The following is a 72,089-nucleotide window of genomic DNA, read 5'->3' as shown; positions in this document are numbered from 1 at the left end:
ATCTCCCCACCCCTGCACATGGTCACTTCTCAACCACTGTGGGAGTGCACGGAGAAAGGGTGGTAGTGAAGAGGGGCCTTGCCCATGGGAAAGTCTGATTGTGCTTACCTTGGCTACTCTTCCACCCACCGGCTCCCCCCCAGGGATCCTACCTTACTGAAAAGAAAACAACAACAACAAAAAACAAGATACAAAATAATTGACCAAACCAGAAAACATTAGGGAACTAGATTAACTATGCAAGAAATGAGGGAGAGAGTTACAAATGTGTAGCCAGAAAATAGGGGCATGAAGTAAATCCTGGAGAAAGCCCTCCAGGGTGTAATGAAGTGATGCTAAATTGAAGAGTGAAGTGTTCCCTGAAAGAAGGACAAAAGCAAGAATAAGGGGAAAGTAATGCCAAGGTCAGGAGAAGCCATTCAACGGGAACAGGTCTCACCTTTTATTTCTCTTTCTGCTCCCTACGCCTCCCTCTGGACCCTCATGCTTTAATGCTCAATCAAGTCAACATTGAGAGCCTGACTCTAGACAGAGTGAGGCCAGAAACAAAGGGGGACAGGATGATGAGCCTGACTCCTTGCTCCTAAGTCTCCTTCCTGCTTAAGAGTTTTGCGGAATTGTGAACTTGAGGGTGTCCTACACATGGTGAGGGTCACAACAACACACCTGTATCTCTGTTGTCCTTTTTTGGGACATGTTGCTGTCTGCCCTCATATCACAGAGAGATTGACATCAGTCATCCACCATTTGTGTCTACAGCTGCCTATTGGTTGAGACTAGTCTAAGGACTATTTTAGGAGTCCAGAGAGGTAGGTAATGGTTAAAGATTCAGACCCATAGTAAATCTCTGGCTTGACCAAAAGTATAAGCTGGATGTTTTTGGATTGCTGGGCCAGAGGCCACGTCTTCATACATGCCCAGGTATTACAGGAGGAAGAACAGTGTCTCCTTCACCTCTCCAGCATCAGTGTCTAGTCAAAGAATTAACACATGCAAATGGGGTGGGTTCATTAGCAAACATTTAACAAGAGACATTTACCACCAAATGGCAGGTCCTGGTCCCATCTTCTGTGGAACTTGTCCCCTTTGTTGTTGATGGCATCTCCTGGCCTCCATTGACAGCTTTTTCCCACAATGTGCCCTAGAATCTATGAAGGCTGGGTGCTATATGCCAGGGGTATCTCATGATGTCAGCAGTTTCCAGAGCAAGCTCCTTTCAGGGACACTGCTCCACTAGTTGGCCTGACATAATTCCTCCTGAACTAGCAGACTCCTAGTCTTGGCAAGAGACTACCTAAGTAGAAAATACACAACAAGAAACCTTCCCACACTTGCCTTCCCTGGATGTCACCCAAGAGAAAATTAGGGTCCGTCCTTTTCCTGCTATCACAAGGGCATGTCTGGAATGACTCCAGAATCTTGGAGAGGGGTTCTCACTCTGCCTCCTTTCCTATACACCACTCTCTCCCACCATTGGCATCATGGCGCTGTAGATAGAGGGGCTTTTTCTCTTGAGCTTCTATGAAGTGTGGTTTATTCCCCCACTCACCCCAGGCCTCTCTCTCATCAATGCTAAAGCACTTCCCAAGGCCTCCATTGACTGAGCAAGTGCCTTCACGTTTTGCCTTGGCCTCTCTTGCCAAAGCCCTGGAGAGGTGCCAAGCAGAACACACCAAGATTTTTTTTTTTAAATCTATCATCCCTCGTTTTGACATTCAGCCTGCTGCCCAAGAAGAGCATGATGGCCAAGGGGAATATTGCCCGGGTCTCCAGGGACTTAGTGTCTTTATTCAGAAATAAGGAAACCAGAAATACAGATGGACTGTGGGCAGTTTTCCCTGCCTGACTTGGGGTATGCCAAGCTATATCCCTAGAGCATGGTTGGACCCTCCCAACCCTGAACTTCTCTAAATGTGTAACAAGGCTTTCTTGCTCTTTTACCTCCCCCCTGGTCTCTCTCTTCCATGCTCAGCTAGGGTGTCTCCTCCTCCTCCCCATAATATCTGCTTGAAGCTTTCTTGGAAAGAGACCAGATACTTGGTACTGGAGTCAGAGAGCCCTGTGAGTTTGAGCTTTGCCTGCCATCGGTATCCTGGGACGGTGTGGGATGTTGCCCAAGGTTGATAGAGACCCACACATCCTTCTTTCTTGGAGATGAGCTGGTATCTCTCTTGACATCTCCAGCTCATGGTTAGGTTTTGAGGTTCATCTCTTCTGCTTTGGGACATACAACTTCTTTGGTTGATGGTATGTCTAGCCGCCTGGCCTTGGAGTAGGGTCTGCTATAGACTTCTCTGGAGTTTTCTTGTCTCTACCGGCTCCACTGTGATCTCTTTTGAGCCCAGTGTCTTCATGTTTAGCTCTTCCTCTCTTGAAACAACCTCTGGTTATTCTTTGGGAGATAATCCTAGAGTGTTCACTGACGGGGCGGGGGGCATGGAGCTAGCTGATGATTGCTCTTTTTTGGTTGTTTATTCTTCTAAACTATTTCCCAAGGAAGGATACTGTGACCGTGGCAGTAGCCTGACTTTTTCTATTGGAGAAAAGGTTTAACGTCTGACATATGGATGCCTTTTGGTTGGTGTGAGAATTAGGCTCTGGTAGGAAGGGTACCTCAAAATGATGATGGGTGGTGGTGGTGGTGGTGGTGGTGGTGGTGGTGGTGGTGGTGGTGGTGGTGGTGGTGGTGGTGGTGGTGGTGGTGGTGGTGGTGGTGGTGGTGGTGGTGGTGGTGTGTGTGTGTGTGTGTGTGTGTGTGTGTGTGTGTGTGTGTGTGAAGGAGGAGGTCTAGTGATGTGTACTTTAAATGAGGCTCAACTTTATCTTTCCAGGGGCTCTAAGTCCAGTGACATGGTGCCAACTGCAATGTCTGACAACTCTGGCAGAGATCAGGTCACTTTGGACTATGTAAAGCAGGGAACAGAGGTACAAGCATTTCACGTTTTCAGTCCTTTGTTAAAAGGAACACTAGGGCCAGGTTCAAACTGTCACCTCCCCTTTGCTTCTGTCCCCTTTTCATTCTGTGGCCCACAAAGTTGGGCCTTTCTTCTCAACCTTTCTCTTTGAGTCATTCTAGATTTTCCTAAATAAAGGTCAGGCAAACAATGGAAGAGGCAAATGTTGTTACGGTTCTCAAATACCCAAGGGAGAAAGTAAAAAAAGAAGCAAATAAAAGCTTGGCTTGAGTTTCCCAGAACAGCTAGAGTGGATGGGTTCCTGGATGGAAAAGTGCAGGGGCGGGGGCAAAATGGGTCTCTCCACAGTAGTTCAGTAAATTGCCTCTCTGAGCTTCTTCCCTTGTTCCTTATCTGAATCTCTATAATGACCCCTAATATGTGTAAAGAGGAAATGACCCAACAATCAGCATCTGTCTGCTTGCCTGCATTGTCATAGAAAAAAGAACTAAGCAAGGAAAGGGGTTTTTTAGGGTGGCATTTTGAAGCAAGAAGATAAAGGATTATCTGTAGCAACATTTAGGGGGAGGGGGACATAGAATTCTTACAAGAGTTTGTCTATGCTTGAGTGACACTGTTCAGATCCGAAGGACTCGGTTGCTCTAGAAAATGTTCTTAAACCAATCCTCTGCACATTAGCTACAGGAAGGATGACAGAAGTCCAAGACATCAGAGGGAGAGAAATTGTCGTGTTCCCCGCTCCCCTGACTCTTAGTGCAATTTTAGAAGTTAGCTGAGCGCACTGAGAGCCAGCCTGGCTAGTCTCAGATTAGACTTCATTGACAAGGGAAAATTTAAAAGAAAAATATTGATGCAGCATGGCTGCTTTCATAGGGAGCTCAATAGCTCATTTAAAAAAAAAATTAGTGAAGATTTTTCAGGATGCAGAAAAGACCTTTGAAAGGAATGGCCCTGCCACAGAGCCAGCTCCAGTGCCCCAGGAGCTGCCATGATTCCAAGCAGCCCTCTGTGCCTCTCTAAGAAGTTCAGATTCTCGGGGGACTTCCACATCTCTCCCACCCCACCCCCACCAAGGAAAAGATGGGTGATACCACTTTGACAGCCCATGAATCACTAATATGGGCCTTCTGCACCTTTACAGGGTCTTGCTTTGGGGACCTCCCACAGTTCACTGCAGAAGGTATTCTAGAGTGCCTAGAATGCCCTTCCCACCCATCCACACTCCCTCCAAAAGACCACTGCATCCCACAACTTGCTCTTTACTGTGTAGGAAACACAAAATACAGACATTGGTTCTATTCCCTGTATACCTGTATACCAACCTTCTGATTCAAGCGGTGTTCTCTCAACCTGGCAAAACCCGTCCCAAGTTGTTTCTTTAGACTGACCTGTGTCACCCACCAAAGGTCTCTGAGATGCTCTCATAGGATGTGCTAATGGCCTTGACCTATGGTTTTCCCCTCGATCTTTAGGGAGGTTATGCCTTGACTTTTGACATCATTGAATTCATAAGTACAAACCAGGATTCCATCCAATTCGGCCATGTTCTTTGAAAAGGCGACCAGAGTTTTGTTGGAGGTGCTCCTAGAAGTTGGCCCTCTATTGCTGGGAGGTTCGGAGATCTGTGTCCTTGCCCTGCCCCCTTCCCATTTTTGATGCTATCTCATTCTTCACAGTCACCTCTCCTGTGCCCAGAGTCTTTGAGTTAGCCTCACGCAGTTATCAAAACTGGCTTTCACCCCTTCCCCCCTTTAGGGAAGAGACCAGATAATTAAAGGGAAACACATCTGTTCCCGGAGCGTCTTCATCCCCAACCTCTCCCTTATCCTGCCCGAGCAGGAGTTTGGTGATCAGCAGCCAGGCCTGAAGTATATAGGAGCCTGAGAGTGATGATCTTGGGGCAAATGAAAATGAGTGCACTTTTCATATCCCTGACTATGGGTGCATCTCTGGGGCATCTCTTTGCTTTGGTATCTGTCCCTCTACAAGGAGAGGGACTCGAAGGTTAACATGGGGCCTGGACTAGTGGACAGCTTGTGATTTTTTTTTTTTAAGTGAAATAAGGAAGCTTGCTGGATTGTCTGGTTCCTTAGCCCTGGTTCATGTCTTCACTGCAGTGCTTGGACTCTGTTCACTCTCCCTGAGAAGAAAACACTCTCAGCTCTCCTCTGGGGTCGGGACAGGGCGGGACAGGCTGGGACAGGGTGGTGGGGTGGGAGGGGAGTCTGCCCCAAAAACTGATACCCTTTATCCACAGCCACACTCAAGTGTTGTCTCTCCATGCTGGTGTGCACGTGACAAACCCCACAGTTTTTGTTAGTGTGACCTGCTTGGGTTTGGTTACAAACATTCAGGAAAAAGTCATGGAGATCATGTTTGAAATCTCTCTGCTTTATCCATGGACCTTCTGTGTGGCCACACTGTCCCTGTACAAATAACTAAAGTAATTTGCTCTCTCAATTTCGCGGCTGGCACTAAGATCTGGGGAGAAGTTCTGTCTTTTTAACACTTTGAAAACTACCTCTCCTTGGTCCTTTGGAATCCAGTAATAAGGTTCCTTTTTTTTTTTCTCTCTCTTTCAAAATTTTTCTTGGTGCCAAAGTAGGGACATTCTAGTGATTGTGTGATACTGTTGATTGGGAATAACTCCATAATTATGTGCACTTATGAGTGTGGATCTAAGCCATTCACTTTGCTGACTCACCCCAGGGGGGGCTGAAGAGGAGAGCTTACTCAGCCTGTTGTGGAAAACATGTCCTTGTATGAATCCCTCTCTCTAAGGAGCCCAGAAGAAAGGGACAAGCTTGGGCTGCCTTGTTTTGTTTCATACTCTTCTTCTTGATTTTGCTCTTTAAAACATTTTCCTAAGGCTCAAAGAGGTCAGCACCAGAGGGGGTGGGGTGGGGGGTTAGTTTTCCATTACTCTGGTCACAACAGGTCAGAGAGGGAGCTGTGTGTGGATTGGTTGGTAAAGTGCCTGGCTTAGGACAAAGGTCTCTTTTCCTTCAGGTTTTGCCACTTTGCTGGAAGAGCGAAATGGTCTCCTAAACATTTTGATCTTCTGTTTGTTTCCTCATGGGCAAGCTTGGAATAGTTCATTAATGAACTACACGGTCCCTGAGAGTAAAGCATTCCAAGGGTCTGCAGCTTGTAGTGTTTGTCTTATTATACAGGTCCTCTGGCCTGAGGGACTGGGCTGGCTCACGCCTGCACTCCTTGCCTGCTCAGTGGCTGACACTAACATCCCTGCTGCCAATACTGACGCTTCTACTGCTTTTTTCAGTGTCTCCATAAAGTTTTATTGGAAGACAGTCTTACACATGCGTTTTCATTAGGTTGTTTGGGGACTCTGAGCAGTGGACCAAAGAACCCTCTGACTCATGAAACCCAAAATACTTGCTGCCTGGCCCTGGAGAGGGAAGTTTTACCTATCTGGGGTAGATGGTGGTAAGGGCTATGAAGGAAAATGAAGCGAGGAGACGAGGTGCGGGAATACAGGGCAGGAGGGCTGCTTCATAATGAGAAAAGCAAAAACGAGCAAGAGGGTTATGTCAAGCAAAACCAAGGCATCACAGTGGCCTGGTGACTGACACCAACTCTTGATTTAAATGGTGGGACGGTTGATCTCAGGCACCTTGGAGAAGCCAGAAAATCCCCTTGTAAGGAAGATAGCCTCCTCCCTGATGTCGTGGTTCTGTCTCGACAGGTGGCTTTGGGTTTTGTTTGTACCACAAGGCACTTCTGGCTTTCTGAAAGGCAGGTTCCAGTCACACCACTCTGGCTTCCTTGACAGAGCCACACAGCACCTGGGGGTAGAGGCTATCATCTCCAAACACAGAGAAAAAAGTCATCTTCACGGTCCAGCTGAGACCTAGCCAGCAGTTTTGTTGCCAGCTAACTTTAGATCCAGGACTATGAAGCCACACTGTGTAGATACTACTAGGCTGACTGTGGTCTACAAGACCCCAGAAGCTGTATACAGACAGATGTGTGTAGGAACTGTGGAGAGAGATTAGTTTTCTTCAGAAAACAAAAAACCAAGACTTGAAAAAGTTTTAGCACTAGAACTTGGGATCTGAGCCTTTGACGTCATCAACAGAAATCCCAACACTGTTCTAAAGTGACTGTAAGGTTCCACAAGGGACGTGAGTGCCCCCCAGTGGTGGGACAGACGGTGTGTGATGGGGTGGATACAGAGACCCTGAGACCTGTGCCACTGTTCATGTGCACACGTGGCAGGCAGACACAGCACACTGGTTGTTGTTAAACTCTGATCAACTGCCTGACTCTCTCTGCAAAGGCACCTTCATCTCGCTGCTCTTCGAGCGCCTTCATCTGTAAAAGCAAGGGTTGACCTGGTTTTCTTCCAGAGTCCCTCCACACTCTCTAAGGGAATGGGTAAAGCACACCTAGACCCCATACCTCCCCCCCCCAGTAAATAAAAGATGCGAGAGGGAAAAGCACCTTGGGCACAAAGTCTCTGGATCCTTTGGCCTGTGTGTTCAATGATGAGGTATATTATTTTTCAGGAAGCTCTATTGGGCAGGAGGCAGGAGACCGATCCAAGAAAGGCTGGGGGAGAAAACATTAATCCTCTGCAACTTCCCCTGCCCCAACTCTGGAAGCAGAGGCCAAGGCTGGCATCGCTGCAGGCTTGTGCCTGTCCCACACCAACCTAGGCAGTCAGTGACTGAGTCGGAAGAGCCTTGCCTGGGTTTTCAGAACTGCATTACCTACACGGAGGCACCTATGGAAATCCCTGGTGCCTTTGGTCTTTGAGCACCTTGCTCCCCAGCCTTAAGGGGGAAAGCAGAAATGCAATCATACTGGCTTGTGTCAGTGAGGTCCTCTACCGTGATTTTTTTAAAAAAATACTTTACATATTCATACTATTCTGTTTTTGAAAACTTTAAGGTAACTTTGGTATTCTCACTGCCTATTGTCACTTAAGACCCAAAAGTTTACAGGAATAGATGGGTGTGGATACATTCTATGAGGAGAAAGTGTAAAACACGGCCGTTAAGGGAGGGGGTTTGAGAATGCCAGGACAGCAAAGGGAAGTGTGCCCACCAGGCTTTGCTGTGCAAGTTGCCAAGAGCTCACCCGAAGAACCGGAAGTGGAAGCATCCATTGCCCTGTGCTGTCGTCATTCCTACTCCATCCGGACCAGAGAGATGGAACCCCTTGGGAGTTATTATTTATTATTTAATAATAGATGTTCATAGAGTCTCATGTGAATGTCAAGACACCAGCAGGAATTTAGAGTAGCAGATAAAAAAACGTTGCGTTCGTCTCCTCCCTGTACCCCACATGGAAGCAATACTGTGTTCTTCACTCAATTGTAGATGTCAACTTGTTTAGATGTATAACGCTTTTTATATGCTACCCCATAAAATGCTGAATTGTTTGATTGCTGCCCTGCTGCACTAGCCAGTCATGGAGAGTGATTATGTCCCACAAAAACTCTTGTTTATCTGCAACATTATCTCTGTTTAAAAGAGCTTTGTGCCATGTGAATTGAAAACAGAACTTGAAATTATTTCATACAATGTTTATTTTTTGAATTGAGAACATAGAATATTCATTATTTTCAGCCACTAAAAGCAGTTCACTTTTTTTTATTGGATATTTATTTACATTTCTAATGTTATTCCCTTTCCTGGTTTCTTGTCCCTATCCCCCCCCCTTCTTCTATAAAGGTGTTCCCCTCCCCATCCACCCTCCCTTCCTCCTCCCCCCAACAACCCCCTACACTGGGGGTCCAACCTTGCCAGGACCAAGGGCTTCTCCTTCCATTGGTGCCCAACAAGGCTGGGAGCCATGGGTCAGTCCATGTATAGTCTTTGGGTAGTGGTTTAGTCCCTGGAACCTCTGGTTGGTTGGCATTGTTGTTCTTATGGGGTTACAAACTCCTCCAGCTCCTTCAATTCTTTCTCTAATTCCTCTAAGAGGGCCCCGTTCTCAGTTCAGTGGTTTGCTGCTAGCGGTCGCCTCTGTATTTGACATGCTCTGGTTGTGTCTCTCAGGAGACGTCTATATCCAGTTCCTGTCAGCATGCACCTCTTAGCTTCATCAATCTTTTCTAGTTTTGGTAGCTGTGTATATATGGGCCACATGTGGGGCAGGCTCTGAATGGCCGTTCCTTCAGTTTCTGCTCTAAACTTAAAGCAGTTCATTTAAATAAACATATCTATTATCTATAAGGCAGGGACTATATATAAATGGGACTAGAGATATAAAGTAGGTAAATGAGTCTGGCGTGCGGAATGGGTGGAGCCATCAAGTATTTCTCAAGACCTGTGAGGGATGCGTCACCTCCAAACAGGAACTGGGGTATCAGCCTTTACATGTAAAGATTTTTAAAGAGAGATTAAAGAATGCATGTGAAGAATATATAATATATATATCTTTGTCAGGAAACACATTTTTCAAAACCCATTCAACATTACAAAATTAAGCATTTTCATACCATGAGGAGAAGCTCAACTCCAACTAGAAAACCAGTAATTTTCATAAGAAAGTGTACACTAAACATGGATAAATACAATTAATTCCAAACCCAGTAAAAACTGTGGGCTCCCTCAGCTTAAGATCAAGAGCACGCATGGAAGAAAACGCTTTGCTGGTGTGTGTGTCTTACGGCATAGCTTGCCCACTCTGTCCATGGACACTGCATGTTTCCACCTCTTGGCTACTGTGAATAGTCCTGGCATGAACACAGGTGCTCAGATATCTTTTTAAGACATTATTTTTGGTTTTCTAAGATATATGACCAGAAATGAGATTGGTGGTTTGCATGGTAGCATGATTTTCACATTTCTAGTAGACTATAATGTTCATTAGTTTTTATCACTAAATAATTTTGCCCAAAAACAGTTGTGTTTATCATTGGCTATTGTTTATGTTGAGATTTAATCGCCAGTGTACTAGCAATGAAAGAGGTGGTGTTAGGCAGCTAGACAGACATTAGCAGGCTTGGAAGCCCTTGAGCATGGGCCTCTCACTTTGAAACCCACCTTTCATTTTACCATATGGAAAGGTGGGAGATATGGGAGCTTTATTGCAGCCCGGTGAGGGAAGGCTACCTCCTCTGGCTCAGAAGGGTAGATCTGAGTTCTCTACCTCTGGCCCTAGGTGGAGCATAACATACTGAAGTACCCTAAAGGTTAGAATAATGTCTTCCACTAAGAGCAGCCCCAAATGGGCCTACCCATCACCTCACCAGGAAACCACTCCTCAGGAAAGCTGATTCACCTGACATGCTAAGGAGACAGAGGGAGTAATTATCCCCTTAATGAAATCATGCACTCAGACACCCTGGCTGCCCCTCCTTTGGGGCAAGTTGCTCGCAGATCTTTTAGTGACCGCTAAGCCTGCCTGCTTTTCTAAGCTGTGGTTCAAAAATGTAACTTTTCCTTTCTCCCCTTCTATCTCTTCTTTGGATACCAGCCAAAATCCTGAATGGGCTTGCCCTGACATGCTGGGCTTTCTCCCTGTTTTCTCTGGAGACTCTCTTTCTGCAATGTTTGCAGCCCTCTGTGGCTCAGCCTGACAGAAGGCCAGCCCTTTTCCCTTATCTACCCCCTCCCCAAACTGCCAAGATTTTCAGCTTGCTTGCCCTGTTGATTTTCTCTCAAATCCCAATAAAATGGTCCTCAAGCTTCCTTCTGAGTTGGTTTTAAGATTATTTTACCAGAGAAATTAAGAACCCACAAAGGGAACTGTGATTCCTTGGTTCCACTGGGACCTTTAAGAGGGACTGATCTCTTGTCTTGTGAGACATTTAATCTCAAAATTGGTCACAGAAATATATTAGTTCTTCTGAGAGTACAATGTTACAAAAAATGTCTGGCCTCTTCTGTTCCCCACTCTGCCACATTCTTGCCACATGATGCACCTCCTCTGGCAGGAGAGACCGCAGATCCACCCGCAGTTCCATCTTTGGTTGTAGTTTTGGACAGAATGACAGCTTTGGATCTAGTTTCATCCTGTTTACAGGAGAACACCCAAGTTTAACAGCACTATTTGCCAACAAGGCTTTTCCTGCCCCGATGTATATTTTTTCACACTTTTGTCAAAGAGCAGGTGCTGTATCTATTCAATTCTACTGGCGTATGTGCCTGTTTCTGTTGTGCAAATGACGTTTTTGCTAGTCGGATACTATGTGTAAGAGATAAGATATAACTAATGGTCCATCTTCAAGACAAACGTGCCTTGAAGTGCAGCTATAGGTGAAGAGAACACTAGAACCCTGACGGTGACAGCTGGTCTAGATAGCCTCTACCCAAAGGAAGCATTTAGGGTGGACGATTATGAAGAGCCAAGCTTGCCTATTGGCTTACAAACTGACAAAATTTATGTCTCGAGAAACTTTAAAATACATAGAATGTAAAGTGTGCAGATGAACTCACTTGTAGTCTTTGCTGAGAAAATGCAAACATACGTGGCAATTGGTGTGTAAGATTTTTACTATCATCCCATTACTCAGCCAATGAGGAAAAGGAGGAAGAGAACTGGACCTTCGGGGTTATAAAAGCCATCCTCGGACCTCACCCAGTGCAGATATACCCACGTCCCACCCCCACCCCCACCCCCACTCCTTTTTTTTTAAAGGCCAGCATTCAGTTCTGCAGAAATTAAAATTACCTGATTTTTTTCTATGTGAAGTCTCCTAAATACATTATTATGAACTGTGGGTCCCCATTCCTTACAGACCGGGTGCTCTGTAGGATTTCTGCATTTGGGGAGAGAACCCCTCATTCTCTGGGAGAGCTGAAGATACGTCCCTCCCATCTTTGGGCAGCAGGGCTGCCTGACTTTGGTCTTCGCACGAGTCACCAGAAAAGACCCATGGTACTTCTGAGAGGAGCAAACCAATGGTAGAGCACTCAGAGAGATATCCAGAAGGTGCATCTCCACAGGAATGAGCAACTTCATTAATGGGGGTTGTTCTTTTGGACAAAGAGTGAATGGATTTATAAACATCCTGCTTGTCAACAAGGAAGTCAGAAGTTTCAAGAGGAACACAAAGCCCCTTGGAAGATCCCCTGGGCCTACAGAACTACTAGATTGTCTTCTGAGTCCTAGTTTCAATATGTGAGCTCAGGTGGTGTCCATTGGCCATTGTTTCTCAGGAAGTGATTAGAAGAATGGCTTTGGTTATCTGGGAAAGACAACGACTCATCCTCAAGTCATGTAATGAAGTTTCTCGAGCATACATCTTGAATGTGATCATAATCTCCAAGACAGAGCTTAGACGCAAGCCCTTCTCACATGAGTTCTTCAGGGTATTAGGAAATCTAGCAAAGGAGGATGAGGAAGATGAGGAGGAGGTGGAGGAGGAAGATGAGGAGGAGGAGGAGGAAGAGGAGGAGGAGGAGGAGGAGGAAGATGAGGAAGAGGAGGAGGAAGAGGAGGAGGAGGAGGAAGAAGAGGAAGAGGAGGAAGAAGAGGAAGAGGGAGAGGAAGAGGAGGAGGAGGAAGAGGAGGAGGAAGAGGAGGAGGAGGAGGAAGGGGAGGAGGAAGAGGAGGAAGAGGGCAAAAGGCTAGGGGTACAAATGAAAAAAATGTTCTCAACTAGATCCAGAAGAAACATCATGGTCCACTTTATAAGAAAGGGTTGGCCTGAAGACCAAAACATTTCCCAAAGCAGATGTGCAACACTGAAGTCTGTTGAGTTATTGAGAGAGACTCAGAAAAGGTTTGTGAAGAGGAAAGAACAGAAACAAAAGATTGTGATCTTTCTGGTGTTCGGAGATAGTTTAAAAGAAACTAGCCTATGGCTTCTCCAAGGAAGGGGGGGTTCTACACACCCCCTCAGAGGCATAAAAGGGACATAAGGACTCCTAAGATATTTCTGGGTAAGAATATGGAACAGACAGCTTGAGACAAAAATAGCCAGAGTGGAAAAAGAAGGAAGACATCCTCTTCCTTATACCCTTTGATGAGGATTGAGGACTCAGTTTTTACCAGATACCACTGGGAACCTTTGACAACTTTGAGGATAGGACCAGAGGGAGAGGAAATTACTTCTCTGCTGTATTCCAGGGCTGCACACTGACTCTTCCCTGCCCTCCTCCCAAGGAGGGGTGGGATTGGATGCAGGGATCTAATAAACATTCCAGGAAAAAGCCGATAGTGCCTGGGATTAAAGGGAGGAGTTTCAATTTCTTCCTTTTTTTTTTTTTTGAAAAGAGTAGATTGGGAGATGAATAACTGAAGAGTCCCTCTTACAGGGCGGGACTTACTTGATTGTGAGGTGGAGTTAGGCTTGAGTGTAAAGAAAAGAGAAAGTGGTAATAAATTCCCCAGGAGAAAGGAAAGAAAATGTGAGCCTCTAGTGTGGGTTAAGAAGAGCAGCAGAGGGAATTAAAAATTACACCAACGCATAGCTGGGTGTGGTGCCTCATGCCTTTAATCCAGGCACTTGGGGGATGTGGGGCAGAGGCAGGTGAATCTCAGGAGTTTGAGACCAGTCTGGTATACAGAGCAAGTTCCAAAACAACCAGGGCTATGCAGAGAAATCCTGCGTCTTGCTCCCTCCTCCCACCACTGCAAAAACAAAACAACCATGGCTTTCCTTAACCCTATTTGACTAGGTGACAAGCTGAAATAGAGGGGTCAATTGGGGATGCACTGATGCAACCTGTGTCTCCTAACAGTCCAGTCCCAGTCAGAGACGGATGACTCATATCAGCTAGTTTGAGAACTAGTAATCAAATTGCCATAGTCCTTGATCCACACACCCAGAAAAAGAAATCTTCTGGGATCACACATGGTTTGGGGTGATGGAACTACAGGAGGCACCCTGGGTACGCCCTCCAGAGCCTGAAAGTAGGGATCACTTTCTTTTTGAAAAAGAAAAACCCAGAAATAGGACAAAACAGTAATATTGCTGGCTGGTATTTCCACAGGGCTTTATGAAAATTCCAAACCCATTTGGCCAAATCTTAGAGAAAGTTGTAGACTTTCAACCTGTAGAAACATTATATATATATGTATATATATATATATATATACATATATATAATTATTATCATAAATGGCTTTAATTTCTCCAAAAAAAAATCAAATGCCTTGCAGACTCCTCATCTCTTCTAAGCCACTGGTTTTCAACCTTCCTAATGGTGAGAACCTTTAAGACAGTCCCTCATGTTGCTGTGACCCCCCCCAACCATAAAATTATTTGCTAATATTATGAATCATAATGTAAATATCTGTGCTTTCCAATGGTCTTAGGTGACCCCTGTTGTAAGTGTTGTTTGACCTCCAAAGGGGTCACAACCCAGAGGTTGAGAACTACTGTTCAAAACTTTTGTGAGAAAAGAGGCTTATGGGTCTCCAAAACCAAACTACAATTTGTTGAAAAATAAACAAGCTCTCCAGGACATTTTATTGGTGAAAGTGTTGCAGAAATCAGGCTATCAAGAGGCAAACAGCACTCAGACAGTTGGAGAACTCAGCTTTACCATGCCAGCAGACATACCTGAGGAGACCCTTTTGCCAGAAGCTGGACCCAGACCTGCCGCTATTCCTTTTATGTCATTTAAAGGTCACTCAGCATCATTTTTGGGCTTTTCTGTTATTAATGGGTTTGAATGTTAGCCAGTGTAACTAATTGCTGGGAGCAGGAGTTTTTCTGTAGCAAACGTATCTACAGAAATGGAAGTAATTAGGTTAGAGCAGCTGCTTTGCAAGTGTCTGTTTCCTAAGCTATGGAAGATTTCTCGCTGATGTTGGAAGTCAGCAGGATTCTAGAAGCAGAGCACATTAGTGAAGAAAAACCTTCACTCTTTCTAATCCTTTTCTGATGCCTGCATCCCTTAATAAGGCATCAATTCCTAGGTCCTCTTGGCCCGCAGGTTGCTAGATTAACGTCTAAAGCTTGATGACTTCCACATGGGCAGGAACGAATCAGACAGGAGTGGTAAGGATGCAGGGAACAAACAGGAGTGCTGTAAAAAGCTAAAAATAAAAATAAAAATAAAAATAAAGCATGAGGAGAGAGCCATCCAATAGGAGGGAGAAGCCAGGAAACCCCGTTCCAGCTGTTGCTCTGGTGATTTCAGGAACCGGCTAGTTCTTGTCTCCTCATTGTAATCTGTCCTCGTATCCACCGGTCCATGTCCCTGACTACTCCTGACTTGTTCACACAGAAGTAGCATATTACTGCAGCCAAGAGACCCTGTCATCTGTCATATGCCTGGACAATTGCTGACCGAAGGTGGCCGATGGAGCGAGGCCTCCTATACTGGCCCAACCAATAATGGCATGAACTGGATGGCTCTTTTGGGCTAAATGTGTGCCGTCAGGGAAAAAGGCTAAGGTTTGGTTACTAGGGACTATTGTCCGTCTTGAGAGGGAGAAAACAAAGGTTTATCTAAGTACTAATAATTAGGTGAACACAAGCATCTACCTACCCCATATACAAGAGTCCTTGGTGGGGAAAACCCTAGGCTATCTGTGTAGAGAGAATGGAGTACAAGGCATGGATTGTGGTGGCTTTGGTCACCTTGATCACTGATCACTTCTATAGGTTTTGTGCCTTTACTTTTTTGGAAACTCACAGAAGAGCTCTTCAAAATAGCTCAGTTCTCCTCCTGACAGGTTTTAACATGGAGGGATCTGTCGGCAACCCCTTGAAATTACATTTTCCAGTAATACTGGCGTGATCAAATATCAAGGAGTTTCCAGGTATAAACAAAGCCGTGCTTTCCCAGGTTGGGGCCAGTTTCGCCGGCGAAGTACTGAGTTGTGTTTAGGAGAGGCTCTAGATGGTGAGCCTGCTGTGATTTAAGTCAGGGTAAGGGTGGATAGTTTGGGCTCGTGTTTAAACAGATGGAGCTGAAATGGGAGGGTAGGTCTTATCTGGAAAATTACAGTATTGTGTTTTTATCTCTCCCAATCCCTGTTATAGGCGATTGTGAGACGACATGTGAGTCACCCTATCTGTAATGGGAGAAGACCTCGTAAGATGTATTTGGCATACAGGGATAGGCAGGGGTACATGGTGGTAATGCATTCACTTGATTTAGAATCAAGGAGAGGTTAGGATTAGGGATGTGAACAGGCTTGTCAGAAGGAATTGGCTTAAGGTCAGCAACAGGCTCATTAGGTGGGAAACCATAATAACCAACACTCAGGTGTGGGCCCTGTGACGAAGCTGCCCTTCGTGAGTACAATAGCAGGGCCTCATACATCAAGATCATTGTCCCAGAAGGGTGATGGTATCATGGCATGCACAAATGGGTGAGGGGTCTGACCTAGTACCATAGAGTCTAATAAGAAATGTCTCCGCAGTTAAGAGCACTGGCTGATCTTCCAGAGGTCCTCAGTTTAACTCCCAGCATCCACATGGCATCATCTCACAATCATTTATGATGGGATCTGATGCCTTCTTCTGGTGTGCATGGTGCACATGCAGACAGAGCACTCATACACATAAATATTTTAAAAAAGAAAAGTAAAGAAGGAGCAAGCAATCCTCCTCAATAGACCTATCAAATTTGATTTTTTTTTTTTAAAAAAAGCATGGTTAGGACAATCTTTTGTGTCTGGTTGCAGTCACTGGAAGCTGTGGCCAGTCCTACAGAAAACAGTTAATATTGCCACACATGTCTCAATGGAACACGATGGTATCGTGGCCCTAATTCCCAAGTGTCCTTCTTTGAAATCCCTAGGCTTCTGCCATGCGTAGACCAGGTGACTTCCAGGTTTGCAACTGGAGCAAACTGAAGAAATTCTTCAAGTCTCAGGTCGTTTTGTGACATAGATCAGGCGATCTCCAATGTGGCCAAGGCAGTGCTGAAGATCTTAGATGGGACCCATTGCTTACAGAAAGTGACCCAGAGAGGTTGTGGACTTTCATAGTCAGAGTCTCCTGTTATTCTAGGGCTGCTGCTGCCCTTTTAACCCAAGAGTGGTGGACCTGTGACTTTTAGCAGCAGTGGAAATAGCTAGAATTGACACATGAGGACCTTTTCAAATGAAAAGGCTCTTTTTTTCCAATTTATTTTTACCAGTACTCTTGTTTCCTGGCTGGTAAGTGTGTGACCAATTTCCTAAGAGAATCAGGGTCCTTTCTAGGGTCACCAAGGTGATGTGATAGAGGGTTTTTCCCAGGGCCTGGAGGTGTCAGGACATCTCGAGGCCAGCAACGTGCCAGGGATCTCCTTTTAGCTCCCCTAATACTAAGGAGGTCTCCCCTAAAGGATCTCCAAAGAAGAATAACCTGAGGGGCTCCAAGTACATTGGGTTCAGAACAGGGCTTGGGCTCACATAACCCAAGGCAACCAGGTTTCCTGCCAAGGCTCAGCTAAAATAGTCCAGTTCATATGCTCAACTATGCCTGAACTTTAAGGCCTATAAATAGTTTGGTGCTGACAGTTTACCTCCAAAGTCTTGGTTACAATATGAACTATTGCTGACACAAATACAGGGCCATTGCCAGACCTGATGGTGAGGGGCTGTCTTATCTGTGTGTTCTCTCTCTGGGCAAAGCATTGGTCAGGTGTCATGCTCTCTCGGTGTTTGTGGGAAAGGCCTCAAGCCCATCCTGACTAAGATCAGATTGACACCAACGGCTCTCTCTCTGGAGCCTCTACAAGGCTTGACATCAGTGAAGCTTACCTCTGAATCTTCGAGAGGAGCTGCTCCTGTTGCCTGAAGCCCAGGGTCAGACCTCGGCCCTTGACTGGTGTTATTTTGTGTACATGCCACACATGTAGCGCTGATCTGGGCACACTGGGAGTGGGGCATGCTTAGGTATGAAGTAATAGACTCAAAAGCTTTCCCAAGATGAGTCACTTCATGACATTAGGACACACCACGTCCCAAAATAAAAAGCCTCTGGTCTGGTAGCTCCCACCAGGCTGTCAGTTACCTAAACCGCACCTTCATCCACAGCCCGTTGGTCTTCTTCCCTGGAATATTGTGGAGAAAGGAGCAATTCTGGTGCCAGCATGTACTTGAAGGCTGGTTTCAGGCTTGGAAAGGAGTTTGACTGTTGCCAGTCTCCTCTTGGCTGCTTGATCAGTTAGTTGGTTTCCTTTGCTGACAGGCTCAGTCACATTTCCATGTCCTTTGCAGTACGTTACTGCTGCCTGGGAGGGCTTCCAGGTTGCCATTCAAAGCTGAAGAATTTCTGCTTTATTTTAAAATGTTCCTCCCCCATGCTGTGAGCACCCCCCTCATAAATGACCCCATGCTTTTGCATCCGAATGAATGTTGGCTTGTTTCCCTCTATTGTCTTGGTGCTCGAATGAGCAAGCACCCATAGTCCAGCCCACGGAGCAGCACAGCCCTGTGGTAGAATCTCTCCTTTCATTTTTTTACTGTCTACAGTCAATCGTTGAGCAGTTAAGCGCACCTTGACTGGTTCTGGACTTGATGGACTATGGTGGTAACAACACAGAAGCCAGTGACCTTTCCAGAAGGGAAATTGATCTGGGTGCCCTGGGGGGCCTCGTTCTTACCACATTGGCCATTGATTGTAGCACATGGTGTGGTTTGAAGTTAGCTATTGTGCAGCCTCCAGCATTGCTCCTATCTCAGACTGTTTTGGCCACTTAGGATCTTTGGTACTTGTGTTTTTTTTTTTTTTTTTTTTTGCTTTGTTGTGTGTTTGTTTTCTAGCTTTGAAGAATGCTAGAGTTTTGACGGGGGTTGCACTGACTCTGCAGATGACTTTCAGCAAGCCTAGCTCCACAATGCTCTGCCAGAAGATGAGCGTGGGAGGGGCTTTCCATCTTCTAGTATCTTTTTCTTCAGTGTTCTGGTTTTCACTATAGACGTCACTCACATCTTTTGTTTATACTTATTCCTCATATTTAAGTTTTGAATCTATCATGAGTGGGTTTCCTCTTTTGTAAGTTATCATTGGCATGCAAAGAAAAGCTATAGATTTTTGTACATTGATTCTACATCTTATGTTGTTGAAAATATTTATGTGATCTAAGTTTCCTCAGGGACAGTTTAAGATTAATTGCATAAGATCATGTGCATCTGCACATAGAGAAAATGTCATGTCGTCTTTTCCCATTTGTGGCTCCTTTGTTTCTTGTATTGTTCTCTGCACTGAGAGCCAAGAGAGAACACATCTGAACTACCTTCTGAAGTGCGGTGACCAGATGGCCAGCAGGAAGCAGCTTAAGGGGGGAAGAGTGTACTCCGGCTCACGGTTGGAGGGGATAGCCCACTGTATTAGGGAAAGCACCTCGTCAGGAAGAGTTCTCAACTGTGGCAGCAAGAACGTACGGCCTCTGGCTCACAACTGAAGAGAGAAGGCAGCAGGGATAAGATAGGACCTGAACAGTCTATAAACAGCCCCCTCCCCAGCCCACCCCTGGGACCCACACCTTGCTGCCAGGCTTCATTTTACTGAGGTTTCCTAAGACTGCGCAGCCAGCTATAGAGCTCATGAAAGGCGCTATCCTGACCAAACGTGACAGGACCTTGCCTGGTTCCTGATTTTAAGTTTATGGGTGTTTGGCTTGCATGTATGTTTGTGGACCACACATGTGCAGTGCTCGCAAAGGACAGAAAGGAGGCAAATTTGATCCCCTGGAGCTGGAGTTACAGATGGTTGTGAGCCACCATGTAGGTGCTGGGGATTGAATCCAGGTCTTCTGGAAGAGGAGCCAGTGCTCTTAACCACTGAGCCATCTCTCCAGCCCATTGTTCCTAACTGTAGAGGAGATGCATTCAGTCTTCCCCTATTTAGTAATGTTGGCTTATTATTTCCCTATTTAGTGTAAGTTTGTCCCATTATAACATCTGCTGTGCTGACATGCTCTGTCTATTCCCAGCTTCTTCATAGTTTTTATCATGAAGCGCTGTTGAGCTTTACCAACGGCCTTTTCTGCATCTATTCAGACAAGGAGATACCTTCTGTTCTTAACCGGCACACGGATTGGTCTGCAGATACTGAGCCATCCTTGCATCTGGACTGAGACCAACTTGGACTGGTGTAGGAATTTCCTAGTGCATTCTTGAACTTGGTTTCCATTCGGTTGAGAGTTTTTGTCCATATTCATCAGGACTTGGTCTTCTGTCGATGTGTCCTCGTCCTGTTTGTAGCGTTGCTATGACAGAAGCAGTCTGCCCGTGTCATCCTCTTTGTTTCCGGAATAGTTTGAGGAACATAGATGCTAGTTGTTCATGGGAGATCTGGCAGCAGGCAGCAGTGACCTTCTCTGGCCTGGGTTTCCCTCTGTTGGGAGGCTCCATTGCTGCCCCCGCACACTGCTTCTTGGGGAACTGCTTACATTGCTCTCATATTCTTGACCTAATTTTGGTCGCTCACATGTACCTTGGAAATTATCCATTTCTTCTAGATTTTTCAGATTTTTTTTCCCTCTCCAGGAAAGTATGTTTCCAAAGTGTTCCCCATTAATGCCCTGGATTTCACTGGAATCGGTCATAAAAACTCCCTTTTAACCTCTAATTTTATTAACTTGGGTCTTCTCTTCTTTGGTTAGATTGGCTAGGGAACCTGTCAATCTTGATCACCATTATTCCAAAGAAATAACATTCTTAAAAACCAGTTTTTGTATTTTTTTTTAGTTTTCATTAATTTCTGCCCTGATTTATATCGATTCTTGTCATCTTCACTTCTTCTTACTAGTAAAGAAGAGACTTGGAGAAGGTCAAGATGGCGTCTTACCTATCCCGGTGCCTTTGAATTTGGGAACTGGGGTCTTGAGTTTTTGGAAGATTCATGTCACCTTGCTGTGCTGGTTGGTTTTTTGTCAAATTAACCGTGGGAAGAGGGGCCTTCAGCTGAGGGACTGCCTCTTGGATTGGCCTGAGGGCATGTCTGGGCGGACATTTTCTTGTTGATTAATGTGGGAGGGTCCGGCCCGCTGCGGCCGAAAGGCCATCTCTCAGCAGATAGCACATAAAAAGGCAGTGAAGTAACCTGGGGAACAGGCGGTCCTCCCTACCGTATGCTTCAGTTCTTGTTTCCAGGCTCCTGCATTCAGGTTACTGCCTCGGCTTAGCTCAGTGATGGACTATGATGAGGGTGAGGTGGGATGCAGGCAGATAGGAAGAGCAGACGCTGCTTCCTTTTTTGTTGTTGTTTTGTTTGCTTTCAGTACACAGCTTCTCTGTGTAGCCCCGCCTGCCCTGGACCTCACTCAGCAGGCCAGGCTGACCTCTGACCCAGAGATCTGCCTGCCTGTCTAGGATTAAAGGCATTTGCCACACTTAGCAGGGAATGGTTTCTTAAGATGGCTGCTCTTGGCTCCCAGGGAACATTGTGGCAGAATAACAGTGGGAAAAGAAATGCTTGCCCAGGGTTGGGACCTGGGTGGGACGAATAGGGGAAATGGAAGGACATAGGGGCCCTTATAAAGCACACAACTCAGGGACCATTGGTCAGACTCCCTGCTGAGAGACCTCTCCCTTCCTAATGGGAGCTGTTGGCTCGCCTATAAACAGCCTTTGCTCTTGCTTTCTCAGGACTGAATAGACAATTCTTTGCCTGCCTCACAGGAGAAACTCAGGTACAAACTCTGCTGCCCACACCACAACTATAGGTGATTGTAACCTTTTCCTCCCCGAGTTGCTTTTGGCCAGTGTTTTGTCACAATGACAAAAAGCAAATTAGGGCACTTGCTTTTTCATGTCTTATGTTCTGTGGTATGAAATCTCTGCACACTGCACTTGCATTTGTGCATCTATTGGTTTGGATCCCTACCGGCCTCAGAGTCAATGGCGTCAAATTCCAGCGATACTCAGTTGATGAAGTCTGCTCCCACACATCAAGGTGGGACTACCTTTCCCTGTATAGTTCACTCCTGAGCCTCCTGAGCCAGTCTCTCACCCTGGCGCTCTGATCTCAGCCACTGGCCGCAGCCATATGAGCTGGAAGGCAACCCCATATCCTGTGGGAGAAGCCCTGAGGGGAGCTGGGTTCAGCTCACCTTTCTTCTTCTCAGTACTTCATCTTTGCGCTTGTGTGCACTTTTGAACTGTCCTATGATGCCTTCAGTGAACTTCCAAAGCCCCTCATTTCTTTGTTGTTGTTGTTATTATTATTATTATTATTTTACTTGAAACAGGGTCTCTCGATGCAGCCCTGACTGTCCTGGAGCTCTCTATATAGACCAGCCTGGCCTCTAACACACAGAGATCCTCCTGCCTCCCAAGTGCTGGGATTAAAGGTGTGTATCACAAAACCAGCCCACTCCTCTTTAGAAGCTTTCCCCATCTCCAGTATTCTAACCCTTCTCTTTCATGGGTCGTGTGACGGTCCTTGAAGGAATGAAGATATTCTAAACAGACATTTGTGCCCCTTCCTCTAGCTATCAAACTATTGAAACAGTGGTCCCCAAGAAATTGGACTTTCCCGAGAATCTTGAGTTGTTGTTACTGGGGAAACAGATTCCCTCTGGGGGACTGTTAGTCTCGTTATTTAAAAGAATTTATAGAAATGGGCTCAAAACTTTTTTTTATTTGAGCTTAAGAGAAAAACAGCACTACTTAGTTGAGAATCCCGGCAGCTGGTATGCCTTTCAAGTTAGCTGTGGAATACAGATAGTTTGTTAAGAAAGGAAAGAGCATGCCCAAGAGCGGATGTGAGGCCATGAGCTAAGGGGCAAGTCCCCAAAGTCTGGCCATGCATCGTGCTGACATTCACTCCCACCCACACCGGCTTGCCGTCGTACAGTCCTGCCTCTGCTGTTTATATCCCCAAGGCTTTGGTTCCTACAGGCTTTGTCCCATGCTGCCAAGAAGAAGCAGCAGGAAGTTGTCTCCTGAACCAGATTCTGCCCAGTTTTGACAACTTTTCAGACTCCCTTGTAAGAGACAAGCTACAGTAGAGATAATCTTGTCAGTGATGAGCAGGACCACACCTTGACCTGGACCGATCCGCTCTGCCTACCTCTTGCTTCCTATTTTTGTTGTGGAGTTCTCTTGTAGAGAGATGGGACACGGGGCCTTTCTGCCAGGAAACAGCATTTATCCGTGGTGGCACTGGTTCACAGGATTCACATCCAAAGGCTGAGCACAGCAGAGCGAGCGAACATCCTTACATGGCCTCCCTGGGTGTGTCCCTTTATACTTTAGTCTTTGTATCCTTTCTATGGTAAACTATATTCTGACTCAGTGTCCCGACAGAGTCCTGCAGGAGGTGTAGATGCTGACTATGGCAGTCACCCTCCTTTTGTTTCTGGAAAGGCCCTTGTCACATTTGACAGGGACCTGAAGAAAGCCTGGAAGTAGGACACTGGGCCTCTTTCTTTGTCACTCTTCCCAATGTGGCCACTTGGAACCAATGTTTTCTTAATTTTCACTATTACCTGTCTCTTGAATTTGTCTTTTGAGGACAGGTGCCCAGCACAGCTCGGTACAACTGCCGGGGCCTGCAGTCTGACTACTGGTAATAATTTTGGCCAAGTTGGGACCAGAAGTAAACACCCATTTGGGATGTCAGCCACTAGCAGGAAGTTGACCCAGGATGGAGGAAAGCAGCTGAGTGACCCAGACATTTGCTGAAGTCATTTTAACTCCAAGAACTTCTCCTCCCACTCCAGCCGGCGTCATCTGGTTTTTACCTCTATTTGGTGCAACAGAGAAATGAGTGTTGAACTTTGTTTTGGACTGTTAAGAAACCAGATCAGGGTAAGTTTCTCCCTGACCACTGTGACTGGGGCTTTGTCTCCCTTTCCTTGGTCTGTGTGTGGTGTGGGGGAGGGGGCAGGTCTTTTTAACCATTTGGGTGAGAAAACCAAATGGTTTTGTCTTTCAGTGTTTTCTGAGCCACTGCACTTCTGCTGAACCTTCTAGGCTATTGCGTCATTTCCAGGACAGGCCTTGGCAGTGTGGCAGCTATATTAAACCAATTTGGAGTTCCTCTGAACCATGTAGGCGTCTGCTATGTAACAGTAACAGAGTTCTGTTGAACCACACGCCTTCTGACGAATCATTAGCAACAGAAAAGGTCGAAGGTGTTGAAGAGATCTCTGATAAAATCTGTTCTCCGTCCCCCCACCCCCCACCATCCCCCACCTTAGCTCTTGGGACATAAACCAGCAATCTGGGCTGTATCTTACTCCATGCCTATCTTGGGCCATGCCAAACTGACAGAGAAAGTCAAGACAGCTTCCCTCAGCTGTGGAAGTACAAGCAGTTACTCTTGTTTGTCTGAGCAGTGAGGCTCCGCCCCTAATAGAGGTACAGGCTTGAGAGCAAGAGCAAGTTTAACAGGAGCCTGGGGTGCCTTCTACGTATGCAGACAAAGTCGGTGCATGGTGGAGAATTGCCTCTATCTTTGTATGCAAGGCTTTGAGCTGCTCTTTGGTGACCTTATTAGAAGGTGATTTTTGGGGGGAGGGCAATGGATATCCTTGGTGACTTTTGACTGAACAGTCTCCATGGTCCGAGAGCCACCACCTACCTACGTGCATGCAGTGAGCTGCTTGTAAGTTAGCTATGGCTTGTTTTAAGTTCGAACTCAAGTCATACAGCCTCCAAGGTGTTCTCTATTACTTCTTCATTGCTGTTGGTCTAGGATTAGTTGTCCTTGAATCATTGCTGTGAATTTGGGCACTGGCACAATAGTCCCTGGGGGATTCTTGCCCAAAAGCTTCTTGCTTTCTGCTTAATGGTTTCTTCAGACTCATGCAGTCCAACTGGTGGGGTGACATGCGTCAGCACTTTATTTTCTAATGAGTGGGAAGAGGAGGATGCACGAGGCATCTGGTTGTGCACGTATTGCTGCTTCTGATCTTTGAGCCTCTCCATTCTCATCATGAAATAGATCCGAATTGTCTGCTGCATACCAAGCCTGGAGGCCATTACATCAAGTGCAAGAGGAGGCTTCGCAAAAGACTCGCCATGTCATGGACAGAGAGATTCAGCATTACCTCTTATTGGAACTCTAATTTCAGACTCTCTCCCCAGTTCTTCTCTTTCTCCTGTTGGCTATCTTCTGCATGTTTGTAAAGTTACCCAGAGCTGTGCGTTCATGTCCTAGTAGTTCAATAAACGGCAAGTTTCCACATATCCTCTCTTCTAGATGTTGAATCCTGTTCAGAAAAGCATTAGGATTGCTTCTTACACCCGGAGCATCTCTGCCTTTCTCAGTCACCCTCTGTGCCTCCACTGTTAGAAATGAGGTCATCTCAGCATATGATGCAACTGAGAAATGGTTGAGCTATGAAATTCAAGCCTGTTTCATCTAGATCTAACACCTAGCACCCACACAAAATTGCTATCTAGACAGTGGCACATGAGCCATTGGGTTGCTGGTCTAAATACTTCAGTGAACGTGTCTAGTTCTGCTGGTAGTGAATGGTACCCTGGTTCATGGCCAAATAAAGCACATTAAATCAGTGTGATATTTGGGATGTTGGTATAGTGTAATATGTTACTCCAAAATCCATTTTGATCAGAAGTGCATGGTGTTCATGAGCCTGTGGTATAACAGTCTGGGCTCCACTCAGTATGTCTTCCAGTCATCTGAATTAAAGGACCACTGTGAACAGCTTCTGTGATTGTACATCTAGTCTCTCGTCCAATGTGATCTTGTTAGAATAGAAATAAAGGTCCATCCTAGTTCGGCAGGTGTCCCGAGCTACGTCTCGCCAGCAGGAACGACGCGGCACACACAGGATCCTACTACAGAAAAGCTTTAATGCGTCTTGAGAGGGAGAGCATAAGCTTACAATGTGGAGACGCCGAGTGAGGAATAACCGTCCCTTATATAGGAAACTATCCTCGCCTAGGACGTGTCACTCTCTGACTGGTCGCTGCCAATTATGCCAGATGACGTACCAAAACGTACGTGTCCCTTTGAGTAGGGAAGTTACCAGGCGCCTGCGTATTGCCCTTTTTACTAGGTGCGTTCTGCCGGATGCCGGTGCCATCTTGTAATGGAGTATGTGAGGACAGCTCCTCACATATGTGAGGACAGCTCCTCGGACAGCTCCTCACATCTGTGAGGACAGCTCCTCGGACAGCTCCTCACATCTCCCCCTTTTCTGTTTTTTTTTTTTTTTTAAGCAAACAGGACACCCAGATATAGGAGGGCGAAGACAGAGGTCATATCCTCGTACAAAGTTGGCGAACCTGTACAAGAGAGATACCCTTAGGCTGTTGTTGGGACCCAGGGCACTCCCGACCCGTCGCACTGCCATTTTTCGAGGGAGGGAAAACTGGGGCAGAAACCCTCATGTAATATGACATGCCTTCCAGGGAGCATATTTGGTAGAACTTCCCTGTGCGATGCTAAGCTCGTCACCCCTCATGGGCTGCTCAAGCCGGACACTCTAATCCTGTGCAATGAACCGAGGTTCTAGGAGTGCAAGAGCTGTCCAGCCGGCGACCTGTTGCTTGAGCATGGTCAACCAGATATCGGCTGACGCTCCTTGTTCAAGGGCTACAAACGCCTGGGCGATCACTACTTTGTCCTTTCTTGTTTGAGATCTCAATTTGCAAAGCAACCAGAGGAGTAACACTAATCCACAGCAGAGGATCACTCCAAAAAGTCCCACTCCCACCCATTCCTTGAAATAAGAGACTGCTGAGGTGATCCAGGACGACAATCCCTCCGTCAAAGACAGGTCCAGTCGGGTAGAATTTACTTGAATGATGGTTGCTCTCAGCTCCCGAAGTGTCTGTTCAAACTCCGCGGTCCAATTCTGTAACAGATGCTGTGAAAGACTCTTAGACAGATTAGCAGCTCGGGTAAATTTGTCATATTATATGGAGGTGACACAAAGGCCTGGGAGTTTTTGCTCACAGCCAAGCTGGGTCAGTTGCCATAGAATGTCTAATTGCTCTCGGACCAGATCTATATGTTGGTTGACAAGCATAAGGCCTCCCTATATCTGAGTATTGGCCGAGGCCTGTCTGTCCCGAGCCACAGAGACGGTGGCCGATAAATCATAGTTTGGGTTGTCTGTACTGAATTTGACAAGGCCAATGCCGAGGCAGTAACCGAGGCAGCGACTGCTGTCGTAGCAATAATGCCAGCAATAATTGCAGAAGTACCAAAATCTTTTTTTCCTCTAAATAAGGTCATGTTCCCCGAGGTATCAACAGGGATCGGGATAAAGCAAGGCATGCGGGTAACTACTGCGATATTTTATATGAGTAGCTGTCCAGACAGAGGCAGCAGGTTTGATGTTCCCCGTCCAGGAAAATGACAACCGTCCCTTTTTGCCCTTTTGTAAGTTGATTATCGATCCCTCCTCTCCTGGACAGTGCCTTCCAGGCTCTAATAGCCATGCTGGAGACCTGAGCATAGGCGCCCCAGTGGTAAGCAGACTGATCAGCTGCAAAGCGGCCCTGTCCTGTTAAGAGTTCGAAAGTCCATTCTTGTTGCTCAGGTATTAAGGCCGTAGCATTTGCTCTGGCCTGTGTTTGGGCTGCCTCATACCAGAGCGCTTTCCATTCCATGTATTGGCCCATGCTGGCAAGGGTTGCCTTAGCAATCATCTGCCAATCAGCTGGTGTCAATGCTGTCATGGCCAACCTGTCGAGTTGTGTTAGAGTAAAGTTGGCCGTGACTCCATACTTTCTAAGTGATTCCGCTAATTCCTTAATCTGATTATATTCAACAGGGGCATGGACCCGTCCTCCCTCCGGAGTCTCAAAGACAGGAAATGTCATACTCAGCTTTCTTCTCACCCTTTCGGGGACTAGTGAGAAGGCGCGTGAGCATGTCTCATATGGAGGGGGCGCCGTTGGTGGTGGCCGCGCTAGAAGCCTTCTATTACTTCCCCTACATTCATCGGGGTAAAATCTTTCCTCCTCATATTTAGCTGCTTCCTCATCTAGCTCGGCCTCCTCCTCTGAGTCTAAGGTTTTATTTTCAGAGCTTTCAGAACTGTCGAGGTTCAGCGCTTCTAGCTCTTTCACAGGGTATAGGCTGGCTCCCCCTCCTGGTTTATGTGTAGAGGAGGAAGTGCTGGAATCTGAAAATGTCAACGCTCCCTTGTCTGCGGACTCACCGGGAGGGCCCTTTTTCTTTCTTAGGACGTCCTTTTTCTTGCGCGCGCCCAACCTCTCACTACGTTCAGTTTCTGACATACTTTCCTGGACTACTTCGAGAGTGGCCTGTCCTTCTATTACTGCTGCCTTACACGTTTCATCCTTTAAACAACTCTTAACCAGCTTCCATATAGCTTTTGTCCCTAGGCGCAGATCCTCTTCTGCCAATTTTCTGTCAAGGTCTTTTCCAAGTTTGTTCCATGAGGCAATCGTAAACAAGCCTGAACAGGCAAACCAAGGCGCCACCCTCTCCACCTCCTTCACAAAGTTTTTAAGTGTTCCTCCTCCAATTTTGATGTCCCTCTGCTTTAACACTGTTTCCAAGGCCGTGACCACAGACTGTGAGGATCCCATGATGGGCCAGGAACGCCGGCGGCTTATCTACGTCCGTCTGACAAGGCATGAGGTGAAAGGGTAGAGACGGACACGCTGCTCTCTTATGTACGGGAGTCTTACACGCGCCTCCCCGGACGGTGCCGCTTATCTACGTCGGCCTTATCGCGTCCTTGCTCCTCAACAGTCAAAATCGAAGGTAAAAGGGAGCTGCGCGAAGCTCACTTATATACGAGAGACTGAGACGCGCCTTCAGCTGCTGTGATCGTCCTTTTAACAGCGAAAACGGTGAAAACAGAACATAAAGAGTAGGGTGGCTCCCAGGACAAATACTATAGCCTCAACAAATCCTTCCCAAGGCAGTGACAACCCCAGACCAAAGTCCAAGAGAGGGCTGCCTCTCCGAACGTACCTACCTGCAGTTCTGAATCCTCCTTGTCGCCAAGGGATCTCCGAAGGTGCTGACGATGGTGAGGTCTTTCCCGGGTTTTGGCACCAGATGTCCCGCGCTACGTCTCGCCAGCAGGAACGACGCGGCACACACAGGATCCTACTTCAGAAAAGCTTTAATGCGTCTTGAGAGGGAGAGCATAAGCTTACAATGCGGAGACGCCGAGTGAGGAATAACTGTCCCTTATATAGGAAACTATCCTCGCCTAGGACGTGTCACTCTCTGACTGGTCGCTGCCAATTATGCCAGATGACGTACCAAAACGTACGTGTCCCTTTGAGTAGGGAAGTTACCAGGCGCCTGCGTATTGCCCTTTTTACTAGGTGCGTTCTGCCGAATGCCGGTGCCATCTTGTAATGGAGTATGTGAAGACAGCTCCTCACATCTGTGAGGACAGCTCCTCACAGGCAGGTCAATCGCCTGGCTAAAAGACCACATTGAAGAAGGTCATGCTAAAGAGGTAGGCAGAATAATCATTTCTTTAATGGGATAATTTAATTTTCCTTCCCATAAACCCTGCCTCTACCAGAGTAGCTTACTGGGCCATAGCTGTAGGGCTTTGTAAGTCTGCAAGCTTTTCTAAATGATTCAGGAAAGTGCAACTTCTCTTTTACTCTTATCTCTTGTCTAAGCATTATTTTGCTAATGCTCTGAGTTGCCCCAACATTTTGGGCTTCCTTACTCTTTTTCTAAAACACCCCTCTCTGCCTTACGCCAAATGTCCACCATGTGTCTGACCTCCATGCTGGCCTGAAAGTATGACTTCGTCCTCTTTCTCCCCTCCACTCTCCTCCACAGGCAGTTCTGAAACTTAGAGCTTGCCTATCCTGGGGTTTTTCTTTTAAGCACTAATAAAATTTACCACCCACTTCTATTTCTGTCCATTCTTAAGTTTTTTTTAATTAAGAATCCCAAGACGGGGGTGCTGGAGAGATGGCTCAGAGGTTAAGAGCACTGTCTGCTCTTCCAGAGGTCCTGAATTCAATCCCCAGCAACCACATGGTGGCTCACAACCATCTGTAATGGGATTCAATACTCTGTTCTGGTGTGTCAGTGACAGGATGTTCATATTCATTAAATAAATCTTTAAAAAAAAAAAAGAATCCCAAGAGGGGGGGTCCCAGTTTCCTCTGTATTGCTGGTGGCCACAAAAGACCTTGAAATTCTAATTTGTGTAAGTATGAAAACACTGCTTGAACTCTCTTGGAGATCTCGAGTGAATGTTCTAGCTGACAGTCTAGAACTCTATCTAAACTTTCAATTGCTTCTAGAGGATAACAGGATAAAACTTCATCTGCCCCCAGAGGCACTGAAAACAACTGGGCTGCAAACCTCTGGCCATTTCACATTTGTATCTCATTCATGAACTTATAAGTGCACCAAAATTACTACACTTGTCTAACCAAAGGTGTGTGCATGTGCGTGTGACTGTTTGAGGGACAGCATCTGAACTGCATCAATGTACAGGAGCTGCTGCTTAAGCTGTTTCTCAACATATTTTTATTTGTTTTGGGAATTTCACATCATACACCCTGATCACACCCACTTCCCATCCTACGTCTGCCCCGACCTTTGTGACCTCCCCTCCAAAAGGAAAACAAACCACAAGTCCAAGTTGTGCTACCACAGCATGGCTGCTTTCCTTTTTTAAAGTTAATAAGAATGGGGGGATTTAACTGTAGAATTTGAGACTGAAAAAAAACAAAAAGTGAGCTGATGTAATAAATTAGATAAGATTAATTTATTAATTTTGGATTTCCACTCAGGAAAGGTGTTCGGGTCTGGTACTTCCAAATGTGAATTCTGGAAACTGGGCCAAGAAAAAAATTCTTGTTGTGGGATTTATAGAGAGATCACTAAAACCAAGTTTAAAAGATGACAGCCTTGGGCTGGAGAGATGGCCCAGTGGGTAAGAGCACTGACTGCTCTTCCAGAGGTCCTGAGTTCAAATCCCAGCAACCACATGGTGGCTCACAATCTGTAATGGGATCCAGTGCCCTCTTCTGAAAAGTGACAGTGTACTCACATTAAATAAGTAAGCCTTTTTTAAAAAGTGACTTGTTAAAATAACCTTTTTATTAGATGCTCTGAAATTTCTAAACTAATTTTTGCTAGATAAACACAATGTGAATCTAAAAGATTAATGTTATGTTCAGCCTTTAAGTGAACTTTGGCGTTATTTCCGGACTTGAGCCCACACGACTCAGTACATGTTCTGTCTTCTTATGCTTTATTATTGTATTGGAACCATAAAAATTCTAGCCACAGAATTCTTTGCTAATAGATGATGCATTTTTTATAAATAATTTTAAAGGATTGCATATTTTAATATCTAATTGTGTGTGCATTGTAAAATTACCAAGATTTTGAATTTTTTATTTTCTGTTGATTTTAGTTGGGGTATTTGACTATGTCAGAAACGGTTTCTTCTTTTTTAACTTGTATAGCTGTGGTGTATGTGCACATCGAGCAAACCCATAAGATGGAGCCCAGAAGAGGGCATTGGATCCCCTCAAAGGAATTACAGATGTTTAGTTGCTGGGAATCAAACCCAAGTCCTCTGGAAGAGCAGCCAGGCTGTTCACAGTTGAGCCTTCTCTGTGGCCCCAGAAACTGTGCCTTTAGAAAATCAATATGCATTTATTCATATTAAAATATAAACACCCTATAAGCAACTATTTAATGTGATTTTGATTCAATTACTACCCTACGTCAGTGATTCTCAAACTTCTAAGGCTATAGTCCTTTGCTACTTGTATGTGAACCTATCTGCATGTGGGGAGACTCACCTGGAAACAAAGGAGCACTGTCTCACTTCTTAAGAGCATCCGAAATGTGTGTTTTCCCATGGTCTTAGACAACCCCTCTAGGCATTGCGACCCACAGACTGAGGACCACTACCCAGTGTAACCCTGCCATATGGGAGGCAGAGGCAGGTGGATCTCAGTGTGAGGCCAGGCTGATCTACATACTGAGTTCCAGGACAGCCAGGGCTATGTAGAGAGACCTTCTCAAAAACAAAAAAGGTTAGAAAAAGCTAAAGAAACCTTACAAGTAAAGCATGATCTTAATTTCATCAGAGAAGGATTTTAAAAGGCACGTTGGGAACATACAAAGAAAGCATGGCAAAACAGTGCCCACTATTAAGCCATGCTGCTGGGAACATGTGTGCCCTGTGCTTTTGTGTTTGAACTCCACTAGGGAAAAGTCCGATGTGAAATAAGGCAGATGCTTCCTACAGTAACTTTATCCTGCTGAACAGAAATGAGCTACATTAGACTGATGAGCTGGCTGCAGGGGTAAAGGTGCTTGCCACACAATCTTGGCAACCTGAGTTGGATCCCTAGAACCCAGTTTTGTGGAAGAGAAAATGTCCACGTGCCACACATTCTGGCACATGTGCTCATATCGGAGGCACACACTATTTTTAAGTCTCCAGTCAATCAATTTAGTAATCTGCACTGTCATGGTTCCCAAGCCTGGGCCAGAGAGTCCCATCTCTCTGTCGATGACATCATTGATGCCCATGGGAGAAACACTGTGCACTGGAAGCGGGTGGTGCTGCCCACCTTCAATCCCATCTCCCAGCACTCAGGAGTCAGAAGCAAGGACATCTCTGAGTTCCTGCCCAGCCTGGTCTACAGAGTGAGTTCCAGGACAGCCAGGGTTACACAGAGAAACCCTGTCTCAAAAATAACCAAAACAAAACAAAAACCACAAACCTTTTGAACTTATCCTCCCACCCCTCCCCAGCTCCTTAACAATAGCTACAGAAAGAAAAACACTCTTTCCCCTCTGTTGAAAGTGTGTATATGTGTTGTGTGCCTGTGAGTACACATCTGGGTGTGTCTGTGTGTGCACATAAATGGTGGGAAGAGGAGAGGCCTTCATTGGATGTCTTAATCTCTGCATTATTTTTGAGGGGGTTCTTTCATTAAACCTGGAACCCGCCAATTTGTCTAGACAAGCTGACTAGTGAGCTCCAGGGAATCCTCCTGTCTCTGCCACCTCAGTGTTGGGCCACCTCAGTGCAGGCCACCACTACACCCAGTTTTTAAACATGGATGCTGGGGATCCCAAATAGGATTCTCATGCTTGCCTAGCAAGCACGTTACTGAGCTATCTCTGCAGCCACTAGGAGAAGACTCTAAAGAGTGTCTTCTATGTCAGCAGAATTCAGGGTCCTGTCTTGGAGTGAATAGGCTAAAGGTTTCAGACTGAAGACAGATTCCATCCTATGAAGCCTTCACATCACAACTTGTGTTTTCTTTCACCTCTGCCCAGTCTTTGGGATACAGGAAATGAATATAAACCTGCGTAGATCTTGGGATGTGTGCTTTGCAGGATAAGCATGCCAATTTCTGTTTAATGAATGAATGAATGACATCCTAAAGTGGGGAAGAGAAGGAAAGGAAAGGGGAGGAGACCCAGCTGACACACAAGTGCATTTCCTGAAGCTATGGGAATGCACTGTCTCTAGAGACACAGACTTCTTAGAACTGGGACAAGCCAGGAGTCAGGGAAGCCGTGAATACTTCCTGCACATTGTCACACAGCTGACCTAAGTTCTATCAACCCGGCCAGGAATACCCCTTCCTTAGTCCTTAAGGCAGTGTTTAGTTCTTCCATTAAAGCAATTGACCTGCAAAAATCACTTGTCTGTGACACCATCCAGTCATGGGCTTGTTCCTCTTGCAGCTAATGCAGATCCATGACTCGGGAATGAAGGGTAAGGAGAGGTTAGCGTGAAAAACCAGTACCATAGCTCTGGCATCTTCAAGTCTCTCCATCCTCAGTGACTCTGAAGGAATGACAGTGTGCTTAGTTGAAAAGATAGCTTTGAAGGAGAATGGCTTTCTCCTGTTCTGGGGGCCACCAGTTCTTGCTAAGACCAAGGAAGAGATTCTCTCCAGAGCTTTTAAAGATGCTGTCAAAACGGAAACCTGAAGGAAACTAACAGAAAAGTGCAGTTCTTGTGAGTACCCTCCTTTGGGAACTCTCACTCACCTGCAATAGTTGTAAGTTGTGGACACAGACTTCTGAATTCTGGCTGCCTTCTCCAACACAGATCCAAACCCTTCCTGCTCAAGGTCCAGGCCGGACAGGCTGGGGTGAGTACAGCCGGTTTCCTTTTGTAGGTCTTGTCTCGCCACCTGGTGGCGACATTAGAAAATTGTGCTGGAGGGAACAGCCAGATACACGCAGACTTAAAGACCACAGAGCTGTTGAATAAAAAGCCAAGACCTCAGAAGAACAGGCAGTGCAGGGTTTGTTTCTTTCTGCTCCTCAAGAGGTTCTGAGTTCAGCTCCCAGCGTCCGTATCAGGTGGATCATTGCTGCCTTTAATACGAGGTTCTGAGCATCTGATACCTTTAACCTCTTCTACCCACTCTCGAGCAAACCCATCCCTTCCACAGGATGAAAAACAAAATGTTTTCAAAATAAAGGAAAGGCTCTGTTCCATCCTTCCCTCCACCTAGTAACCTGATAGTTTTCAGGTTCCTCGTTTGTCCTCATGTTCCCCCTCCATCGTGGTTGTGACTGGAAACTGAATGCAGGTCTCCAGGGAACACCTAACCAGACCAATAGGATGTGCAACTATGCAGACACTGTGAAATAGAGAACGAATGTGCATTGGATGTGCACTGGGGCAGTGAGATGGCTCTCGTGCACGCACGCACGCATGCACGCACACACACACACACACACACAGAGGTAAATAAATAAAATATTGAATAAAAACATAAACGAAGTCTAACGTTTTATTAGGGATTTGAGCTTTCTGAGTAACAGTGCCCTGCTCATGAACTTTCTTTAAGCCTGGATTCCTGCATCCTCTAGAGTTTTGTTTGTTGTGTTTATGATGTAAACATCACTCTTCCTTTACTCTCAGTTTAATCTGCATTACCCCCATCATTGTACCTTATTGAGACAGACACTTACTTATTTAGTTGTTTGTCCTCCGAATCATTCAAGGCAGACTTACTGACCATCTTTCATCTGGTGATCATTCACTCTGTAGCCTCTGGGAAAGCAAAAACACTGTGTCTGCTCCAAAGGAATTTATTAGCTGATAAAGAGCATTAGTCGTTGATTTTTATAGCATCACAGGACTCCATCGTTGCCCAGAGACCTTCCACCTAAGTTAAGTTAATCCAGACAGCAGCATGTGTTTCTTGGGTGACTCTATCCACTGAGATTTTCTCTGCTGTCAGACTTGTCAAGTTTTTTGTTTTTTGTTTTAATGTGTGTGAGTGTTTTGCCCGAATGTATGTCTGTGTCCTATGCATGTGCCCAGAAAGGTCAGAGGAGGGTGTCAAATACTCCCAGAACTGCTCTTACAAGTGTTTGAGAGCCACAATGTGGGCGCTGAGAATCAAACGAGTCCTGTGGAAAAGCAGCCAGTGCTTTTAACCTCTGAGCTGTCTCTCCATCAACTTGCTAAGTCTTTCATTGAAAACAAGTTTAAGCTTGTATTATCACACCAAAAGAACAGATATTTCCATCAAAAATTTAAGTTAAACCCCATAAAATTAAACACAAAAGTGGCTTCATTTAGCTTTATATCAAATTGCCAGCTACGCTAGAGAAAAATAATTGAAATAAAATTTGAAAGTACTCTAGTAAAAACAGGTAAAATCTTGCATAAGTATAAAAGATCTCAAATTTATTGAGTTAATGGTTGTTAGTAAAGTAGTAAACACAGTGATTTCTTGAAAATATTTGTCCATATGATAGAACAAGCAAATAATAGGGTAGAATATTTCTGGGAATAGGAATTTGGAGAGAGGCAGTATGAAAAATTCTGTGGATTGGACTTGGACTGAAGGCACAATATGAAATCTGTATCATTTATTGAAGTCTATCGATGTATATATACCAAAAGGTTTAGAATCTGCAACACCCCATACATGGAGTGCCCAGAATTGGTTTTAAAAACACCATTCACACTAAAGGGCACCAAGGTTATTGAGAGAAACAGCTAGTTCCAGGAAAAGCATGAGATGGGCCTGGAAATTCTTCCTATGCCAAAACGTAGGAGTACACTTCAACGTGATGTGAACAAGCCAGCCTGGAGAAGGCCAGCAATCCTTTAAATTTTTAATTTATTTTAAATAAAATTTATGAATTTAAATTTTAAAGATTGCATTTCAATCATCATCATAGTAATTCAGGAAAATATTTTCAGTGGATAGCAAAGACATTGGCTAAAGTAATAGAATCACAGGAAGTGTAACTTTTATGACAGGATGTGCACGTGATCTCAGAAGATCACCTACAAAATATCAGGTGGTAGGGCATGTCTTTAATTCTAGCACACAGGAGGCAGAGGCAGGTGGATCTCTGTGCATTCAAGACAGCCCAGTTCACAGACAACCAGCACTACACAGAGAAACCCTGTCTCAAAAAAAAAAAAATTCAATGACAAAAGAGACAGGTTTGCAGCACCATTCCACATAGTTAACTGAGCATCCACAGCCTTGATGTCAACTGCAAATATTAAAAATGAACTGAGACTTCCAAACTCTGCCAAGGATCCTGTGGGAACTAGAATTCTCACAGTGAAGATCGAACTGCTGATGGGGGATGCAACATGAAGCCGTAGAGCAGATTCCTATAGAGATACATACACTACCCTTACCATAGCAACCGTAGTCCCATTCTTGGATATATATTCAGGGGAAATATAAATGAGTCCACAGTAATACTTAAGCCTGCTTCATAACAGCTAAAAGCTACAGGCCCTTCAGATGCCCATCAATTGAGTAATGACTAAATCACAAATGCGATACACACGGGGTAAACTGTTAATCCACAACCATAGCAAAGCATAGGCACCTCAGAGCTGGAGAGATGTCTCAGTAGTGCTGAATAACTGCTCATCTTGCAGAGAATCTGGGTTCAGTTCCCAACACATACATGGTGGCTCACAACCATCTGTAACTCCAACCTTCCAGGATATGGGACCCTTTTCTGACCACCTTCGGTACCAGACTTGCACATGGCACATGTACATACACGCAGGCAAAATACTCCTACACATAAAAATAAACCTTAAAAAAACGTACTGGAGACTTCAAGAATCTGGATGAATTGCTGAACAACGATGCTAAAGGAAAGAAGTGAGATTTAAAAGGTATATTATATTATCTGTGAGTCTATTACAACAGGGACAAAATACACAGAGGAATCGGGGCATAGATTTGATGTATGCTTTGCAGGATTTGGGGAAGGGGAGTGAGGAGAGGGGACATAAGAGAACTTGTAGGGGTTGAAGGAACACTCTATATCTAGAACAAAAGGATGGTTTATGTAGCTGTGGGGATCTAGGCAAAAGCAGTAGACTATACACTGAATAAAAATGCCCCCATACATGCATAGATTTGAATGCTTGCCCAACAGGGAGTAACACTGTCAAGAGGTATGGTCTATTGAAATATGTATGACATTTTGGAGGAAGCGTGCCAATGGGGATGGGTTCTGAGGTTTCAAATGCTCAGGCCAGGCCCTGTATCTCTTTTCTGCATGCTGCCTGTGGACTCTGAATGTAGAACTCTGTGCTACGCTCCACCACCGTGTCTGCCTCCATGCACCCTTGCTTCCCACGGAGATAACAATGCGTTAACCACCTGAACTGTAAGCCAGCTCCGATTCAATGCTTTCTTTGATAAAAGTAGCTGTGGTCATGGTGTCTCTTCACAGCAACAGAAAATTGACTGAAACAGGTGGAGTGTACTATCACTAGTTTTGCTTTTATAACCCCAGACAAAGTCTGCCCTGGTGTGATACACCGAAATCTTCATACACACAAAACAGAACAAACAAACAGCAAACCACATTAAATTCATCCATGAAGGAATAATCAGATAGATACAGCCCATGGGCATTCTCCAAAATAACTGTCCTGGACTCAGAAAGGGAATGTCTTGAATGAACTGAAAAATGTTTCATGAATGACACAGAACCGCTCTAAATGAAACTGAAGACACAATGAGGGCTGGGAGTTAGTGGTGCTCACCTTTTTTTCTTCTTCTTCTTCCTTTTTTCCCCAAAATCACTGTATTCATTTCTAATATGCAAATATCTAAATTATGGATGAAGTGAGTAAATTGATTTTAGTATACTTATAAACTAGATCAAACTCCCAGATAATAACAAGCGAGCCTTGAAGATTTTACACAACTTCGAAACAATTGTGTGCAATTCTTCTTGGACTTTCCCTACAGTCACTGTCTTCTGGGCTTTCCAATAGCGTCTCTTGGAGTACACTGAATTACAGATATTCCTCTTGAGAAATAAAAATTGGAAGTTCTAGAAGAAAATGTGGAGAGAGTAAAGGAGAATTATACTAAATTTCAACACCGAGAGTCAATTAAAAGAATTTCATTGAAATTTTAGAACACAATTTACTGCTGGAGAATGTTTTAAATTTGCTACAGTTGAACAACAGTGGTCTCCAATAGGGTCATGAAAACAAGAAAACTAAAAAGTTTAACTCATTACCTTCTACTTTTGTGGGATAAAACCAATCAGCGTCTTTGATCTGAGAACCAAAATTCTAAGAACTAACATCTTTTAAGTTCCCCAGAAGTAAATATTAAGTGTTTGTCTCTGCAAAACATTACTCATGGGAAAAGAATTGAGAAAAGGAGACCAGTTAAATATACGAGAGTTCATACATAAATACTTTGCTTTAAAATTGTTTTCATTTATAAAAACTTAAACGTAAACTGTATTAAACATAAACAAATGTGTTTACTAGATTATTCTGACATTTATACAGAGTTGGAGAAACTCTGAAAAACAGGAAAAGAGGCCATGCTTTCTCCAATAGCAAAGGCATTATGGCTTTATACTATGCTTTGAAATTTGGGAGGGTATGTCTTCTCACTGTTCTCTCCAAGAAACTTTATTAATTTCAACTAGCTTTGTAATTTTTATAAAATCCTGAATCACCTATTAAACATATCCCATACATCAAAAGAAAACTTACTGGACTTACATTGAAAATAGAATGAAAATTATAATTGTAATTTTATACATTGAAAATGTATAAAAGGACATGCTCACATTTTGAATACTGACAGTTCTAGTCCATAAATATAGCAGGCTTCATTTTAAAAGTTTAATATCCATTGGTACAAATGTATGATTTTCTCCTGTTTGTCTAATTAATTAACCTAATTTATGTTGTATGTGATTTTAGTTTCATTTCAGCTATCATGTATGAATTTATTTTTGAACATTGGTGGAAATATTATTTATGTAAATAAAATTAAACTTTTCAAATGTTATTGATAATTTATGCCTATCATTTTTGAGATTCATATGTGGACCACAGACCACAGTAGCATTGCTTTTATATAGAGTTTTGTTTTGATAAAGGAAGTGTTAGGAATAGCAAGGATAGGGTTATCTCTATAGAATATGTTCTCAAATCCTAAGTCCTATTTTTTCAATGGTTTTTTTTTTTACTTTTTTTTTATTGGATATATTTCTTTATTTACATTTCAAATGTTATTCCGTTTCCCGATTTGGTTGCCTATCCATAAGCTTCCTATTCCCTCCCCTTCCCCTTCTTCTATAAGGGTGTTCCCCTCCCCATCCACCGCCCCTTACTGATCCCCCGACATTCCCTTGCACTGGGGGTCCAACCTTGGCAGGACCAAGGGCTTCTCCATCCATTGGTGCCCAGCAAGGCCATCCTCTGCTATATATGCAGTTGGAGCCATGGGTCAGTCCATGTATAGCCTTTGGGTAGTGGTTTAGTCCCTGGAACCTCTGGTTGGTTGGCATTGATGTTCTTATGGGGTGGCAAGCTCCTCCAGTTCTTTCAATCCTTTCTCTAATTCCTCCAACAGGGGTCATGTTCTCAGTTCAGTGGTTTGCTGCTAGCGGTCGCCTCTGTATTTGACATGCTCTGGTTGTATCTCTCAGGAGACATCTATATCCGGTTCCTGTCAGCCTGCACTTCTTAGCTTCATCCATCTTATCTAGTTTTGGTGGCTGTATATGTATGGACCACAAGTGAGGCAGGCTCTGAATGGGTGTTCCTTCAGTCTCTGCTCTAAACTTTGCCTCCCTATTTCCTCCTATGGATATTTTTGTTCCCCCTTTTAAGAAGGAGTGAAGCATCTGCATTTTGGTCCTCCTTCTTCTTGAGACTCACGTGGTCTGTGGACCGTATCTTGGGGAGAGTTTTAGGCTACTATCCACTTATCAGTGAATGCATACCAAGTGTGTTTTTCTGCGATTGGGTTACCTCACTCAGGATGATATTTTCCAGTTCCCTCCATTTGCCTCTGATTTTCATGAAGTCATTGTTTTTGATAGCTGAGTAATATTCCATTGTGTAGATGTACCACATTTTCTGTATCCATTCCTCTGTTGAAGGGCATCTGGGATCTTTCCAGCTTCTGGCTATTATAAATAAGGCTGCTATGAACATAGTGGATCATGTGTCTTTGTTGAATGTTGGGGCATCTTTTGGGTATATGCCCAGGAGAGGTATAGCTGGGTCCTCAGGTAGTGCAACTTTCAATTTTCTGAGGAACCTGCAGACTGATTTCCAGAGTGGTTGTACCAATCTGCAATCCCACCAACATTGGAGGAGTGTTTCTCTTTCTCCACATCCTTGCCAGCATCTGAGTTTTTTTATCCTAACTATTCTGACTGGTGTGAGGTAGAATCTCAGGGTTGTTTTGATTTGCATTTCCCTGATGACTAGAGATGTTGAGCATTTCTTTAGGTGCTTCTTAGCCATTCCATATTCCTCAGCTGAGAATTCTTTGTTTAGCTCTGTACCCCATTTTTTAATAGGGTTAATTGACTGTCTGGAGTCTAACTTCTTGAGTTCTTTGTATATTTTGGATATTAGCCCTCTATCAGATGTGGGATTGGTAAAGATCTTTTCCCAATCTGTTGGTCAACATTTTGTCCTAATGACAGTGTCCTTTGTCTTAAAGAAGCCTTGCAGTTTTATGAAGTACCATTTATCAATTCTTGATCTTAGAGAATAAGCCATTGGTGTTTTATTCAGGAAAATTTCCTCAGTGCCCATGTGATCAAGACTCTTCCCCACTTTTCTTCTATTAGTTTGAGTGTATCTGGTTTTATGTGGAGGTCCTTAATCCACTTGGACTTAAGCTTTGTACAAGGTGATAAGAATGGATCGATTTGCATTCATCTACATGTTGATATTGAGAGATATTAAGGAATAGTGATTGTTGCTTCCTGTTATTTTCGTATTTAGAGGTGGAATTATATTTGTGTGTCTCTCTTTTGTTTTCATTGCAGGGAGATTACTTTCTTGCTTTTTCTACAGGGTAGTTTCCCTCCTTATATTGGCATTTTCCATCTATTAGCCTTTGTAGGGCTGGATTTGTAGAAAGATATTGTGTAAATTTGGTTTTGTCATGGAATATCTTGGTTTCTCGATCTATGTTTATTGAGAGTTTTGCTGGATATAGTAGCCTGGGCTGGCATTTGTATTCTCTTAGGATCTGCATGACATCTGCATAGGATCTTCTGGCTTTTATAGTCTCTAGTGAGAAGTATGGTGTAATTCTTACAGGTCTGCCTTTATATGTCACTTGACCTTTTTCCTTTACTGCTTTTAATATTCTTTCTTTGTTTTGTGCATTTGGTGTTTTGACAACTAGTGATGGGAGGAATTTCTTTTCTAGTACCATCTATTTGGAGTTCTGTTGGCTTCTTGTATGTTTATGGGCATCTCTTTAGGTTAAGGAAGTTTTGTTGAAGCTATTTATTGACCCTTTAAGTTGGGAATCTTCACTCTCTTCTATACCTATTATCCTTAGGGTTGATCTTCTCATTGTGCCCTGGATTTCCTGGATGTTTTGGGATAGGAGCTTTTTGCGTTTTACATTATCTTTGACGGTTGTGTCGATGTTTTCTATGGTATCTTCTGCTCCTGAGATTCTCTCTTCTATCTCTTGTATTCTGTTGGTGATGGTTGCATCTATGATTCCTGATCTCTTCCCTAGGTTTTCTATCTCCAGGGTTGTCTCCCTTTGTACTTTCTTTATTGTTTCTATTTCCACTTTTAAATCCTGGATGGTTTTGTTCAATTCCTTCACCTGTTTTGTTGTATTTTCCTGTAAATCTTTAAGGGATTTTTGTGTTTCCTCTTTAAGGGCTTCTACTTGTTTACTTGTGTTGTCCTGCATTTCGTTAAGGGAGTTATTTATGTCCTTCTTCAAGTCCTCCATCATCATCATAAAATGTGATTTTAAATCTAAATCTTGCTTTTCCAGGTTTTGGATTTTTCCAGTATTTGCTTTGGTAGGAGAACTGGGCTCTGATGATGCCAAGTAGTCTTGATATCTGTTGCTTAGGTTTCTGTGTTTGCCTCTTGCCATCAGGTTGTCTCTGGCGTTAGCTTGTCTTGCTGTTTCTCAGTGGCTTGACCCTCCTGTAGGCCTCTGTGTCAGCACTCCTATAGACCTGTTTTCCTATTTTCTTTCAGCCTTTCCTGAGAACAGGTGCTCTGCTCTCAGGTGTGTAGGTGCTCCTGGTCACTGTCTTTCAGCTCTTGGCACAGGCAGGAATCGGAAAGGTCCTGCCCCTGACTGCTCTTAGGTCTGTGTGCCCAGGGGGCACAGTTGGCCCTAGGTGATTCCCTCTTGGGTCGGGAATGTGGGCAGATGGTAGTCTCCTCTGTTTTCTCAGGAGTGTTCACACTTCTGAGGGTCCGGCTTTCTCCCCCACAGGATTTGGGTGCAGGTAGCTGTTTGTTCAGATCAGTTCTGGGTGCAGACTAGAACTGCAGGTACCTGCTGCTGACTGTTCCCGTGGTGCACACCTTTAATTCCAGCACTCAGAGGGCAGAAGCAGGTAAATTTCTGTGAGTTCCAGGCCAGCCTGGTCTATACAGAGAGTTTCAGGTCAGCCTATTCTATACAGCAAGTTTCAGGCCAGCCAGGGCTAAGAGTGGAAACCTATCAGCAAAAAGAGAAAGAATCCCAGTGACTGGATCAGGGATGTTTGTAGCTCGGTGGGATAGCTACTTAGCATCCAGTAGTGTAGTTAACTAGCACTCATGAGGCCCTTGGGTCAGTCCTTAGCACTACAGAAAAATAAAAACAAACGAAAAACACAGCAAACAGATGCAATGGAACAGCAGGTGAATATTGGATTTTCGAAAGATTTTTTTAAATTGTGTGGACTTGTACATGTAAGTTCAGATGTTCATGGAGACCAGAGTCATCATATTCCCATGACAGGCAGGTTGTGAACCACCTGGTGTGGGTGTTGAGAACAGAACTCAGGTTCTCTGCAAGAACAGTACACACTTAACAGCTGAGCCATCTCTCCAGTCCCAAATATTGGATTTTAGAAAAACCAATTACGAAGAGCGGTTTGAGATTTTATATCTGAACTTTGAATGTGAACTGCAACTTGATTCTATTGAATCAAAGTTATGTTCTCACAGGTCCTCTGGCATTGTGGTTCTTTTCCCTCTTCCTAGACTCATGTTAAAGTTCAGAGAAATGGGCCAAGCTGTGATGGCAGGCCTCCCTCATCCCAGAACTTGAGAGGCAGAGGCAGGTGAATCTCTGAGTTTAAGGCCAACCTGGTCTACAGAGGTCCAGGACAGCCAGGGCTACACAGAGAAATCCTGTCTTGAAAACAACAGCAACAGCAGCAACAGCAACAACAACAACAACAACTTGACTGCTTTAAGCTCAGCACTCAGCAGGCAGAGGCTTACATGTCTCTGTGAGTGAGAGTCCAGCCTGGTCTGAACAGTGAATTCCAGGACAGACAGGTCTGCTTTTTAGAGAAACCTTGTTTCAAACAGAGCAGATAAAAGAGGAGGAGGAGGAACAGAAGGAGGAGGAACAGGAGGACAAAGAGGAGGAAGGGGAGGAGGAAGGGGAGGAAGACTAGAAGGAAGAAGAGGAGAAGAGGAGGATTAGAAGGAAGAAGAGGAGGGGGAGGATAAGAAGGAAGCGGAGGAGGAGGAAGAGAGGGCCTGCTAAGGTTTACCCGTGAATTCTTTCTAAAGCCTCCAAACATCCCAGGAGACTGAGGTGCTGGGTCCATCACATTCTTGCTCTTCACCTCCATTCTCTAGTCCTTGCTACCCTTGGCCAACTATAGAACAACATTTACACCAGAACAGCCCTGGTGCCTGAGAGAAAGGGGCAAACTTGCTGCCCTCGTTTGGCTTCTGCTCCTGTGATAAAGCACTTGGCAAAATCAGCTGCGTGCGTGTGTGGCTCTCAGCTTTACAGCTTACGGAAATGCCCTCAGGAAGAGCTCCAAAATCATTCTGTGCTCCTGAGAAAGGGGTTCAGACAAAGCACAGCAGCAGCCTGAGAGCATGTGGTCTCTCTACATCCTGTGAGTCAGTGAAAGTTGGCAGATTTCAAGCACTATTGGAATTGCAGGTTCAGAGACTGTAGGAGAGTCAAGTGACTCCGTGTTTTAAAAAGCCTTGTCTGCCTCAGTTTCCACCTGTGCACTTTCAATCCTTTGCTGTTAAGGCAAAGAAAAAGAAGGAGGGGTGTGGGGAGGAGGAAGAGCCCAGGCTGTGGAGTAGGGTAGAGGGCTGGGTGTGTAGACTGCTTACGGCACAAACATCAGGACTTGAGCTGGGACCTCTGGCACACACAGGCAAGCCAGGCGCAGCAATGCATGTCTGTGATCTCAGCATTGAAGGAGGTGTGGTGGAACTGGAGGGCAGAGACAGGAGGATTGTGGGAGCTCAACAGCCACCCAGCCTAGCTGAATCTGTGAGCTCCAGCTTCAGTGAGAGACCCTGTCTCAAAACTTAAGGTAGAGAGCAGTGGAGACAAAAACCGAAGCTGATTCTGCCTTCTACACATATTCTTGCCCCCACACATACATGTGTACACAAACATACAAACACACATACATAAACACATGTATGTGCACACATGTGCACACAATCATACAGACACATACATAATAAACAAATATCTGTGCACACACACATATATACACATGGGCACACAAACATACAGACACATACATGTGTATGACATACATGTACACATGCACACACACACACACACACACACGCACAAATTCCAGGCTGTTCCTCTTTCAACCTGATTATCTGTTAATACTCCCCCATCTCAACTTTTCAGGTTCCCCACTGTCTCTCTTTACTCAGTGACCAGCGGTTGAACTCTCGCAGTTAACACATGTGGAACCACCTGTTCTTGCCAGGCCTTTCGGCCCCACCTCCCAAGCGGCTGTTGGCCCCTTCAAAGCAAGGGAAAGGAGCAAGGGATGAAGCAGGCTCAGCCAGGCTAGGCTTAAGTTCTGGCCAGCAACCAGCAGCCAGCAGCAGACCATACTAGAAAACAAGACTGATAATTCAGCCGAATCCAAGCCATGGATCCTGTAAAGAACCATCCAGATTCCAATTCAAGTTGGTTTCATCTGGGGGAAGAATGGAGTATGCAGAAGCTTGTCCATACATGAACAACCATTTTGGAAAACTCGTCCTCATAGACTAGGACTCAACTTTAAGATACAAAAGAAGGCTGAGGAGACGGTTCAGTGAGTAAAAGGCCCCTGTCTGAACATGAGGACTGACATGGGATTCTCAGGACCCATGTAAAACCCAGGTTTCCCAGCACACCCGTGGGGTGCAGAGGCAGAAGGATCCTAGAGGCACACGAGCCAGCACCACAAAAACAGTGAGGTTCAGGTTGAGGGAGACTCAGGGAGAAAGAAAAGATGAGTGACAGAAAAAGACAGTGTTGATGTGACAGTGTCAGTGCACAAGCATGAGTGAACATGTCTACACACATACTTACATACGTGGCAACATTACACATGCATCCACATGCACTCACACCTGCACACATACTTACACACACAGGAGCATTACACATGCATGCACATGCACTCACACCTTCACACATACTTACACACACAGGAGCATTACCCAGGCCTGCACATGCACTCACACATGCACAGCTCAGCACAGTTCTTCTGTGACTGCAGTAGTGTCAGGCTCTCCATTGGCAATGTGAAGGGTCATAAGTTTACATGGGGGCTGACTCCATTTCCCAGCACACTCAGGAGGCTGCTTGGCACAAAGAATGCTGGATCACTCACTAACACTGCCATTCAGAATGCAGACCGTAGGCTATTCTTCCCTATTTCCTTTAGGACCCCACTTAATTTTGTTGATTGAACTAAAATGAAGTAGTACACTGTAGAAAGTGCCAAAGAATCGTACTCCTACATCTTTCTATGATATGGTCCTAGTACATTTCGTGAAGGAGAACAGTTTCCAGGACAGTTGCCACAATCATATTGTATTGCATGTTGCTTATGTGATTTGTATGGACCCAGGAAATGTTTAGCATCGAAGTGCCAAGAAATCAGGGGCTCGAGAGAATTCAGGAGTTAAGAAGACTTGTTGCTCCTACAGAGGGTCAGGGTTTGGTTCCCAGCACACATGTAGCAGCTCACAACTGCCTGTAACCCAGTTCCATGAGATCTGATGACATCTTCTGGTATCTGTGAGTATTGCATACATATACTGCACAAAAACTCATATAACAGCACACGTATATGTTAATAGGTAAAACTCAAATACCAAGAAATCAGAGACAGTGTCATATGAAATGTTTGATATAAGCATAACATATCATAAAATATTTATCTTTCATTTTGTTATTTAAGACAGGCATTGTGTTGCCGAGGCTGGCCTTCAATGTGATATATATCCAGAGAGACCCTTCATATTTCTGATCCACATGCCTCCATCTCTGAGTCCTGGGATTATAAGCATGTGCCACTGTGCATGGCTTCCATGGTCCTGGGTATCAGATCTAGGTTTTCATATGTGCCAGGCAATCTCTCTACCGAGGTAACTACATCCCTAGCCCTGCCTTTTCGTTTTAAAATGGCATGTGATAGCTATTTAGAGACAGAAAGTACGCACTTAGAGCCATGGATTAAAAAAAAAAAATACTGTGGTCCACAATGAGCTGTAAAACATGGCAGTCACCACCAACAAGCAGAAAAAAATTCCACAGTCACTTGGACAAAATTAAACAGATGACTTAGCTACAAGTATGCAGAACCATTTACAAACTGATGTACCTTGTAAAGTAGTGAAGCTATATAATATTTTTCTGAATTCCAGATTTACATGAATATGGAGTCTCCTTTTAAGTAGATCCTAGAACACATTTTGGGAAACACCTATTGAAACCATTCAGAGAGTACAGCTGTGGATGGAAATATTAAGCATTTTGTTTTTCTAATTCATAATCATTGTTATGACACAGGGGTTGATGGCCAATAATGACTGTCAAGTTGATAGGCCCTAGAATTGCCTAAGATGCAAGCTTTTGGGTTGCCCATGAATGGTTATCCTGAGGTCATTGGGATGGGAAGGATTGTGGTTGATTGTGGTTGGCACCATTCCATAGGCCAGGTCCTAGACTGAACACAAAGGGAGAAAGCAAGCTGAGCAGAGGCACTCATCATGTGTTCTTTCTTGACTGTGGATACAATGTGTACAGCAGCTTCAAGCACCTGCCATGGTTTCTCTGCCATGATGGACTGTAACCAAAGGAGAAAGCCAAAGGACCCTTCCTTCCTGGAGTGGCTTTGGTCATATATTTTGTCACAGCCACAAGAAAGTAATTAATAAATAGGATCTTCCCATGTAACCAAGGCCATCCTAAACTCATTACGTAGCCCAGGCTGGTCTGGAACTCACAATCCTCCCGCCTCTATCTCCTGTGTGCTGGGCTTACAGGTGTGTAGCACCATGGCCAGTGGATTCTAGGAAACACAAATTCTCATCTCCTACCTGCTATATTCCAGCTATTTTCACTTGTTTGTTTTATTACTTTATGGTAAATTAGTGCAAATTTTGGCACGGCAAGATTTTTTAAGTGTACACAATAATATTTTCAAGGGCAGTCCTTTTAGAATATTAATTTTCTGTATGTACACAGACATACAGTCATATGCTAAATACTGATGTTTTAGTTAACAGTGGGCTGCAAAAAAGATGGTACCCTAATTACAACATCTTAATTTGCAAAAGTAGACTCCGTATTGGCATAATGACAAAAATAATTTAAGGACATGCAGTTCGTAGCATTTATTGCTACTGTTAAGTAACATAGATATGCATGGTAAGTGCATATTATGTATCCCATATAAAAAGAGTGCTTTAATGCAGGTTTTTCTTCAGTGTAGAGTTCATGGAGACAGGATTTCACCCAGTTCACTAATTATTGAAATGTTAAAAGGGCTAAAAGAGAAAAGAAGTTGAGTTATTGCAGACATAAATAGTCCCTGATTTTGGATGGAATTATATCCTGATAACTTCATGGTAAGTTAAAAAGACTGACCTGAAAACTATCTTTTACGAACCTGATCTCTGTAACATTGCTTAGTGACACAGTATAGCAACATAGAAATAATAGCTACACAGAAACCAAGGAGAAGTTTCCCCTCCCTGCCCAGCATCACTGGAGAATTGTCCTGGGGCATTTGCTAGCTCAAGGGGGAAAAAAATCAAGGTTTGAAACACACAGTCCACTAAAAGTGGCTTTTACAGAACCATAAAATCAAGCATTCCTAAGTCCAGCTATCATAAATCAACAGTATCTCTCTTAGAGCTGGAGACTAAAATGGAGGAGCTTGTCCAGTTTGACCACTCTTCTATGCCAGTGGGGTCTCAGGACCACCAGGGATGGGCACTCAAGCCTCCACCACATCTGCCAAGTCAGTATCAAGCAGGTGACAGTGGTGTTGACTAACTGCTAAGTGACTGCCCTTCCCCATCAAGACCTTGCCCAGTTCCTGTATACAGCAACTTACCTAGATCAATATTTTTAGGACATGGAAGCACTTGTTTTTCTGGACTTACCTCACTGATTGCCATGACATGATAGTCCAATCACATTGTTAAGGGACAGAATTATGTTCCTTCTAAAAGATGTACAATATTTTCATGGTGTAAATATTTCTGGGTTCCCACCGCATGACCTTTACCCAGCCATCAGTGGGTGCACACTGAGATGTTTTGTTCCTAGCCATTATGACTAGTGGTTTATTAACATCAGAGTGCAGGTGTCTCTTTCATAGATTCAGGAGTATTTCCCATAGTGGGATTGCTGGGCCATGTGGTCTTTCTGTTAGGGTTAGCACAGGCAAACTTGAAACACTGGGAGATGAATAAGAGAGCTTGCTTCTGTGATGTAAAACAGATGACCAGGTTCAAGGAAAGCAGTTCTCTGGGGGAAACAACCAAATCAGTATTGGGATAATCCAGTTTGCACCCACAGGGGCCATCTCCAAGAAGCTCATGAAAGACACACTCGTCCTTTCTGTCGTCATGAAGAACACTGACAAGAGCAATGTAAAAGAGAAGAGGTTTATCCTGGCTCACAGTTTAAAGTTTCATTCCATCATGGCTGGGAAGTCAAGGCAGCAGTAGCTTGAAGCAGCTGCTTACATGGCATCCAGTCAGAAAGCGGACAGTAGCTGGGTACATGATGTGCTTAGCTCCCTATATCCACTTACACAGTCTCAGATATAAACTAGGGAATGGTACCACCCACAGTGAGCAGGACTTCTCACCTCAATTAATACACTCAAGATACCCATCTAACAGAGAGAGAGAGAGAGAGAGAGAGACAGACAGACAGACAGACAGACATTCCCAGGGGACCATTTTCTATTGAAATGGTTGAGTTCCTTCTATATATTTTGTAAGCTTTGGCTGTCAGTCCTGACAGACACTTTCTTCCTACCCTGTCAGATGTCTCATTGCTCTGTTGATTATTTTGATACAAAACCATTTGTTTTCCTCTTACAGTCAAGTCAGAAACTGGTTTCTTTTAACTTGGCATATTTGAATTAATGGAAATATTAAATTAGCACTGAATTGGAGTGCTGTGGAGAAAGAAAGGTGGTTTTCAAAAACAATCCTTTCGGCTTTGATTTGAAGGGATGAGAGAAATGAAGCAGAATTCTTTATAACACACATTACATTCTTGAATTAAAAGAAAATATGAGTACTTGATTTGGCTAAGCATGAAATTTTAATTACCGCTAAGGATGCTATCTCTTACCTATGCTTTTAAAAACTTTTTTCCCTTGGGGCCTGAATAGATGTCTCAGTGTGCTTAGTACTCACCACGCGAATATCAAGACTTGAGTTGGGGACCCAAGCATCAAACTAAATGCTGGGGGCCTGTGGTCAGCCATCCAGACAACACTTAGAGCAAGCTGGATAACTAATCTAACCATATTAGTGAGATCTAAGTCCAAGTGAGAGACTCTACTCCTAAATATAAGCTAGAGACAGGCTAGAGAAGATGGCTGATATCCACCTCTGGCCTTCTTATACACATGCATACACTTGCATCCATACCGCGCAAACAAATGAATACAAACACAGACACACACACACACACATATACAGACACACACACAGACAGACACACACACACACAGAGAGAGAGAGAGAGAGAGAGAGAGAGAGAGAGAGAGAGAGAGAGAGAACATAGGATGTCTTATTCTCAAACCCATCTTTTGGGATCCTCAGTGCAATCAAGTTGCAGCTCTATATACAGAGAACCATGGGTGAGACAGGCAAATGCATCCGTGTTAGACTCTTCCCCAGAGAGGCTTTAGCCAGTAAGAGGTTCATGTCAAATTCACTGATTTGACACTTCAAAGTCACTGAAATTTAAAAGTCACTGAAGGCAGTAGCATACTGTTTTTTGCTTTGTTTTGTTTTTCTGTGCTTGCCTTTGCTAGGACGGTGAATTTTTGCTGGCCATGGGAGCAACACGCCTTTAATCCTGCATCTGGAAGAAAGAGGCAGGAAGATTCCCTGTGGGTTTGAGGGCCATCCTGGTCCACATAGTAAGTTTTAGTGCAACCAAATCTATAGAGTGAAACCCTGTCTCAAAGCAATAACAACAGAAGAATGCACAATTTCTAACCATGAAAGTTCAAGCCCAGAATCTCAGCGCTTAGAAAGTAATAGCTTAATACTCATTTCCAGCTATACTGTACATGGAGAATTCCAGGCCAGCCTGGGCTATATGAGATGCTCTCTCTCTCTCTCTCTCTCTCTCTCTCTCTCTCTCTCTCTCACACACACACACACACACACACACACACAAAAATCACACAGTTTTTCTCCCCCCCTTTTATTGGGGTAGGGTCCAGTTGGGTTTTTCTAGTCAAGGTGTCTGTGTGCGGCCTTGGCTGTCCTGGAACTCACTCTGTAGACCAGGCTGGCCTCAAAAGTCGTAGTCTGTCTCTGCCTCCCAAATGCTGGGATTATAGGCATTATAATCCACCACCCAGCTGCATGCACTTTTTAAAAACAGGTTTATTTATGTTATTTATATGAGCATGGTGTAGCTGCCTTCAGACACACCAGAAGAGGGCATCAGATTCCATTACAGATGGTTGTGAGCCACCTTGTGGTTGCTGGGAATTGAACTCAGTACCTCTGGGAGAGCAGTCAGTGCTCTCAACTGCTGAACCATCTCTTCGTCCACCTCCATACACTTTTAAAACTTGTCTTCTAGAAAGAATACAAATGTTAACATCAAAGGGGAGGATACTCTTGAAGGTGACCATTTTATATAAATAGACTGAAGTATAAAATTGATGCAGTCTGTCCCCTCTGGCTCCACATGAACATGAAGAGGTGAAAATCTCTTCGCAGGGCTCTGGTATTTGATAACAACCCCCTTTTACATTTTATCACATTTTTATGTATATCGTGTGCATGCATGTATATATACAGCAGTGAGTGAGTATCTGGGAGTGTGTGTGTGAGCATTTGTGTGCTTCTATGTATATGGGATTCTGTGTGTGCATATACTATGACATACATGTGCAGGTAACAGTACAACTTGCAGAAGTTGGTTCAATCCTTCCAAGTCCCAGGAATTGAACTCGGGTCTTATGGGATGGCACGAAGAGCCTTTTATCCATGGACCGATTCCATCAGCCTAACAACTATTTCTTTTTTTTTTAAGATTTATTTATTTATTTCATGTATATGAGTACACTGTAGCTGTCTTCAGACACACCAGAATAGGGCATCAGATCCCATTACAGATGGTTGTGAGCCACCATGTGGTTGCTGGGAATTGAACTCAGGACCTGTGGAAGAGCAGTCAGTGCTCTTAACCACTGAGCCATCTCTCCAGCCCCACAACTATTTCTTAGAACTCTAGATGGTTACATTTCTGCCAAAATGCTGCTCAAACTTAAAAGAAAACCCTCAGGGATGCAGATATGTCTGAAGCCCTCTTTTCCATGTTCCCAGCCAATCACAGAATGTTATCTGAGGAGCTCGTAACACCTTGTGATGATTGCAAGACTAGCCTGTCAGTCCCTAGCATTTCTGATCTCAATGTTGTTTTATTGCACAAAGCACAGCCTTCTTTAGGCCTGGGCAACCATTAGGCTTTGGGAGGAATTGGCTGACAGATGGGAATTGAAATACAATTAGTTAATGCACTCATCTCATTCAATACACCCAGTGAAACAGTTAATCTTAATGGATTGCCTCAAAAATTAACTGAGAGACTCTGGGTGGGTTTTTAAGGCCATTTCTTAGAAGTAGTAATTGAAGGGGAAGACCTTCACCTTGGGATTAGTGGCTCCTTCCAATGCTGGTCCAACTATAGAGAGGTCCCAGGTAAAAGTTGCTGCTTTTTTGCCTGTTTAACTTTCCTCCTTATTGATGTGTACATCTACTCACTTGCTGCTGTGGTTGCTGCTGCTGCTGCTGTTTTAGTTCTTCACTGACAACAGAACTCAGCATGTTTAGTCTTCGACCACATACTTTTGGCCAGTGGCTTTCTAAGAACCCTCTGGGCCTTCAGAGCCAAGGCAATCTAGTTTTGTGAACTAAGTGGCTACAGGATCCTCAACCTTTCCAATGTGTAAACTATCCAACAAATTGTGAAAATCCACCCAATAAACCCCCTTCGCAATATACATTTATTCTATCAGTTCTGTTCCTCTAGGAATTCCTGACTAATACTGAGTTACATGCATATTAGTATGTAATTATAATCTAAATACAATATATCTATATAAAATACATATTAAAGGACTAAAAGGAACCACATCCAAATGTAGGCAGATGTCTGCATGATTTGAATGGGGATTACAAATTATTCATGCACTTTGAGTGTTTCAGACCTTTGCATTACCCTCCCCACAACAGATAATTTATACAATAAGCAAAAACAGCTTAACTTGAATGATGGTTTGAATAAGAATGGTTCTTGGGCTAGAGAGATGGTTTAGCGGTTAAGAGCGCCTGCTGCTTTTCCAGAGGTCCTGAGTTCAATTCCCAGTAACCACTTGGTGGCTCACAACCATCTAGTGCCCTCTTGTAGTGTGCAGAAATACATGTAGGCAAAACACTGTAACAACATAATAAATAAATATATCTTTTTAAAAAATGGAGTGGCTCTCATAGGCTCATATATTTGAATCCTTGATCCCCAGTTGATGGAACTGATTTGGCAAGAATTAGGAGGTATGGCCTTGTTGGAAGAGGTGTGTTACCGGAGGTGAGCCTTGAGATTTCAAAAGCCCACACTAGGCCCAGTCTCTCTCTCTGCCTCTGCCTCTGCCTCTGCCTCTGCCCTCTGCCTCTGCCTCTGCCTCTGCCTCTGCCTCTGCCTCTGCCTCTGCCTCTGCCTCTGCCTCCTGCCTCTCTGCCTCTGCCTCTGCCTCTGCCTCTGCCTCTGCCTCTGCCTCTGCCTCTGCCTCTGCCTCTGCCTCTGCCTCTGCCTCTGCCTCTGCCTCTGCCTCTGCCTCTGCCTCTGCCTCGTTGTTGTCATGTCCTATGACCTTCTCAGCTCCTTCTTCAGCACCATGCCAATTTGCCTGAAGACACTCTCCCTGCCTTGATGGTTATGGACTCACCCTTTGAAAGTGTAAGCAAACCCCCAATTAAGTGTTTTCTTCTATAAGTTGCCTTAGCCAGGGTACGCAGTGATAGGAAAATAACTAGGACAACTTGAAAGAGTCGATAATAAACATTTTATACAGTCTGTTGTGTTGTTCTCTGGAGTTGCCCAGGATTCTGTGTGAACAGCTGGTTCATTGTGTGCCTATGAAATGCCCACAGCACATCTCTGTGCCCTTGTATGCCTTTGGAATTTCGTGTGATGTGTGTGTATGATCAACTCATAGAGGACGGTTTTTAAGTGCTAAAAAATAGAAGAAAGTTCATATACAACACAGTTCGCCTCAATTTTGTCCCTCTGCCTGTGGAAACCCACCCCATCTTTGGACCTTGGTCAGTGTGGTTCATTCTGTAGACATCTGACTGGTTAACTGGTACCACTCATTGTGATATCATAGATGGGATCTCTCTCATCTGACCTTGTAGCTTCATCTGGCTTGTGGGTAGAACTTCAAACTGTGAATCAGAACAAAGATTGCAGGGTTGGAGAGATGGCTCAGTGGTTGATAGGACTGGCTGCTCTTGCGAAGGACCAGAGTTTGGTTCCTGATCCCAGAGCAGGTGATTCACAACCATCTGTAATTCCAACTCTAGGAGCTCTGATGTCCTCTTCTGGCTTCCAAGAGCAATGTACACACACACACACACACACACACACACACACACACACACACACACACACAACTAATAAAAATGATCCAGGTGGGATGGTAGTCTTTAATCTGAGCTCTCAGGAGGCAGAAGCAGTCTGGGAATTCAAGGCTACCTTGATCTACAGGGCAAGTTCCAGGCTAGCCAGGGCTACATGCAAGTCCTTGTCTCATAAAATCATCATTTTCCTTTGAGACAGGGCCTCTCACTCTGGAATTCACCATGTAGACCAGGCTGACCTCGAACTCCTATAATCTACCTGCCTCTGCCTCCCAACTGCTGAGACTGATGTGTACCACCACGCCAAGCTCAAATTCTTAATTTAAAAATAGTTTTAGAGAAAAAATAAAGCATACTTCAAAAGTCCAGCATTCACCAAAACGTGATGCTGTTTGTGAAGCTAGATAAAAAGAAGAACTTAAGAACAGCCAATGAAACCAGACCACGGGTGACCCTGGCCAGCCTGGAGTGCTGGCATCTTCTGCAGCTGTCTTAAGTCTTTGAGTTAAGCTGAGCATTCCTTTTCATTAGTAAATATTTGAGATGAAGCTCCCTTGCTCACCTCCTAATTATCATCCATGCCAAAGCAAGGTATTCAGGGGTAGGGGTGGGGAGATGAATTAGCCAGACTTTCCTAAGGGATGGATTGAGGACATCAATGACCCCCGCAGGACTGGATGGGGAGAGAGCAGGGCACTGTGGAGATGTTCTCTTCAGAGGAACTAGGGCCAGTTTGAGCAGTGTTACAGAGAGCGAGGTTTCTCTGTTGTTCTTTCTTTCAGAGAATAAGGTTCTTGCCAGGATATAAATAATCTTACACCCTGCCTTTTCTTTGGAGGCTTCCCTCTGTTTCTTACTAGATAAATACACAGAAGCCATGCTTTACCTATGACCATATACAGAGACTGCTCAGAGACATTGCCCTGGAGCCTGCAGGCAATGGGGCTGAAGGATGACTCAGGGGCTCCGAGGACCTGCTGCTCTTGCAGGGGAGAAAGAGTGGCAGAGGCTCAAGGCCTCCTTATTTCGATGGCCACAATGGCTCCTTACAGATTTGTTTGTTTAGTGTGTATGTGCACATGGGGGTTGTTATGTGTGCACTAGGAGGACAAAGATAAGCATTACATGTCTTCCTCAGTCCCTCTTCATCATCCTTTGAGTCAGAGTCTATCATGGAACCTGGAACTCCCTAATTGGATAGATTAAGTAATCAGTGAGGTCCAGAGAGCCTTCTGCCACCCAGGGTTGGGGTTACAGGTACATGTTGCTACATCCAACTCTGTGCATGTGTGTGTGTGTGTGTGTGTGTGTGTGTGTGTCTCCACACACATCCACGCATGCATGCTCATGTATGCACCAGAAGAAGGTGTGTGTATCTTCCTCCACCCCTCTTGACCTTATTTTTGAGACAAATCTGTCCTAGTTATTTCCCATTGCTATAATAAAAACCATGACCAAAATAACTCAAGGAGGAAAGGGTATAGTTTGTCTTACAGGGTATGGACTTTCATTTGCTAGACAAAATTTAAATCTGTTTTTCCTTTCCCAACCCCTCCTCCCAGAAGGGTGACTCTGAGACTAATTACAATAAGTGTGCAGGTCACAGGCTTTGGCTGATTCCCTGACGAGAGCCTAACTTATTTAACCCATTTAAACTGCTCAAGGTCTTCCGTGGTTCGTTCCCTCTCCTTCAGTGCTGGTCTGTTTCTTTCTTCTCAGTATCTTACTCAGCGTCTTCCTGAGTTCATCTACCTGCTGGTTTTACATCCAACTCCCTGTGCCTCATCTTCTCATCCATCTCCTGTCTCATCCCCCTCTCTCTTTTATCTCTTATTATTCCCCAGAATCTGTTCTTCCTGCCAATGTCCCACCTCCAATTTCCTGCCTCAGCTCATTGGCCGTCAGGTTTTTGTTTTTTAGTTTTGGGGTTTTTCTTTCCTCTCTCTCTCTCTCTCTCTCTCTCTCTCTCTCTCTCTCTCTCTCTCTCTTTTTGACGTTGATGATTGTAAGAGATTCTCTCCACAATCATCAATGGAAGCCAAGGCAGGAACTCAAGTCAGGGTCCTGGAGGAAACAGGATCTGAAGCTGAGTCCACAGAAAGCCACTGCTTTGGCTTCCTCCACGTGGCTTCCTCACCGAGCTTTCTTACAGCACCTTCCCAGAGCTGGCACCACCTACAGTGGGCGGGAACTTCCTACATGAATCATTCATTAATCAAGAAAATGTCCCCCCCACACACAACTGGAGAGATGGTTCGACAGTTAAGAGCATTTATTTTTCCTTTCAGGGCACCTAGGTTCCATTCCCAAAGCCACCCACGTGGCAGCTCACAACTGTTCATGACTCCAATTCCAGGGAATCCTTCTTCCGACCTCTGAGCACAACAGTGCATGGGACACACAGACATACACATGAGCACAACACATACTCATCAAATATAAAACCAAATTCCCCAGATTGATCCGATGAAGACAATTCTTTTTGAGGCTCCCTCTCCAGACATTGCTAATAATTTTGGGTCAAGTTATCAAAAACTAACCAGCATGAGGTCTCCCACTGACCTTAGTTCCAGGGAGCCTTTTGCTTCTGCCCCTCCAGTGCTGAAGGTACAGGTACTTGCCACATCCATTTGTGTGTGTGTGTGTGTGTGTGTGTGTGTGTGTGAGAGAGAGAGAGAGAGAGAGAGAGAGAGAGAGAGAGGGAGAGGGGAGAGGGGAGAGGGAGAGGGAGAGGGAGAGGGAGAGGGAGAGGGAGAGGGGGAGGGGAATAAGAGAGAGTTATAACAAAGCAGGCTGCCCACACCCGCGGATCCCGGCCCGCAGCAGCTCTCTGCTCCCAGAACCCGTGGGAGAGATACCTTACCGCCTGGTCAGGTGGGCACTCCTGAGGCTGCAGAGCAGAAGAGACCACCAACACTGCCCACCCCTGCCCACATCCCTGGCCCAAGAGGAAACTGTATAAGGCCTCTGGGCTCCCGTGGGAGAGGGCCCAGGTGAGGCAGGAGCCCTGCCTGAGACACCGCCGGAACCTGAAGGAAACAGACCGGATAAACAGTTCTCTGCACCCAAATCCCGTGGGAAGGAGAGCTAAACCTTCAGAGAGGCAGACACGCCTGCGAAACCAGAAGAGACTGCTCTCTACACACATTGCTGATTCCAGAGGAAAACACCGGAGGCCATCTGGAACCCTGGTGCACGGAGGCTCCCGGAAGAGGCAGCACAGATCTTCCCGGTTGCTGCCACCGCAGAGAGCCCGTGGGCAGCACCCCGCGAACGAACTTGAGCCTCGGGACCACAGGTAAGACCAACTTTTCTGCTGCAAGTGACCTGCCTGGTGAACTCAAGACACAGGCCCACAGGAACAGCTGAAGACCTGTAGAGGGACAAAACTACACACACAAAAGCAGAACACTCTGTCCCCATAACTGGCTGAAAGAAAACAGTAAAAACAGGTCTACAGCACTCCTGACACACAGGCTTATAGGACAGTCTAGCCACTGTCAGAATTAGCAGAACAAAGTAACACTAGAGATAATCTGATGGCGAGAGGCAAGCGCAGGAACCCAAGCAACAGAAACCAAGACTACATGGCATCATCGGAGCCCAATTCTCCCACCAAAACAAACATGGAATATCCAAACACACCAGAAAAGCAAGATCTAGTTTCAAAATCAGATTTGATCATGATGCTGGAGGACTTCAAGAAAGACGTGAAGAACTCCTTAGAGAACAAGTAGAAGCCTACAGAGAGGAATCGCAAAAAATCCTGAAAGAATTCCAGGAAAACACAAACAAACAGTTGAAGGAATTAAAAATGGAAATAGAAGCAATCAAGAAAGAACACATGGAAATAACCCTGGATATAGAAAACCAAAAGAAGAGACAAGGAGCTGTAGATACAAGCTTCACCAACAGAATACAAGAGATGGAAGAGAGAATCTCAGGAGCAGAAGATTCCATAGAAATCATTGACTCAACTGTCAAAGATAATGTAAATCGGAAAAAACTACTGGTCCAAAAACATACAGGAAATCCAGGACTCAATGAGAAGATCAAACCTAAGGATAATAGGTATAGAAGAGAGTGAAGACTCCCAGCTCAAAGGACCAGTAAATATCTTCAACAAAATCATAGAAGAAAACTTCCTAACCTAAAAAAAGATACCCATAGGCATACAAGAAGCCTACAGAACTCCAAATAGATTGGACCAGAAAAGAAACACCTCCGTCACATAATAGTCAAAACACTAAACGCTCAAAATAAAGAAAGAATATTAAAAGCAGTAAGGGAAAAAAGTCAAGTAACAACAAAAGGAAGACCTATCAGAATCACACCAGCCTTCTCGCCAGAAACTATGAAGGCCAGAAGATCCTGGACTGATGTCATACAGACCCTAAGAGAACACAAATGCCAGCCCAGGCTACTGTATCCTGCAAAACTCTCAATTAACATAGATGGAGAAACCAAGATATTCCATGACAAAACCAAATTTACACAATATCTTTCTACAAATCCAGCACTACAAAGGATAATAAATGGTAAAGCCCAACATAAGGAGGCAAGCTATACCCAAGAAGAGGCAAGAAACTAATCGTCTTGGCAACAAAACAAAGAGAAGAAAAGCACACAAACACAACCTCACATCCAAATATGAATATAACAGGAAGCAATAATCACTATTCCTTAATATCTCTCAACATCAATGGCCTCAACTCCCCAATAAAAAGACATAGATTAACAAACTGGATACGCAACGAGGACCCTGCATTCTGCTGCCTACAGGAAACACACCTCAGAGACAAAGACAGACACTACCTAAGAGTGAAAGGCTGGGAAACAACTTTCCAAGCAAATGGTCAGAAGGAGCAAGCTGGAGTAGCCATTCTAATATCAAATAAAATCAATTTCCAACTAAAAGTCATCAAAAAAGATAAGGAAGGACACTTTATATTCATCAAAGGAAAAATCCACCAAGATGAACTCTCAATCCTAAATATCTATGCCCCAAATACAAGGGCACCTACATACGTAAAAGAAACCCTACTAAAGCTCAAAACACACATTGCACCTCACACAATAATAGTAGGAGATTTCAACACCCCACTCTCATCAATGGACAGATCATGGAAACAGAAATTAAACAGAGACGTAGACAGACTAAGAGAAGTCATGAGCCAAATGGACTTAACGGATATTTATAGAACGTTCTACCCTAAAGCAAAAGGATATACCTTCTTCTCAGCTCCTCATGGTACTTTCTCCAAAATTGACCATATAATTGGTCAAAAAACAGGCCTCAACAGATACAGAAAGATAGAAATAATCCCATGCGTGCTATCGGACCACCACGGCCTAAAGCTGGTCTTCAATAACAATAAGGGAAGAATGCCCACATATACGTGGAAACTGAACAATGCTCTACTCAATGATAACCTGGTCAAGGAAGAAATAAAGAAAGAAATTAAAAAACTTTTTAGAATTTAATGAAAATGAAGGTACAACATACCCAAACTTATGGGACACAATGAAAGCTGTGCTAAGAGGAAAACTCATAGCGCTGAGTGCCTGCAGAAAGAAACAGGAAAGAGCATATGTCAGCAGCTTGACAGCACACCTAAAAGCTCTAGAACAAAAAAAGCAAATACACCCAGGAGGAGTAGAAGGCAGGAAATAATCAAACTCAGAGCTGAAATCAACCAAGTAGAAACAAAAAAGGACCATAGAAAGAATCAACAGAACCAAAAGTTGGTTCTTTGAGAAAATCAACAAGATAGATAAACCCCTAGCCAGACTAACGAGAGGACACAGAGAGTGTGTCCAAATTAACAAAATCAGAAATGAAAAGGAGACATAACTACAGATTCAGAGGAAATTCAAAAAATCATCAGATCTTACTATAAAAAAGCCTATATTCAACAAAACTTGAAAATCTACAGGAAATGGACAATTTCCTAGACAGATACCAGGTAATTACGAAGTTAAATCAGGAACAGATAAACCAGTTAAACAACCCCATAACTCCTAAGGAAATAGAAGCAGTCATTAAAGGTCTCCCAACCAAAAAGAGCCCAGGTCCAGACGGGTTTAGTGCAGAATTCTATCAGACCTTCATAGAAGACCTCATACCAATATTATCCAAACTATTCCACAAAATTGAAACAGATGGAGCACTACCGAATTCCTTCTATGAAGCCACAATTACTCTTATACCTAAACCACACAAAGACCCAACAAAGAAAGAGAACTTCAGACCAATTTCCCTTATGAACATTGGCGCAAAAATACTCAACAAAATTCTGGCAAACCTAATCCAAGAGCACATCAAAACAATCATCCACCATGATCAAGTAGGCTTCATCCCAGGCATGCAGGGATGGTTTAATATACGGAAAACCATCAACGTGATCCATTATATAAACAAACTGAAAGAACAAAACCACATGATCATTTCATTAGATGCTGAGAAAGCATTTGACAAAATTCAACACCCCTTCATGATAAAAGTCCTGGAAAGAATAGGAATCCAAGGCCCATACCTAAACATAGTAAAAGCCATATACAGCAAACCAGTTGCTAACATTAAACTAAATGGAGAGAAACTTGAAGCAATCCCACTAAAATCAGGGACTAGACAAGGCTGCCCATTCTCTCCCTACTTATTCAATATAGTTCTTGAAGTTCTGGCCAGAGCAATCAGACAACAAAAGGAGATCAAGGGGATACAGATCGGAAAAGAAGAAGTCAAAATATCACTATTTGCAGATGATATGATAGTATATTTAAGTGATGCCAAAAGTTCCACCAGAGAACTACTAAAGCTGATAAACAACTTCAGCAAAGTGGCTGGGTATAAAATTAACTCAAATAAATCAGTAGCCTTCCTCTACACAAAAGAGAAACAAGCCGAGAAAGAAATTAGGGAAACGACACCCTTCATAATAGACCCAAATAATATAAAATACCTCGGTGTGACTTTAACCAAGCAAGGGAAAGATCTTACAATAAGAACTTCAAGACACTGAAGAAAGAAATTGAAGAAGACCTCAGAAGATGGAAAGATCTCCCATGCTCATGGATTGGCAGGATTAATATAGTAAAATGGCCATTTTACCAAAAGCGATCTACAGATTCAATGCAATCCCCATCAAAATACCAATCCAATTCTTCAAAGAGTTAGACAGAACAATTTGCAAATTCATCTGGAATAACAAAAAAACCCAGGATAGCTAAACTATCCTCAACAATAAAAAGGACTTCAGGGGAATCACTATCCCTGAACTCAAGCAGTATTACAGAGCAATAGTGATAAAAACTGCATGGTATTGGTACAGAGACAGACAGATAGACCAATGGAACAGAATTGAAGACCCAGAAATGAATCCACACCTATGGTCACTTGATTTTTTGACAAAGGAGCCAAATCCATCCAATGGAAAAAGATAGCATTTTCAGCAAATGGTGCTGGTTCAACTGGAGGTCAACATGTAGAAGAATGCAGATCGATCCATGCTTATCACCCTGTACAAAGCTTAAGTCCAAGTGGATCAAGGACCTCCACATCAAACCAGACACACTCAAACTAATAGAAGAAAAACTAGGGAAGCATCTGGAACACATGGGCACTGGAAAAAATTTCCTGAACAAAACACCAATGGCTTATGCTCTAAGATCAAGAATCGACAAATGGGATCTCATAAAACTGCAAAGCTTCTGTAAGGCAAAGGACACTGTGGTTAGGACAAAACGGCAACCAACAGATTGGGAAAAGATCTTTACCAATCCTACAACAGATAGAGGGCTTATATCCAAAATATACAAAGAACTGAAGAAGTTAGACAGCAAGGAGACAAATAACCCTATTAAAAAATGGGGTTCAGAGCTAAACAGAGAATTCACAGCTGAGGAATGCCGAATGGCTGAGAAACACCTAAAGAAATGTTCAACATCTTTAGTCATAAGGGAAATGCAAATCAAAACAACCCTGAGATTTCACCTCACACCAGTGAGAATGGCTAAGATCAAAAACTCAGGTGACAGCAAATGCTGGCGAGGATGTGGAGAAAGGGGAACACTCCTCCATTGTTGGTGGGGTTGCAGACTGCTACAACCATTCTGGAAATCAGTCTGGAGGTTCCTCAGAAAATTGGACATTGAACTGCCTGAGGATCCAGCTATACCTCTCCTGGGCATATACCCAAAAGATGCCCCAACATATAAAAAAGACACGTGCTCCACTATGTTCATCGCAGCCTTATTTATAATAGCTAGAAGCTGGAAAGAACCCAGATGCCCTTCAACAGAGGAATGGATACAGAAAATGTGGTACATCTACACAATGGAATATTACTCAGCTATCAAAAACAATGACTTTATGAAATTCGTAGGCAAATGGTTGGAACTGGAAAATATCATCCTGAGTGAGCTAACCCAATCACAGAAAGACATACATGGTATGTACTCATTGATAAGTGGCTATTAGCCCAAATGCTTGAGTTACCCTAGATGCCTAGAACAAATGAAACTCAAGACGGATGATCAAAATGTGAGTGCAGATCGCTCATGAGAGACACAGCCAGAATACAGCAAATACAGAGGCGTATGCCAGCAGGAAACCACTGAACTGAGAACGGGACCCTGTTGAAGGAATCAGAGAAAAGAACTGGAAGAGCTTGAAGGAGCTCGAGACCCCATATGTACAGCAATGCCAACCAACCAGAGCTTCCAGGGACTAAGCCACTACCCAAAGACTATACATGGACTGACCCTGGACTCTGACCTCGTGGGGTTGCAATGAATATCCTAGTAAGAGCACCAGTGGAAGGGGAAGCCCTGGGTCCTGCTAAGACTGAACCCCTAGTGAACTAGACTGTTGGGGAGAGGGCAGCAATGGGGGAGGGGTTGGGAGGGGAACACCCATAAGGAAGGGGAGGGGGGGGGGATGTTTGCCCGAAACCGGGAAAGGGAATAACATTCAAATGTATATAAGAAATACTCAAGTTAATAAAAAAAAAAAAAAAAAAAAAAAAAAACAGGCTGAGAAAAGCCATGGGAGCAATCCAGTTAGCAGCACTCCTCCGTGGCCTTTGCATAAGCTCCTGCCTCCAGGGTCCTGCTGTATTTGAATTCTTGCACTGATATCTTTTAGGGATAGAGAGTGTCCTGAAAGCTGTAAACTGAAATAAATCCTTTCCTGCCCGAATTTCCTCACACAGTGTTTATCACAGCAATAAAAACCTGAGCTAAGACAGTGGGCAAGTAGTTCTGATATTACCTGCTGATCCTATTTCATCCAAGCACTGATGTGCATTCAACTACAAGTTTTCAAGCACACTAGACTTCACACTGACCAATGACCTCATGGTGAATCGTCAGGACCACTGTAGTGAGAGGCTCCACTCCAATACAGCGCTCTTAGCTACGTACAATGGAGATGTGTTTAGAAGTGACTTGCAAGGAGTTGGGGATTTAGCTCAGTGGTAGAGCGCTTGCCTAGGAAGCGCAAGGCCCTGGGGTCGGTCCCCAGCTCCGGAAAAAAAAAAAAAAAAAGAACCAAAAAAAAAAAAAAAAGAAGAAGTGACTGGCAAAGCACCCGGGGCTGTCTGATGAGCCTGTAGGAAATTCCTCTCTGAACACACACTCACACCCATTGCACACACATACATGCTAAGATAGCCATGTTTTCTAGAGCATAATAGTAAATAAATGAAGTATTTTGTCATTGTTATTCTTTGCTTTTTGTTTTTATTTCCTTTATAGGTGTGTTTTGAGACAGGATCTCTATATGTAGTTCTAGCTGGCTTAGAACTTGCTCTGTAGACTGATCTGGCCTTGAGTTCAGAGATCGGCTTGCTTTTGCCTCCCAAGTTCTGGAATTGAAGGCATGTGCCACCATGAGCTAAGGAGGGCCTTATGTTTTAGAGGTTTATTGTATGTTGATTATGTCCTTATACATGTGAGTCTGTGCATGTGTGTGACTCTGTGCATATGTGAGTTTGTGCATGTGACATATGCTTTCTTGATGATTAGTATGCTTCTCCAGTGCTCTGCGTGTGTGTCTGTGTGTGTGGGGGGGGTACTTGCTTCATACAACAGCTGTCCTTGGCCTGTGCTCCTTCTACCCTGCATTCCCTTGCTCTCCTGGGCCCTGTATTATGGTTACCAGGCATCTGGGGCAGAGACAGATGCTTTAAAGTCCTGCTCTGGCTTTGGAGTGAGGTCTGGTTAGAACAACTCTTTACACAGGTCAGACAGAGTAGGGTTTCACAGAGTAGGCTGGAAAGATGGCTCAGCGGTTAAGAGCACTGGCTGCTCTTTTAGAGGACACAGTTTCAATTCCCAGCAACTACATGGAAGCTCAGGACCACCTCTAACTCCAGCCCCAGAGATCTGACACCCTCTTCTGGCCTCTTCAAGCAGCAGTCATGCTCGTACATACATGTATAAAACACTCATATACATAAAATACAATAAAAATAAATAACGAAAACAGAGTAAGTGCTCACATGGTCTTGAAGAGTCTACTGGAGCTCACAAGACAGAACTGCCCAGCACCGGGACGTGGCTGCAGGCCTGACATTACAGCTGCTGTAGGCTCCTAGCAGTCAATGTCCCTGCTGCAACCCAGATGCTGCTGTGGCCTTTGCCACCAGTGCCTGAGGCCCCTTGAAGGACAGGAGTAGACTCATATTCCTTCTACTTCCAGCCCCTCTCCGAGGCTGACGCCCTCCAGGAACGGCTGGCAGAAGAGCCTGGGAAATGCTGGGGAGCCCCAGCCTCTACTCCATTGCTCCCAACCCAAGATCCCAGGTGTTCATGGGACAGTCGGTGATGGCAAAACTGGCATTCCCCTCCATAACACCTACCCAGTGCCCCTGCACACAACGTGACAGCTGTCTGGTTGAGAAGCCTTTGCCTGTACTGCCAGGGCTGTGTCCTCCAGGCGGCCTCTCCATGCAGCAGAGGATGGAAATGTGAAGACACCAGAGCAAAGAGTGGAGGTAGAATGACCATTGCCTGGTGGCTTGGACTCCTCAGTGCTTCATACACAGGCAGACCTTTGGCTTGCCACTCACAAGAATCCACAGCCAGAAATCCACCTCTTGTCTCTTTAGCCACCATTCTTGATGGCTCCCTTATGGTTTTCAATTTTGACTCAACCTACATTTCTAGGAGACCTGGCAGAACAGCAGACTCCAGTGTTACACAACCCAGGAAATTGCATTTCACAGGGTTTTATTATCTCAGGTTCCCATTTGCCACCAGTGGGGCTCAGTCAAATACTTACTTGCCTTTGAACAAGCTGCAAATTTAGCAGCAATTCCGAGATCTATACCAAAAGCCTGCTCCTGGCCTGACCCAGAATAAAGAATTAAAGAAGAGGAAGAGGAAAGAAAAAGGAAAAGAGAAAACCCGTCACAGTCTTCGTTTGTAAGTAGCTTACAGTTTTGTCAGGGAATGAGGCACATGTGTGAGCAACCTCGGAAAACATTCGGAGAAGCATCCTCTGCAGCATGGCTGTCGGTGGCACAGCTCTGAGGAGGCATTTCAGGAAGGCAATGCTGTATTTTTAGGAGGGGTGGAGGAAGGGAGAAGAGAATGAGGAGGAGGGAGGAGAGAGGTAAGAGGGAGGGAGGAGAGACTGAGGGAGGAGAGAGGGAGGAGAGAGGGAGGAGAGAGGGAGGAGAGAGGGAGGAAGGGACGAAACAAGAATAAGAAGGTGACAAAAGAGCAGGTCCAGGGCCAGCTAGAGGGCTCAGTGGGTAAGGGAGGCTTGCCTCATAAGTATAGTGAACTGAGTTTGATCCCTGAAACTTAAGTAAAGGCTGAAGAAGTGAACAGATCCTACAAAATTGTACTCTTGGGCCAGGGTCCATTTCCAGCACCCTCAACAGGCAGCTACCTCTTCCCACAACTCCAGTGCCAGGGAACCCAACACCCTCGTCCAGCTTCCGAAGGCTCCAGAAGGGACATCGTGCTCTCTCTCTCTCTCTCTCTCTCTCTCTCTCTCTCTCTCTCTCTCTCTCTCTCACACACACACACACACACACACACACACACAGGCAAACAAACCTGCAAATTAAATGACATTGAAAGGATTAAACCTAAAAACTGAGTCCATATCCAGATGTTCTGGTTGTCAAGCTCTTGCCAGTAGGCCACGCTGTAAATTAACTAAGAGATAACTCAGTGTGGCCAGAGAGAGAAGAGAGATGAAGAAGGGGATGGCAGGGTAAGTCCACGTCTCTCGGAGATGCAAACAAAGGCTGTACCGTCAGGGTGGATTCACACTGGAGACCAGAACACAGCTAACTGCCTGAAGCCTGGCACATTCCTGGGCCCAAAGGCATCAAGGATAATCACTGTAAACCGGAAATATTCCAAACAGCAATCAGCTCCTGGATGAAAAATGAGAAATAGCCAAACAGCTATGGGGGAATTAGACTTGGAGACAGAGGTGCTGGTGTGCCCATCTCTACGGGATGGCCCAAAGTGGCAAATCTCGAAAGATTGAAAATAGATTTGTAGTTGCCAGGGGCAAGTAAGAAAAGAGACAGACAACAAACAGACCTGAGGTTGATGTCAGGGGTAATGGGGAATATTCCAGAATCAGATAGAGTTGATGTGTGTAGACAAGTCTGTGTGACCTTACATCATGCTACATGTCCAATCTACTGAAGTTTAGCGTTTTCATGATGTGCAATTTTGTACTGCGTTGTATGGGACATGGTCTTATGAGTTGCAGTACAGCTGGGGCTACACAGAGAAACCCTATCTCAGAAAAAAAAATGGAAACCCTTTAGAAAAAAAATAAGCATGGTCAAAGTATGCTGACACTATAGGTAACACTGCTTTACAGACCCCAACACAGTTAAATAAAACGTCGTAGGTTAATCCAACAATCTCTATTGGGAATATGCCGGGCACTTTCTTGTATCTTCTTTTGTAAGTCCTCACTGCATCTCTGCTAGGCAGATGCTAGACATGAAGATTTCAGCTTCATTTTCAGCTGAGAAACGAAGTCTCTGAGCGGTCCAGAGACTGGCGCAGGTGGAGACAATCTTCACACCTCAGTGCCGGACGCTCAGTCAACAGCAGTTTCTCCCCAGACGAACTCCAGTGTTTTCCCAGTAAATAACTATTGTTTCAGTGTCCATGGATCATCAAATAACAACAAAGTATTTTAAGTGAGAAAATTCAATACTTTTGATCAAGACAATTAAATAGATGGAGTCTGCAGCTGTGACATTCAGCAGACGGCTCAGCCAAGTGCTTATGAAACGAAGGACAATTTTTACTTTGAGACAAGGCCTTTCCATGTAGCACTGGCTGGTCTGGAACACATTATATAGTCCAGGCTGGCCTTGAATCAGAGATCTGCCTGCCTTTATCTCCAGAATTCTGGAATTAAAGGCATTCACTACATCTGCCTCGAAAGGACGATTTTTATATGTCAGAAATCTGTTCTAGGACCTTAGGTGAGAGTCCCTGTTGGTCATCTACTGTGCATTTCCTCTCCTGAGTACCTGCCCCACAATAAGCAAAGATGATGAATATTTATTTGGTTAATCCAATGATTCTGATATATTGAACTATCAGACAACAGAGAAAATAAGTTGGTTATCTTACTTCGAGAAACAAAGAAGGAAAAATCTTGATGTTGTACAAGGGAAAACACAAACAAAGCAAAACTAATTCAGCAGACGATTTGTGTTTGTCAACAGGGCATGCAGGAACCCAAGCAGGCTGCGAACACACAGGGCTAAGATGGATTTCACGTCTGACTCTGAGGTGCGCAGTAACCTACTCGCACTATTGGAGGAGCTGAACTTTATAATGTGATGGTACGTATGAACTAATAGACCCAAACAAAAGGAGATAAGGACCTTACCAGGCAAATTATCAACTGTAATCCAGCCAGGTGTCACCAGGGAAACTCCCCTGAGATTTCACTTGGATTTCCTAGCAAAACTTTGACGATATTAGCTTCAAGAATTACCAAAATCCTAGAGAAGAGCTGTAAGGACAGTGAAGTACAACAGGCACACATGGCTGTGCTTCCTTCTTTCCCTAGACCAATCAACCTTCCTCTCTCACTGGGACTGACTCTCTGTGTATGGTGCTGTTTCATGTATGCGTCTGCGCACCGTGCACATTGAATTCTTGGTGCACAAAAAGGAACAAGGGGTGGTAGTTAGCTTAACTGGAACCGAAGTTACAGATGATTCTAAGGCACTATGGGGGTGCTGGGACTCGAACCCGGGTCCTCAGTAAGAGCAGCGAGTGCTCTAAACCGCCGAGCCAACACCCCAGTCCAACCACTCTAGTTTGTAAGGACCTTTCTAAATCTACCTGCCCAACACTGACCATGCCCAGTGTTTAAAATGTCTGTGGTGAATCTCCTTTAAACAGTTTCCCTGAGTCTCACCCATTCTCTTGGGTACGTCCATCTTTCTGGGCCCTTCCTTTAAACAGTGTGCTTAACCTGTATTGCAATATTTATCAATTGACTTAGTTAGGATTTCTATTGCTCTGATAAAACCCTATGACCAAAAGCAACTTTGGAAGCAAAGTGTTTATTTGAGCGTAAGATTCTCAGGTCAGGCTCGATCGCTGAGGAAAGTCAGAGCAGAGGCAAGAACTGAAGCAGAGGCCATGCAGGAAGGTTTCTTTCTGGCTTGCTCCCCATGGCTTGCTCAGCTTTCTTATAGAAATTATATACCACCTGCCCAGGGGAAGCATAACCCACAATCACATCAATCATTAATCACACAGTGGCCAAGCCCGGCATTGGTGGTGCACAACTTTATTCCAGCAGTTGGCTGGCATAGGCAGGGGGGTGTGCATGAGTTTGAGGCCAACCTGGTCTACAAAGCAAGTGCCAGACAGTCAAGGCTACACAGAGAAAACTAGTCTCGAAAAACAAAAACAACAACAGGTAAACAGACAGGCAGAAAGACAGACAGAAAGACAGACAGACAGAATCCACCAAGGCAAATGGGAATTTAAAGGAAGGGTGAATTATTCCACCAAAACACATGCAAACATTCACTACTTTTTTCTTTTTTAAAAGATGCCTTTATTTGATGTATATGAATGTTGTGCCTTCATGTATGGAAATGGACTTCCCCTGAGCCTGTTGCCCAAAGAGAGGGTGCCAGATCCTGTGGCAATGGGATTATGGGTAGTTTGTGAACAGTCACAATGGGGATGACAGCCTAACTTTGGTCCTCTGAAAGAAAAGTAAACTCAGTTAACTACAGAATTATCTCTCAAGCCCGTAATCTCTTTAAATTAGCTAAATACATAGATGAAAGAGAGAAGGACAGAGACAGAGAGACAGACAGGTCACTGACAGAGACAAAGACAGAGATAGAGGAGAGAGAGAGAGAGATCCGCAGTCTTGCCTAGAGGAGGCTTTTTTCTCAGTTGAGGTTCCCTATTCTCAGAAGTCATGTGTTGATTTCCCACAGACACATTAACCCAAACTATTTCACGCTGGCTGCTTTGGACCTGAAATTCTTCTCTGTATCTAAGCTGTGAATCCTGGTTTGGGCCCTAAAAGATTATAGAGACATTTCAGACTGCTGGGAGTGACAGAGAAAATCTGCATTTGTTTCCCTAAGCCCTGGACCCTTGACAATGACCAACCTCAGTTACAAAAGACCCAATCTCAGAGAGAGAGGAAAACACAGAGAGACAGACAGAAACAGAGAGAGACAGAGACAAGGTTTTGATGGAATAATTTGCCATTCCTTTAAAATCTCATTTTCCTTGCTGGATTTTGTCTGTCTGGGTGTTTTGTGTTTGTTTGATTTTGTTGTTGTTTTCAGTGTTTGGCTGCCCTAGAACTTGCTTTGTAGAAAAGGCTGATCTTGAACTCACCTGCCCCCCTCTCCCTATGCCTGCAGAGTGCTGGGATAAAAGGCAGGGCCACCATGTCTAGTTTTACCTTACTAGCTTTTAACTGGAAAGAGGAATGCTCGTGTCCAGTCTTAGAAGAGAATGAAAAGTAAGTATTTTGTGTAGGAAAAGGATGTGGGCACACACAGGTTTCTTAGTGCTTGGGAAAATTGAAGAACTGAGCATCTACTAGTCACACACACACACACACACACACACACACACACACACACACACGTACTGTTAACCTCCGAGTCATGGGCCATCAAGTACTCCCAGGCATCTCCACAGTGACAGAATGACAATTGGATTTGCAGAGCAGTGACCCAATTCAGTCATTCAGAGGGATAAAAAGGACAAACATGTCACAACACTGGCAAAAATAGGCAAGCAACAGCATGTGAAATAAATACCATAAACACCATGGTGAGGAATAGGAAGAACTCTGTACTGGCTGGTTTGGTGTGTCCACTTGACACAAACTGGAGTTATCAAGCTTCCCTTGAGGCAATGCCTCCATGAGACCCAGCTGTAAGACATTTTCTCAATTAGTGATCAAGGTGGGAGGACTCATCCCACTGTGGGTGGTGCCTTCCCTGGGCTGGCAGTCTAGGGTTCTACAAGAAAACAAGCTGAGCAAGCCAGGGGAAGCACTGAGTAAGAGGCATCCCTCTGTGGCTGCTGCATCCGCTCCTGCCTCCAAGTTCCTGTCCTGTGTGAGTTCTGGTCCTGACTTCCTTTGGTGAGGAACAGCAAGGTGGAAGTGTAAACTGAATAAACCCTATCCTCCCCAACTTGCTTCGTGGTCATGCTGTTATGTGCAGGAATAGAAACCCTGACTAAGACAAACTCTAAGACTGAGTCCAAGTCACCATGACTTTATGGATGGAAATGGAGTTGGGGACAGATTGAAGCTTACCTGGTGGCTAGAATGGAGGCCAGGCATTTTCCCCACCTAGTGTCCCCAGGATTAGACAGTTCACAATGCTGTAGTCAGCACTAAGTTGACCCAGGAAAGCTGCCGCTGACTGTCATGGGTGAGTACGTCTGCGTGTTACACCAACATTGTGCAGCTTTGAGAACTTGTGTTAAGAGCATCCTGTTTCAGAGATGGAGTCTAGAGAGGTAGCGCCTAGGTTTAGGGGACTGGCTGCTCTTCCGATTCCCAGCGCCCACATGGCGCTCAGTGCCGTCTGTAACTCCATTTCCAGGTGATGCAACAGATGATGCACTTGCAAGAAAAAAAAATGCATGTAAAATCTGAAAAAGAAATCATTTTTAAAAAGGTCATATCGAAGAATACTGTGCATACAGCACAGTAAGAATGGTTTCTTTGACTATACATGGACTGACCCTGGACTCTGACCTCATAGGTAGCAATGAATATCCTAGTAAGAGCACCAGTGGAAGGGGAAGCCCTGGGTCCTGCTAAGACTGAACCCCAGTGAACTAGATTGTTGGGGGAGGCGGCAATGGGGGAGGTGGGGAGGGGAACACCCATAAGGAAGGGGGAGGAGGAAGGGATGTTTGCCCGAAACCGGAAAGGGAATAACACTCGAAATGTATATAAGAAATATTCAAGTTAATAAAAAAAAAAAAAAAAAAGGTCATATCGATTATTTTGTGATGAACATAAGAAAACCTTTGTTTTCTTTTTTTAAATGATTATTGTTTCTTTTCTCTTTCTTTAAGGAGGGGTCTTATCAAAAGCAAGCCTCCAACTCACTGTGGTCCTAAGGATGGCCTTGAATTTTTTGGCCCCCATCTCTTTCAAGCTGGGATTATAGTGTGTCTTGATATTTAAGAAAAAAATTAGGGTTGGGGATTTAGCTCAGTG

Source organism: Rattus rattus, chromosome 8 (assembly GCF_011064425.1).
Source record: "Rattus rattus isolate New Zealand chromosome 8, Rrattus_CSIRO_v1, whole genome shotgun sequence".
NCBI lineage: Eukaryota > Metazoa > Chordata > Mammalia > Rodentia > Muridae > Rattus > Rattus rattus.
The sequence above is the reverse complement of the archived record's forward strand: the minus strand, read 5'-3'. Positions refer to the sequence as shown.